Genomic DNA, 58,791 nt, shown 5'->3' on the forward strand with positions numbered 1-58,791 from the left:
CTAATACCTGGAGGAGAGGGATTGAAGGGACCTTGCAGGTTGCACCGACAAGCTGTAGCCTGCGGGCCAGTGAGTGATCCATCCCAACAGGTCAGATCCTAGAAGCCCCCTCAAAGGCTGGCCACCGGGAGAGAGTGGGGGAGGAAGGCCTAGTACCAGGCAGCCTCTGCTCCGTAGCTCTGAGGGGGTGGGGAAGGCAAACCCTGGTCATCCCCTGGCTCTGTAGCCCTTTTGTGTAAGTGCCTGGCAAGGGTAACGTGGGGCTGTGCCTGGGAGCACAGCTGCGACTCTGCTGGGGAGGAAGCAGGGCCAGGGCAGCTCTGCCCTCCCCGATCCTCCCCTGGGGCTTCTTCAGCCGTGGGGACACGCACCCCGAGGGCCTCTGCTGGCCTGACCCTGCTGCAGGGGCTCTCTTTCCCCACTGACAGTGGAGATGGCCAGTTTTTTGAGCTCCTTTCTGCCCAGCTGCCTCCCCTCCCTCCTCTTCCTCCTCCAGCTGTCTTCCAGCTCTGCAGGTAAGATTTCTCTTTATTCCTGCCCTGGGGAGACCCTGAGAACAGGAAGGCTAGTTCCCTGGGCTCACCTCCTTCAACTCACCCTCAAGTTGCCATGCAAGTTATCTTTTCGAAACATAGATGTGCTGACATGGTTCCCCTCAGATACCGCCAGTGCCTCCCTACAGCCTTCAGAAGGAGACCCAAATCCATCATGCGACCTTAACTCAGGGCTCTCCTTGAACTTGGTCTTACCTATCTTTCCAACTTTGCTTTCTCACCTATCAAATGGGGAATATCATAATAACAGCCTCTTGGAGTTGCTGTCAGGGTTCAATTAGATAAGGTATATATAATATGCTTAGTTGTGCCTATCCCATGGTAAATCATGATAAATGTTTGTTGAGTTGTAGTGTCTCATCATGTTTGAGAGTTCTGTCTCACACTATCAGGCACTAATAAGTTTTTACAGAGGATCCCTGCTCTCTGAAGACAGATTCCCAATCTCAGGGAGCTGCCTAACAGAGAAGGCTCAGAACATATACTCCCTCGGGAAATGGCTGCAGGTCTAATGGAGAAACTAGCTTCATCTTCTAGTAGCTCCAAGGCTGACAAGGAGATATATCCCACAGAGGAAAAAAGACTGGGAACATGTACAGGGCAGGGTCCAGGAGCTGTAGAGAGGGCTGAAGATACAGAGGAAAAGAAGGAGGAAAGAAGGAAAGAAGATCCTCCACCTCTAGGGTGGAAGATCTCAGAGGAGAAGAATTTGGGACCAGGGTGTGAACAAATACAGAGGGCTGAGAAGTGATGGAGAGGTGGTGGTGGAGGAACGACCAAAGCAAAACCTCGAAGGGGAGAAGAAGGATCAAGTTGGCCAAGACTGAACAGGGAGGCCCATGGGACAGTTAAACTGCAAGATACTGGACCACATTCCAAGGTGGGACCTAAAGGCTGGGATGACCACATGCTAGAATGTTCTGTCCAGGGAACTCACGGTATCTCTATAACCAGAGACCTTTAAGAAAAATTGAGCTTCTCCCTGGCTCTAGAATTCTATTTAAAAATCAAGTGTCTTCTTTCCCTGTTTAGAAGCAGCCCTTCCCATGAAGGGTTTGTTTGTCAAGGTTCCCTCTGATGCTCAGTTTCTTTTCTTTTGTGTCTTGGATAGGACAGTTCAGAGTAATGGGACCAGGGCAGCCCATCCGGGTGCTGGTGGGGGATGAAGCGGAATTGCCCTGTCGCATATCTCCAGGAAAGAACGCTACAGGCATGGAGGTGGGATGGTACCGACCCCCCTTCTCCAGGGTGGTTCATCTCTACCGAAATGGCAAGGACCAAGATGAAGAACAGGCGCCTGAATACCGGGGCCGCACGGAGCTGCTGAAAGAGACTATTGGGGAGGGAAAGGTGACCCTCAGGATCCGGAATGTAAGGTTCTCAGATGAAGGAGGTTTCACCTGCTTCTTCCGAGATCATTCTTACCAAGAGGAGGCAGCAATAGAATTGAAAGTGGAAGGTGAGTAGTGTCTATAATAGTAGGTATTGTCTGTTGGGTGGCCAGGACGTCCCTTTGAGCCTTCAGTCATTCTCTCAATTGAGATGAGATCCTTCAACCCAAACAGCTCATTCCTGGGAATTAACTCCATAGAGATACGCACATCAGTATCTCTGGGAATTCATATGCTCACGTTGTCCGTTACATCATTATTCTGTAATGATGTAAGGAAGCCAGAATCAGAGTCCGTGCCCATGAGCAGGGAAGTGACTGAGTAAACACTGTTACCCATACAGTGAATATCATGCAGCCATTTAAAAGATTGTTGTAGGACCATTCCAGACAGCTTGGAGGCATTTTACAAGGTATTGTTGAGTGATAAAAGCAAGCTACAGAATCTAGGGAACAAAAAATTTATCCATTTATATAAAAGTGTGTATATAACATGCACATTTGTGGGTACGTATAGAGAACTTTTAAAACTTTTTAAATAGAAAAAATGAAAAATGTAGGCAGCAAAATCCAAAATAATCCATTTGTGATTATTTTGTGCTACTAGAGGGGAATATTACTTATCTGAAAGATAATCAAAGTATCCAAGTGGACCTTCTCCTTTCTTGTTTTGCTTTGGATTGTCTTTTCATTTATTTGTTATAAACAAGGGCCTTATTCCTAAGGAGTCAAACCCTATTACAGTGAATTCCTCATTTGATGTGTTTGTGGTGTTTTATTAGATGAGGAACATTATTAAACAATATATTCCTGGTAAACATCGTTGCAAGGAATTAAACAAGTAGAACTAATGTCTGAATATAATCATAAAAAGAGATGTTACCTATAGATTTTACCTCCACTGATTCCTTTCTCCAGAATTTCATTTGTGGTATGTTTGGCTTTTTGTTTGTTTGGGGTTTTTTTGCCGTACGCGGGCCTCTCACTGGTGTGGCCTCTCCCGTTGCGGAGCACAGGCTCTGGACGCGCAGGCTCAGCGGCCTTGGCTCGCGGGCCCAGCCGCTCCGCGGCATGTGGGATCTTCCCGGACCGGGGCACGAACCCGCATCCCCTGCATCGGCAGGCAGACTCTCAACCACTGCGCCACCAGGGAAGCCCTGTGGTATGCTTTATGTGAGGGATGACTTTGCAATTTATTTTTTTGTTTTATCCCCGAGGGGTTAAGACACGGACAAGGAGGGGGAGATTTGAAAGTTAATTGCTATTTAATTGAGGAACAAAAATATTCTGAGGCCTGGGCCTCAGGTCATTTCCCTTCCCTCCTCCCCACCTGCTGGGCAAACATCAGACAATTGATCACTTTTGTATCTCAAGGGCCACTGTTGCAGTACTGGGACCAGAAGACGGCATTGTATGCAGGATAACAAAGCACTATTTCTAGAGACGGATCTCAGGGATGTGAAAACAGCTTTGTGTGTCACAGAATGTTCTTCATACAGCTGTTTACACTGGGGGATTTTTACCTGCAAGGAAGTCTGATAGTGAGGATCTCTCTGGTTTTCCGATTTTCCTCATTCCTGTTCAGTAGCTTCCAGGCTCAGTAACTGCCTCCCCAAGTACATCCCCTCCCCACCCCAACACGCAAACAAACAAACAAATGAACTGCCTGGGGAGAAAGTTTTCCTTTCGGTGGATTTCCACATTCCCACCCTCTTCTCCTTTCTCATAATCTGCATGCCTAAGAGTCTTTTAAAAAAGAGAGTTTAATGATGGACCACCCACCTAGCGTGAGGAAGCTGAGACAAATTTAGGACTGAAATGCAGTAACTATGTGATTGCCAGGTTTCAGGTGTAATTACCTCACCTCTTTCTCTAAAGAGTTTCTAATCTCTCCTTCTAACTTTGTATTTTTCTTGTCAGTTTTGTGATTTTATTACTAGTTGTCTCTAAACCTTTCTTAAAACTCTTCATTATGAAACTTTAAAACATATACAGAAGTAGAGAGATTATTATAATGAGCCTCCAAGTTCCCACCACCTGACTGCAACAGTTATGACCCAAGGACAGGCCACCTGTTTCACTAGACCCCACTCATCACCATCCTCCCCAAATGAATTCCTCCGGCAAATCCTAGGCAGCATTATTGTGTCATTGCTAAATCCTCAAAACCATATGTCTCGAATAGAAAAACTCAAAAACAAAACAAAATCATAACCAAAATACTATTATTACAACTTTAAAATTTAACAAAAATTCTTAACAATACTCAGTCTGTGTTCACATTTTTATGATTGTTTTATAAATATATTTTTACAGTTGGTTTGCTTGAATCCAACCCAAACAAGATCCACAGGTTGGTATTCGCCCTGTAGAGTTTCCCACGATCTAGATTTTGCTGATTTCATTCCCACGTTGTTTAATACAGTGTTCCATACCTTTTATTTTCTGTAAACTTATAGATTAGGATATGAACAATCAGATTCAGGTTCGATTTATTTTGTCAAGCATATTTCATAGGTGATGCTATATACTCCGTTCATATCACTTTACATCAGAAGTCTCATAATATCTCTTTTTCTCTCTTTTTGTGATCCTAACCCTTTGTTAAAATATAAAAGGTGTACAAAAAAAGGAACTAAAATATGTAATTGTTAAACATGTTGCTCCAGGTAACTTCCAATGAGAACTTTGAAAGTAGAGCTGGCTGTGTTTTCTTCTGGGGAACACAGTAACAGACAAGAGCCTGAAACCGCAGCTTGAAGGATGGTATTTATACCTAAGAAACCAGTTTGATGTTGTTTGCTGTGACTTAATGCCTACCCTGATGGCAGTATCTTTATCTAGCCCCCTAACGCAGAGAACAAGATGTCAAGGGCCGGCCCTGAACATTGAGATTATACAGGGAAAGCTTTGGGGCACTGAGCCGACTCGAGAATGGGCAATAGATGGCGCCAGAGAGCCAAAGGTCATCCCCTGTCTATCTTTCCCACTCCATGTCCGCTCAGTTACGAAATCCGGCGGATCTTACTTTCTCAAAAGCTCCAGAAGAAAGGTTCTTAACTCTTCTTTGTGTCATGCACCCTTTTGTCGGACCGGTAAAGTCGATGAACCCCTTCTCAGAAGGATATTTGAAATGCATAAAACATACTTGTACTGAAATACAGTTATCAAAATATTAAAGTAAGATATGGGGTGGCCCTAATAATAGTGTCATTTCAAAATGAACATAAGTGACATTTTGAGATTTCTGTACCGTGATATGAAAATATTTGTGATTTTTAGGGATGACAAAGTCTCAGGTTCTGTTCATATTGTTGTGGAGTATTTCCTACAAACATAATTGAAAGAAACACTAAATTTCAGCTTAAAGTTTACTGAAAATATGTATTTTTTTCCTATTTAAGTTCACCTTGACTTCCTACACTGCCACCACTGTCCTAGGCTCATGTGTTTTACTTTCACCATTACCATGGCCTCTTAATTGACTGCCTTCGACCCCCTCCTCCAGTCCTGCAGTCAGTAAATCAGACCTTGTCACTCCTCAGCATGAAATGCTTCAGTGTACCCCGTGACCTTGAGGATCAGATCTAAGTCCTTTTCGTGGTTCTCAGAACTCTCCGAGACTGGCCCAGTATACAGCCTCGACTCCTGTCATTCTAAACCACTGGCCCTTCCCAGAAACAACCACTTACTTTTCCTTTAAACCTAAGCTTAGGTGTTAGTTCTGAGTCATCTTCTGTGATCCTGACTCATGGAGCTGTGGGCACTGTGCTGGGTGTTGATGACGCAGTGCTGGGCCCCCCGGTTCTGCCTTTCAGATCCCTTCTACTGGATCAACCCTGGAGTGCTGGCGCTCATCGCGGTTCTGCCTGTGCTCCTCCTGCAGATCACTGTGGGCCTTGCCTTCCTCTGCCTGCAGCGCAGACTCAGAGGTACAGGCTGGAGGGTGGCTGGCTGGGGACCCTTCCCTGAAGTCCCTGGTCTCTTGGAGCTTGGTCAGCTAACGTTTATTTTTGAGGGACTTCTGGGTTCAGAACTCCATAACGACAAGTTTTACATCCTACCGAATGTAAATATCATTTAGATAATAGGGCCTTTCATTTCCCTATGAGGTAGGGCTGATATATAATAGCCCCATTTTAGAGAGGAAGCAACTGAGGCCTGGAGTGGTTCAGAGATTTATTCAAGCTGGCACAGCTTTTAAGTGGCAGAGCTCAGGCCTAAACCCCTATCTTCTGGCCCCTGAAACATACACAGCAGCTTATGCAACTGGGGGAGTGTGAGCTTCAGAATCAGGCAACTCTGTGCTACTAGGTTTAAATAAAGATACTGTAAGTAAAAGTCCCTACCACATAGTAGGTGTTGTTTCCTCCTTTTCCATCCAACACTGAGGACATGGGTTCAACCGTCTGAAGCTCCTCTCTTGTGCCCAAGAGCTTTCATTTTGAGACTTCTCCCCGCCACCAAGCATTCTCAAAGCCAAAGCCCTCAGGGCCTCCAATTCTCCTCCGCCTCCCATTCCTAAGAGGATAAAGCAGCAAGGATGGCTTGGAGTATATGAAGGGGGATATTGGTGGGATCTTCTCTTCCCTTGACCTCATCCCAGATACTCAGTTACCACTTCTCCCACATGAGAAAGGTCTTCAGCCCACATGGCTGAGCAGAAAGAACCTGATCAGTGGAGTTGGCCAGCCTGGGTTTAGATCCAGTTCAGACAATGACGGAACTCTCCAAGCCTCAGTTGCCTAGTCTGAGTCAAGTAGAGATAACACCCTCCCTCCTACAAGTTATGGGAGGATTAAAGGGGATAGTGTTATGTAAAGCATCTAGTACAGAGCCGGTCACAAAGCAGCGGCTCAACTAAAAACTTAGTTCCTTCCTTCCTCATTCAGATGTGAAGTAGCTTTAGATTTACTAAGTGACAACCCAGCGGGGTGGAGTGACCTTGTGAACTGAGAACCAGCAAGAAAAGGAGCAGAGAGCAGTGGGGGCGGTAATAAAACCTTAGATTCCTTTGGGGCATTGGTGAACATCGCTGTCTACTGAGCTTCTCCACTTTCTTTAACCCAATATTTAACCCAGGCAATAGCCAGGGAATGAGCCTGAACTCCTGCTTTCAAATCTGGTGCTCTTCTCACTCTAAGGGAGTTCATGGGCTACTGAGAAACAACCTGCACAAAGGCCCAAGGCAATGGGTGTGGAGGGGCCCCATCTAGTGCCTGAGCTGGAACTAAAAATGTCGCCTTTTTCTATTTTAGGAAAACTTCCAGCAGAGATGGGTGAGTTCCAGGCACCTTCCCTCCCCATGCCTCCCTCCAGGTCTTCTGGTGTAACTGAAATGGTCATTTTCTCAGACCATCTCTGCCTCTGTCCCAATACCCTGTGCTCCCTTCAGGCGGGAACTTCACTATTAAAACTCCTATAACCAGTCATAGAGTCTCATTCCTCTTCCCTGCCTTCAGCCAGAGTAGAAGTAAAATCCTACAGCTTCCTTTCCTCCATCGTGCATCACTTACAATTTAAAGTGACTAAATAACAAAGGCTCAGAGGAGAAAAGATTGTTTCGAGTGCCATACTAATAATCCCTTTCCATTTGTTCTTTCAGAGAATCTCCACCGGACTTTTGGTAAGTCCTGGGGTACCCAGCCCCCCAGGTCAGCTTGGTGCTTCACTCGGCTCCTGTTACCTGGGGATGTAAGGACCCCTGGCTTCTGGTTGGTTTCCTCCCTCTTGTTCTTTCTTTGAATGTCATCATCTGCACCTAGGATGGGTTAGATAATAGCAAACACTTACATTACGCTTTCATGTACCTGGCACTGTAACAGCTTCCCAAATGTTAACGTTCTGGGAATTACAAGTACTTTATGTACATTACTTCTTTTTTCAGGAATTACAAAGGGGAGGTAAACAGATCCTTTGCACGTCAACTTGATGTCTAGTTGCGGAGGTGATACATATACATAAATTACTGGAGAACAAAGTACATATACATCACCGACAACTCACAGAGGAAGGAGTTTTCACAGTACAGAATGAGTAACTACATGTGACTCCTCAGGGAAGGCGACTTGGGGGAAGAGTGAAGACATCAAACCCCACTAGAATGTTGGCCTGGACTTCCTGGTGGTCCACTGGTTAAGACTCTGCACTTCCACTGCAGGGGGTGAGGGTTCAATCCCTGGTGGGAGAACTAAGATCCCGAATGCCATGCAGCAAAAAAAAAAAAAAAAAAAAAAAGAATGTTGGCCCTAGGACATCTGTCCTTTTTATTCACTGCAGATTGTCCAGTGCCTAACGAAAATGCCTACAATAGAAGGGCACCCAAATATTTGTTGAATGGGTGTTGCAGAAATTATAAGATGGTCCCTGCTCTGAGCAGACTTCCTGAACAGCCTCTCCTCCTGAGGCTGGAGGTGCCCCTGGCTCCACGCTACCATTTAATCAGTGTGCAGGAAAAACAACACACATAGTCTGCAACTCAAAGGGAAGGAGCAGGATCTTTGTTTTACAGGATTCAAAAAAACAAAGGTCTTAACTTTTTGTACTCTTTGGCAATCTGGTGAAGTCTCATGGACCCCTCCCTTCCCAGAATGTTTTGAACTGTACACATAAAATATAACACATAGGATTACAAAGAAAACCATTGTTTTGAAATAGTTTTCGAAATATAAACCAATTTGTGATAAAGTAACAAATGTACATTAAATAATATACACTAAATACAAAATATACATTAAATAATAAAATGTAGCAGCAGGTCTAATAATTTGGTGATTTCAAAATATTGATAAACAGTATACTGAGATTTCTGCAACAACTTTGAAGGGAATGTTTCCATTGGTGATAAAGTCACAGGTACTGCCGATAACTGGTTTGTTAGCTACATTTTTAGTGTAAGAAAATGCTAAATTCAGTTTGAAGTTAGTGAAAATAAAAATGGAATGCTTTTCTCATCCAAATTCATGAACTCCCTGGACTCTATCCACAAACTATTTTGGAACCCAGGTTAAGAACCTCCCCCCTCCACCACCCAAAATAAACCCAATAATAAATGGAGAGGGGTGGGTGGGACACAAGGGGGAACACATGTTAATCCTGTTTGTTCTGTGGCAAACGATTCAGATCCCCACTTCCTGAGGGTGCCCTGCTGGAAGATAACCCTGTTTGTAATCGTGCCATTTCTCGGACCCCTGGTGGCCTTGATCATCTGCTACAACTGGCTACATGGACGACTAGCAGGTGCAGTGCTGGGGCAGCAAACAGGACCACTGGGCAGCAGGGGATCAAGCCAGCCCTGAGTGGGAAACATAAAGAGGGTGGATGGAACCAGGGCTCAAGATTCAGAGCTGGAATTTCCTTCCTGCTCTGTACACATGGCCAACTCCAGGCTCCTCAGAGAATCCATAAAGAGCCACTTACTGAGATCTGTGGGGTCCCTTAGTGGAAAGGGGGGGGTGACTATGAATTCCACAGGGAGGATGTGGGAGGAGTTAGTCATCTTCCACTCATCACCTATTTCTCTTTGTTTTCAGGGCAATTTCTTGAAGAGCTAAGTAAGTTTTCTTCTCTTTCTTATAAGCTGAGAGCAAAAAAAAAAAAAAAAAAACAAGGAAAGCAGCAAGGGGAAGAGGGGGCTACTGAGGGAGCAAAATCCCAAAGGAAAGGAAGGGCTGGTGAGCCTGGCTGGAGGGAGGATTCCTCCTCCACCTTCGTGCTCCAAAGCAAGAATCCCACTCCAGCTGGCCTCCTTTCTCAATTGTTCCCTACAGCAGCTGCCCTGGGCCTCCCCTCCAAGGCCAGATGACTCCACAGGGCTTTCTTCTCCCTGGTGTGACAGTTTCATGACAGAAACTGTTGACAGCTTTTTCAAGTCATTTTCTCCTCCTTCTAGGAAACCCCTTCTGAACGATGTCGCATCTTGGCAGGGTGGAGAAGAGCCTGGTTGGCCCAAAGACTGGTCCTCGGGGATGTCACATCCATCAAGTTGCACTCACTGGCCTCTTTGCTGTGGGAACATTCCAATCTGCACTTGCAGGAACGCTCTGAATTCCAAATAGGATCAACTTCTCTTCTGTCATCTACTTTGTCTCTCCCTTTCCCCAGCTCCTTCCTTCCTCTCCCCCTTTATGCTGCCCACATATTTCTACTCCTTGGTCTATCTTCCATCTGGAAGCCCTCTCTGGTTACAGCCAGGCAGCTGCTCTTCTCTCCATCAGAGGGCACCTGTGCTGCAGAGTAACACAGACAAGAGGGTCTCTGCCATGAACCTCCTCACTGCAAATTATAGCACACCAACTTTGCAAATGGTGGTCGTTTCTTCCAAGATCTCAGCCCTGCTGGGAAGGAGCAGGAAAAGTCCAAAACATCCAAGACAGCGCCAAGTGACCTGCAGAGTGAGGACATGGGGAGCCCTAACCAAAAACAGGAGATGGGGAGAAACCCGCAAAACACTGGCCAGAGCTCCATCTTGCCCCCGCAGCCTACCAAGGTGCCAGGGGAGCAAGGGGTGAGAACTGGGCCACACACCTGCTTTAAAATGCCTCCCTTCTACATCTGGCCCAGATGGGTCCCACACTCTCTCCCCCACTCATCTTTTTTCTCCCATCTTCATATCTATTGGAGTGTCCACTGTTGTCTTCAACAACTACTACTTGATGGTCTGTCAGACACAAAGAAACAAGCTGGGTGCTAATTAATAATACTACAAGTTTCCATGTGCCACCTCTTGTCCCTTTTCCTTTCTGTACTTCCTTCATTATTCCTTCACCTCTCTCTTCCTCTACCCCAGTCTCCTTACCCTGGAGGTTAGCCCTCAGGAAAACCAAACAGAGAAAGACCTTGGGTGGAAAGGCCATTTATTTACATTCCAAGACCTTCACTGCCTTATCTGCTTTCTTTCCTCTGCTGCCTTCTCCCCTCCCTTCCTTCCCTCTCCTGAGGGTATGGATCCAGGAGAAAGATCCGTCTCCTCCCCTGCCACAGTGGGCGCATCGGGAAAGAAGCCAAGCGACTGACCCAGGATCGCCCAGCATTTATGGGGACTGCCCAGGCAGAGCCCCTTGCCCCTGTAGCCCCCCCAGTGACCCAAAAGGTCCTCTTTCTCCCCAAAGCAGACGTCGCAGATAGGGCAACAGTAGAGCTTCTGCTTCCAGTGAGTCTGCTGGTGCCTGACCAGCCCAGAGAATAAAGTGAAGGACTTGCCACAGTGGAAGCAGCAGTTGGACTGCTCTGTGAAGTGGGCCTTCTGGTGGCTGGAGAGACAGCTTTTCTTGCTAAAAGTCAAGGGACAATGAGGGCAAGAGAAGACCTTGAGTCTTGAAGGCTTTCCTGGGTGAGAGCTGGACTTGGCATCCAGGCAGGCGGTTCTCGTGTTGGCTGCCTGGGTCCTGGTCACAGGCTCTGTAGTTGTAACGACTGGGTGCTGAGCCTTCCCAGTGACTACCTGGTTCTTGGTTGCAGGTGCCGGGCTCCTGTCTATAGATGGCTGGGTCTGAGCCTCGGGACCGGCGGTTTTAAATGAGGGTCCTTGGGTCCCGGCCACTGGTGCATTGTTTGCAGTTGCCAGCCCCTGGAATCCAGCTGTGTTGTCTGGAATCTTCAGGATATGCTTCTGGTTTCCAGCCCCCAGCTCCTGGCCTTGGTGTATCTTCTGGTGGCGTTTGAGCTCAGACTGGTCCCGAAAGCACTTCCCACAGAAGGGACACGAGTGGGGCCGGTAACCCAGATGGACACGGCGGTGACGGCTCAGTCCAGAAGCATCACAGTAGGTCTTGTCACAGAGCGAGCAGCAGAAAGGCCTCTCCCCAAGGTGCTTGCGCCGGTGGTAGCTGAGGTCCTTGGGGTTCAGGAAGGACTTCCCGCACTGGCCGCAGCTGTGAACAAACTGGTGGTTGTAGAGGCTGGAGCGCTTGCTGAAGCACCTGCCACAGGTATGGCAGGTAAAGGGTGGCCCAGCCCAGGATGCTGGGAACACTGCTGTCCTGTCCAGGGACCCAGCTGGAGCAGAGGATGGGCCTGCTCTTCTGCAAGCAAGGGAGACCTTCTTGTCATCGCTATTTCCCTCATCTCCCAAACTCTGACTCTGTTCTTGAAGTTCCTCTCTCTTGCCTCCTGTAGGGAATGAGGAAGAATAGCGAGATTCACCATGACAACCCCGACACAAGCTCTCAGTCCAAGCTACTTCCCCTCTTTCTGCCCTCCCTCTCCCCCCCCCCCGACATTCACACTCACTCTTAGACCTCAGAGGCCAGAGATAAGAATAAACTTTGGGGTTTTCCAATTAAAAGCAAATAAAAATTTAACTGGAATCTTCCAAAAATATCAGAGATCAAAATTTTAACCACATTTCTTGAAATCCATTTCCTTTCATTTTTTTTTTTAAATTGAAGTATAGTTGATTTACCATGTGTGTTAATTCCTCTCATTTTCAATTTTGTTCGTACTCCCAGACACCCCAGATACCTACAGGTGACCTCATAATATATCATGCAAATTGGGACACTTGAATGACGGGAGGTGCTATTAACAATCAAGCTAGGATGAGAAGCATAAACCAGGACTGTCCTGGCAAACCAGGAGTGTGGTCAGCTCAGACTTAAATTTCTCTCAAGTCTTTATTCTACTCTTAAGAACAAGTCTCCCCTGCTCCAACTCAGCATGAAGCTCATCTCCCTTCCCTTTCTTTTCTTTTGGAAAAGACTCTAAAAAAAAAAAAGAAAAATTTATTTACTTATTTATTTTGGCTGCGCCAGATCTTAGTTGCAGCATATGGGATCTTTTAGTTGCGGCACACATGTGGGATCTAGCTCCCCACCCAGGGATCAAACCCGGGACCCCTGCATTGGGAGCATGGAGTCTTACCCACTGGACCACCAGGGAAGTCCCGGAAAGGACTTTTTAATCAAGGCGGTATCACTGACATAAGCAACTGACATGGAATCTCTCCATCTCTAGAAACTGAAGATATTCATTTGTCCTGAATGCTTTAGATACTCATCTTCTTGAAGCCAGGGGACTTGAGCAGATGATGTCAAGGTTTCTTCCAGATCCACGTCTGACCAGGCAGGAAGGATGCAGGCTCGGGGCGGGTATGCAGACCCCGATCCTCTTAGTCATTTCCATCCTCCCAAGGCATGTCCTGGGTCCTTTTCACCCTCCTCTCTCCTTTGCAATTCTTACCTGAATGAAGGCCTTCTCCGTTTGGGGGACGGAGACCTGCTCTCCACTGTTTCTCTTCTTGTTCAAACTTGGCGATCAGGTCTGGATTAGACAGAAAGATTCTGACTGGGGAGTGGGAAGGAGAGGAAGAGTTGGAGTCCCAGGCTCGGCCCCTTCACACCTGATGGGGATAACAGGCTACCTTCTTCCGTTATCTTTGGTTTAAGAGCCATAATCTGGGACACTTAGGTGCAGGGAGGAGACACGCAAAAGGCCAGCTCTTAACAAAGTGCCTGGTATATAATAGGAGTGACTCAGTAAATACTAGTTGGATGAATAGGCAGATTTGCATACTTTGAGAACATTATCGTCATGTCACAAGCCTTATCTTTGCCTTCATGCAAGCTTTCATTTCTTCTTTCACCCTGAGCCTAGTAACCCAGATCTTGCATACCTGGAACGTATAGAACCAAGGATCAGTGAAGCTAATTGTGAGCTGATCTACCTGCCCAGGGAAACAAGATGTCCCAGAGGCCTGGGACAGAGGGCTTGTAAGGAACCCCAGCCTCTTACCCACAGACATCAGGTTTCTGAAGGTCTCTGACATAACGTCCTGGTAGAGGACCCTCTGACTGGCATCTAGACATTCCCACTCTTCCTGGTTGAAATTCACTGCCACATCCTCAGAGGTGACTGGCTTCTGGAAGAACAGGAGAGATTCAGAGAGTCTGTATATAGACAGACAGACATCCAGTCTCAAGATTCAGACAACTAAGAGAAAAAGAAAAACATGGAAGGAAGGGAGAAATAGGAAAAGACAAGTACAAAGCCAGCAACTTTAATGTACAGACAGGAAAGGAAGGATGGAGAGGAGGGAAGAACAATGTGGGGGGAGAAAGGAGGGGTATATACTGAATATAAGTAGGAAGAACGCAAAGGAAAAAGGCTGCCACTCTGATGAATTTCAGCAAGGACTCCTTGAAGGATGCCAGGGTGGTGTGGAGTCTGAAAAAAAGTCCTTGAAACCCCTTCTCCTGAGTGCTGTTTATCTTGGAACACTCTTGAGATTCCATTTGTTCTGTAGACAGGATAATGGATGAAAGAGCTCCTGGAGTCCAGGACCCAGCCCCTCCCTCTGTCTCTCGCTTGGTCTCCTCACCTTCACCCACGCCTTCCACCAGCATTCTCCCTTCACGGCTTCCTGCAGGGCCTCCTCATCCACCTGAGGGAGCAGCTTCTGTACAGGTTCAGTTGGCTTCAGCAGGTCAAACACCACCTCTTCCCTGATGTCTCTTTCTAGCTTTATCCACTCCTGGTCTGGCCCCCAAGGCTGACTGGGCTCCTTCCTGGGGCTATCTACCTCCCAGTGACTGAGCAGATGGAGAGACTTTGAAAAGGCCCCAGGGTTTGATGTGGCCTCCAGTGGCAAAGGTATCTGCTCCAGGGGGCTGTCTTCCTTTTTTGTCCTGCTGTCCAAATTCTCCTCTTTCACAGCTGAGAACATCTTTGATTCTCTCCAAGCCTAGGCCACAGAGTTCAGGAACCTGGTCACCCTCGGCTCAGCAGCCGCTGTTCAGTAATGCCAGCTTGGGGCTCGGAAGGCGTCGTCTGCCTTCTGCTTCACCCTGTTTCTAGCCGCTGGCTGGTGCCCACCTCTAGGAACCTGAGGTCAGAGAGAAATCGTATCAGCAAGAGGGGGAGTGAGTGAGGAACAGCAGTTTCCTAATTTGGTCAGGGAACACCAAGAGTTACTGAACTCCTGCTTTGTACCTAAAACCCCTCAGCACTGCCCCATGAGGTAACAATTAATGACCCCATTTTAAGGAACCTAAAGTAGAGATGCTAAGTAATGTGCTCAAGGATACTCCCGGTCCACAGCAGAGTTTGTGTTCAAAGCCTTGACTCTACCACTGAGGACATGATTTCCACTGTCCCAAAGCCCTCTCTAGAGCAACATCACGGTATTCTGGAAAGAAAGCATGTGCCTGAGGTAACCAGCCCTGGATCTGCCACAAACCACCTTGTACAAGTTTCTTCATTCTGATCTGGTTTTATTGGAAAGTAAGATTAAAGGAGACTCTCTAAGATCCCATCCAGGACCCAAAAATATACGATTCTGTGGATTTTTAATACATACAGATACTTGTAAAGAATGATAATGGAGGGACTTCCCTGGTGGTCCAGTGGTTAAGAGTCTTAGCTCTCACTGCAGGGGGCATAGGTTTGATCCCCGGTCCAGGAACTAAGATCCCACATGCCTTGAGGCATGGCCAAAAAAAAAAAAAGAATGATAATGGTAACAACCCAACAGCAAATGCTTCTGCAGGGCTCCCAAGGAGCCTGGCGCTGGGCTGCCTGCCCAGCCCAGGAAGTTCCTGCTCTGCCCACACGTGGCTGAACTCCCACCTCCTCCTACTGACAGCCACTCACCCCGCTTCTCCTCCCTCCAGATGGAATGAAAAGAATGAAGACATAAAAACCTGTTGACTTTCTTCCTTTCACTTCTTTGAAAGGTGGTAGAATTGAAAATGCCAGCAAGGAAAAGGGCATTCAACAATGGAGTTAGTGGGATAGCTAAAAAGAAAGCTGACAGGAAAGGCGCATTCCTGGGAGGTGAAGTTGAGTCCCTCCTTCCCTCCCTCCCTTCCTTTCTTTCAAGACCATCACAATCATCGCGTGAGAGGGGCAGGTCTGGATTATTCTCCTACTCTCCAGCCAAACACAATGAAAGTAACACTTCAAAACAGTCTCAGTAATAGTATCCTCAAGGTCCTGGCTTTCCCGTTCTCCCGCAGGAAAGACCCACCCCTGTCAGTCATTCTCAAAAAGCTGCAGGTGGTAGCCTGAGGCCCTCGGTCCAGATTCTAAGCTGGTTCTCTGGTTTGGGAAGGGAGCATGACTATGGAGACTGAAATTTCTGGCAGCTGCTGCCTGCCTCTGGCACTTTTATCTCGCTAGTACTTTCTACATCCACACGCCCCAGAGCTCAAGCCGGCTGGGCCACGATGGAAAGAGGCTGGATATAACTCAACAGACTTTCGGCGCAGACCGGTTTATCTGTTCCCGGCCCGTCCCTGCCCTTCCAGAATGTAAATTCCTCGAGGGAATGTGTCGCCATTTTCCAGTTCTCTGAGTCCACCCAATCTCTCTCTAACCCCAAACCCGTCCATGGTTTCCCATAGCAATTCTGAGAACGACCGAAATCCCCACCACACCTGCCAGGCTTCGTGGGGTCCGCCCTCGCCTCCCCCCACCGTGGTGTTCCAGCCACTATTGTTTTCTGCCTTTCGGCCAAGCAAAAAGACCCTCGGGCATTAGCCCTTCTCACCCGGTCTTCGGGTCTCTGCTCTGTCCTCAAGGACCCTTTGCAGCTCCTGCCCAGCTCTGCCGGACCAGATCGCGAGCCCACAGGGCGTACCTCCCGTCACTGCGCGCCCAGCCCCACACTCCGGTCTCGGGGCCTCCCGCGGGCAGGGACGGAGAGTTTCGCTCACCACTGCGTGGCACGCTCGTTAATACCCACTGGTTGGGGTTTCTGTGCGCTGAACTGGTCCCGTTGACTGGGACGGCACTGCCCTATGCCTGTCTGCCCCGAAACTTCGTTGCTGGGATCCCGACTTTTTCAGCACGTGCCAGGAGCCCGTCCTCTTCGCCGAGTCCCCCACGCGGCCGGAGTGGTCGGCGCCCTGGGCCATACCCTAACCCAGGTTTCCCCATGGGCCCCAGGGGTTGGAAGCTCCCCCAAGATGCGGGGCGCGATGCTCCCCTCGCCTGCCGAGGTCAGGGGCGGAAGGTTGCGGCACAAAGACCCTTCACTAACTTCCACCACCGCGAGCTCAACTACCCTCTGTCCTACTCACCCGCCGCTGCCGAGGACCGGGACTTTGGGACGTAGGGTTTCCGAGGGGCCAGCGGCGAGCCCGCTCCACTCCAGCGCACGTTTACCGGCTGCCCAAGACCCCGTCCCGGCCCCACCAGTGCCTGGCACCGGCCTCGCTCTCCTCGCCGGTTTCCGCAAGGCCACCGTGCACCCTGTCGGGTTAAGCTTGTGGGCCCGCCAAGGTCAAGAGTTCACAGTCTAGGAAGCTTAAAAGGAAGAGGACTCGCCCCGCCCCACTAGCCCATTCCTCCTACCAATTGCAGCCGCTGGTCCCACCTAGCGCTCGGATCTCATTCCCAGTCTTAATTTAGTCTTGGGGGGTAAAAAGGATTAAATTACCTCTGATTAAAACACATAATCACCAACCACCATCACCTAGAGCCCAAAGGAGAAAAATGAGACCTTTACGCGCTCCCAGAAAGAGACTTGGAGGCACAAAGCACCTTAAAAAAGCAAAGCAGGGGTTTCTGGTGGCACAGTGGTTGAGAGTCCGCCTGCCGATGCAGGGGACGCGGGTTCGTGCCCCGGTCCGGGAAGATCCCAAGTGCCGCGGAGCGGCTGGGCCCGTGAGCCATGGCCGCTGAGCCTGCGCGTCCGGAGCCTGTGCTCCACAACGGGAGAGGCCACAACGGTGAGAGACCCGCGTACCGCAAAAAAAAAAGCAAAGGCAGGACTGCACTGGTGGCACAGTGGTTAAGAATCCGCCTGCCAATGCAGGGCACAGGGGTTCGAGCTGTGGTCCAGGAAGATCCCACATGCCACGGAACAACTAAGCCCGGGGGCCACGACTACTGAGCCTGCGCTCTAGAGCCTGCGAGCCACAACTATTGAGCCTGTGCTCTAGAGCCCACAAGCCACAACTACTGAGCCCGTGAGCCACAGCTACTGAGCCTGTGCGCCACAACTATTGAAGCCCACGCGCCTACAGCCCGTGCTCTACAACAAGAGAAGGCACCACAAGGAAGAGAAGCCCCTGCTTGCTGCAACTAGAGAAAGCTTGTAAGCAGCAAGGAAGACCCAATGCAGCCATAAATAAATAAAATAAAATAAAATAATTTAAAAAAGAGGGAAAGAAAGAAAAGTGAAGGCAAACCACTGCGACTTAAATGGTGACAGCAGATAGAGGTAGGAGAGCAGAGAGGATATGTTCAGGTCAAGTTCTACTTACCTTGGCCACTTACCCAAACCCAGTTTGACCTTTATCAGTAATGCCTTTTTTTTTTTTTTAAATCAGCTCAACGGAAATCACATTTATTTCCTTTCCACTTAATTAGCATTTACCATATACCATTTTGTATCATGATCATACTTTTTTTTTTTTTTTTTTTGCGGTACGCGGGCCTCTCACTGTTGTGGCCTCTCCCGTTGCGGAGCACAGGCTCCGGACCCGCAGGCTCAACGGCCATGGTTCACGGGCCCAGCCGCTCCGTGGCATGTGGGATCCTCCCGGACCGGGGCACGAACCCGTGTCCCCTGCATCGGCAGGAAGACTCTCAACCACTGTGCCACCAGGGAAGCCCCTATGATCATATTTTATATTTCACATTGGCATGGGGTTTTGCAATTTACAAAAAAAAAACCTTGTAAACATAGCCTCCATTAAATCCCCACAAACATCTTGTGAGGTAGGAATTTGTTATTCTGCCTTCACAGATGAGGAAACAGGCTCAGAGATGTTGAGCCTTGCCAAAGCCCACATCTGGCTGTACTGGGACAGGAAACCAGATCCCCTGCTTTCAAGTCTGTACGCTGGAGTCTTGGATCCATGGTTAGTACTGGATGGCTGGCAGATGCAGGTTTTAAATCTCTTAGTGCTCCCAAGGTACCTGACCCTGTGATCTGCCCTTGTGGACAGACCATTCATGTGGGTGGGCTGAGGAGGCTCCCACAGGGTCAGATGGAGACAGTAGTCTGGTGGAGATGGTGATGGAGGCAGCCTGTGCTCAGTGGCACCCCTTAGGGTTCTGGACCTGCCACCTTCCTAACATGGTTACTGGGTACACTCATCTTGAAAAGCAGCATCAGCTTGCTACTGGGCTCCTATCGAAACTAAACACCCGACCCATGGAGGCCTTCTGACACTCTAGCTTAATGCTCACATTTGGGGGTAGGTCAACTTGGACTCAACTTCTAACAAAGTGGGAAGGACCCAATAATCCTCATTTGGAAATGGTATATTTAAGGATGTGGCCTGGCTTCAACATCTCTACTTTACATGGAAAATTGGCAGATATCCCTCTGGGAAAAACTTTATCCCCTACTCTGCCAACTGAAGCAAAGCTGCTGGTTCCATGGGGCTCTCAGTTCACAGAGATTCCCCTAAATGCCTGGCCCTGGTTCACTGTGGTTCGGCTAGGCTGAAACCCAGCGCTGTCCCTGGCTGATGCAGCCATTCAACCTCATTGCCAGTGATGCAGAGCCAAAAATGGACGCTGTCGCTCCTCTTGGTGGGCAGAACACAAGGCCATTTCATAGCTCTCGCCAATAACCTCTTTGATCAACCTTCCTATAATTTTACTGACTCTTGTGCTGTTGCCTACCTATGTGGTATGCCACTTGAAAAACTAGACTGGTGAGACATCTGTCTTTGGAGCTGCAAACTGTGGAAATAAACCATAACTGCTTATCTAACCATCTGAGTCACTCAGGTGAATGCCCACAAGAAGAGCGTGGTTGCTGATGGAATTGACTGGAATCAAGCTGCTGATGGAAACATGTTTTGTGAAGACAGTCCCCACTGCTGCCTGAGTTGATCATCATACTAGACATGGCAAGACATTCACCATCATAGACTGGGCACAAAGTAAAGAACTCAGTTTCTGATTTGGACTTGCAATTACTGCCAAAAGTTGACTTGTCTTACGATGAGGGAGGCCACATAGCAAGGGCCATTGTCCTCATGTGCTCCTGGCAGATGGACTTCATTGGCTCTTTGACCCCCCTCAAGGGCTATCAGTGGAGCCTCACCACTGTTGACACTGTAGGGTACAGTGCTGCTATTCTAGCCCAGCCTTCTCCATCCATACCATTGTGCCCCTTGAAACTAATCTGTGCCATGTGTTTGGCCTCCCAGAAAACACAGCAATGGTTTGCCTTTTATTTGCCTATGCTAAATGGCCTTGCTGATCTGCTTACCATCCCCCTTGAAGGATAAAATGTACTCCTGTTCAACCTTACTGTAATTTGTAGTGCTACTCCAATGAAAGACTTTATAATCAGTTCTATTTAAAACAACACACCAACCTTGTACACCTTATATCCTGAGGCTCAATTTTCAAGCCGCTATGACTTCCATGTTTAAAGATAATATCAGGCATGCTTTAATGAGTTCAAATTCTTATCTCATGTAACTGACTCAGTATGAGGGTTATAGTAATCATCTGCTTTGTCTCCTGCCCTTGTGACCTGATAAGCTCTGTTTCTATTTTGGACTTTCTTAATCCTCCACTATTGGTTCAACTCAGCCTAAGACTCAGACTTGTCCCATCCCTAGTGGAACCCAATTCAATAGTTCTACGTCCTGGATTTGTCAGTGCTTCTATTCCTATTCTTGTGTTTTATCCTGAGTCTTATAACTGTTTGTTTATCTTATTCCTTTGGTACCCTACTCCAGTTCCTTAAATGGGTTCCATTGGTTCCCTTGACTGATCTCCAACTTCTAAGGACTGTTACTCTTCCTTGGCCTCTTGTTTTCTGTGTCATGCGTTCTTACACTTGAATTGTTGATCCCTCTTGCTGCCAAATGCCTGTCAGGTCTTCTGCCTGTTGTTGGCACCTTCTCCTTTTCGTTCCACCCTTAACTGTCCATTGGATTTAGCCACACGGAGCTCTTTGCTGATGACTCCGTAAAAAGGGATTTGGTGGATTGATGGGCACTGAAACTAGAATGCAGGGAGCTGGTATAGACTTTCTAAGGGACGTGGCTTTAAAGGAGTGCAAAGAAATAGCATAGTAGCTTATTTATTCTTTTTTCAAATTTTTTTGGCTGCACCGCTCAGTTTGTGGGATTTTTCCCTGACCAGGGATTGAACCTGGGCCCTCAGCAGTGAGAGCACAGAGTCTTAACCACTGGACCATCAGGGAATTCCCACATAGTAGCTTATTTAGATGGGAGAGATTTGAGTACATTTATAGGTCAAAAGGATGGTCCAGCAGTGAATATCTTCATGGTAAACAATTACCAACAGTTATATATTAGGTTACTTTTCAATCCCACTCAACTCAAAGGCTGTATCATTACCCTATTGATTTGAATTTCTAAGTCTTTTGCCTCTGCATCCTGAGGAAGCACATCTTTGCAAGGTATAAAATCTAAAGCTGCAACATGACGATGGAAGACCAGAGAACAGATAGGACAAAAAAGTCTGCATGAGGCAAATCAGGTGGGTAGGAATGAGATTTTCGTATGTGTCCTGGTCAAATTCCAGAAGGAGCAAAGGGAGGGCTAGTTTCTGAACCCAATTTAAGCAACTTCAGCCACCTCATTTCCACACAGAATTTGCCTACAGTGCTTTTTGAATCTCTTCATGGGATTAAGGAGCATCTCAAATATAAAGGAAACTAAACTTATACTAATGTAAGTGAGCAGTGATCTATTATACCTGCAAATATTGTCAAAGACAGAAAACAGATTGTGGGGTTGAAGTCTAGAACACAGGAGTTATATTTATCTAGTGCCATGCTATACAATACAGCAGTCACTTGCCACATGTAGCAATTTAAAATTAATTCAAATTAAGTAAAATTAAAAATTCAGTTCCTCAGGTGTACCAGCCACATTTCAAATGCTCAGTAGCCACATGTGGGAAATGGCTACTGTATTGAAGAGAAAACCTATAGAACAGTTATATTATCGCATAAAGGTCTATGGGACAGTGCTGATCTAGCAATATCCTTGGTAAAGGGTGTCCTGTTAATACAAAAGGGTGGGCAAAGGATTATCACAACTTAAGTATAATATTCCTTAGGTCATCCAGTTTCCATTTCTCTGATTCTCTACTCACCAATTCTGAACCCCAAATTTCCCAACTTTTGGAGGACATCTATTTGAGAGAAGGTGAGTTTGGTTACCTATGAGCGAATCCAAACATTGGGAAGGTCTTGCTTAAGTGGGTGACTGAAAGTGACAAAATATGGAGCTGGAAGTAACATGAGAGATTACTACACTCCATTCTCTGACCTCCTTCCTCCTCACCCTGCTCACCTAGGCCAGGTTAGATGTCCCTCCTCTGTACATACCTGTGCATACCTCTATCATAACCCTATTTTATTATCTGTTTTTAGAGTGATCTATGCCACTAGTTGTAAACTAGCCAAGGGCAGGGATATCTCTTTATTCATCTCAGTAACTAACAATACCTGGTACATAGGAGGTTCTCAAGCTTAAGTTTCTCATACAGAGAAATTGTATGGTACATTTAGACTTTTATGGCCTGGTTAGCAGTTCCCTGATAAAGGTATGAATGGAAGATAAAAGACCACATAGTGACCTATAGCAGTCTCATCAAGATAACCTTTGAGGTTGCAGGCAGGGGGACTGGAAGAGGCAGATTAGAACAACTCCTTATTCATCATCTTTGTCCAACCCAGGTCTTTCCAACTGGGAAACCCAGCATTTATGAAACATCTAATATATGCTAATGCTTCACAAAAATGAAATTCTCCTATAAATGCTATGAACTATTATTTTCCCACTCTACAGATTAGGAATGAGCATCAAAAAGGATAAGCAACTTGAACAAACACAAGGCAACTAAAAATAGCCAAGCTAGTTTTAAAATCCAGAACTGACACTTCTGTATCAGATATAAATGGGAAAATAGTCACTGAACCCTGTAGAAGAGAACTAGCATTAAAAAAAAAAAAAAAAGGGGGCTTCCCTGGTGGCACAGTGGTTGAGAGTCCGCCTGCTGATGCAGATGCAGGGGACACGGGTTCGTGCCCTGGTCTGGTAAGATCCCACATGCCGCAGAGCGGCTGGGCCCGTAAGCCATGGCCGCTGAGCCTGTGCGACCGGAGCCTGTGCTCCGCAACAGGAGAGGCCACAACAGTGAGAGGCCCGCGTACCGCAAAAAAAAAAAAAAGGTTAATTTAAGAGACATGACTTTATCATGAAATCACTGAATCTTTTATTTTTCCTATTTGACTTCTCATAAAGGGTGGTATAGTTAAGAATCTTCTTTGATATGGCTTGATAATTGTACTGTCTTCTCTATTCTGAGATTTTTCCATAAGAATATTCACTTTAATCCGACTGCTACTGCATGGCTGGAAGAGTGGATATGCAATAACGCTTTCATACTCTTTTATCTCTTTCTTTACACTTTCATGCTTCTCACGTATAGGAGGCTGGCTCTGGTCTTTTCTCAAGACTCCTTCCTTGAGTTTTTGCTGTACAAGTTCTCTCCCTCGAATCATGCGTTCCTGGTGAGCTTTAATTTGCATCTGTTCCCTCTCATTTACCTGCTTTCTCCTCTGTGCGTCATGGATGCCATGTACTTCTGGCACAATTTTGGGCAATTTTATTTCACTAGGGCATGGTGGTAATTGTCTAAATGTTTTATTCTTAAACTCTCCGACCTGTTCAGGTCGATGTATGTGCATTTCTACATGTTTCACTTCTCTCTCAGGTACCAAATAATATTGTTTTTTTCCTTCTATGCTTTGGGTTGTTTTCCCCTCCAATCTCTTCTTGATTTCATTGCCTGTCTCTTGTTCTTTCATCATTTCCATTATTCTTTTATTATAATAAGGCTCCGCTTTGGCAAGCCTGTAGTCAAGAGAAAGACCTTGCTCTCTACTGAGTGTTTCATACTCCTCCTGATATTTTTGAATCATCAGTTGTCTTGCTGCTGTTGTATGCACGCCACCTAGATTCTGTCAAAGTGAGGTACAGAATTTTATAATATGACCATCTTTTTACTTTGAACATATTTAAACAGGAGCTTACGCTCACTATTGACACCAAGAAATGACCATGGTCTTTCATTAATTTCGGAGCAATAGTGATTTTACTTCCATCATTCCTAGGTGAGCTTGTGAGCTCTGAAAGTTGGAGTTCTCACCACCAAAATCAGTAATTAGTTTTTTAAAAACATAGGGTTGGAGTTCTAAAAATAATACTTTGTTTTGCAAGTAAAGATTTAACTGGAAAACATTTGCCACTGTGGACACACTACTGGAAAGTGTCACTTGGACAGAAGGATTTTAAACTTAACTTTCCTTCTCCTAGTCATTTCAAACTGTATGATGTTAAGATAATTTATTTACCAAGATTTTTTTCTCCAGTGGGGACAGTTGACCTGCAGCAATCCTAGGGTCTTTAGATACTTTAGCCCAGGACAATCTGTAAGACAAAAAAGCAAAGGTAGATTAGAATGCGGGAGATGTCAGAACAAATCTGCTCTCATACTGACTAAACCAAAAAACCCAATTGTTTTGGTCATGGTCAAGGGTATTTCCCTCAGAAAGAAAAAACCTGGTAATAGGTAGGACTACAGCAGGGCCATTTCCCAATGGGAAACCACTACATTCCTATGGTAACGAATAATGAATGCTCTTTTAATAAGATCATATAAATAAGAGCACATACAGTCATCCCTCGGTATCCACGGACACCGCCCCGCAAGGTCCCTTGGTTCCGGGACTCACCACCCCCACCCCAGATACTAAAATCCATGCCCTAGTCCCTTATATAAAATGGCACAGTATTTGTATACAACCTGGGCACATTCTCCTGTACACCTTAAATTATCTTTCAATTACTTGTAATACCTACTACAATGTAAATATTATGTAAATAGTTGTAAATACAATGTAAATAGTCGTAAGTACAATGTAAACACTATGTAAATAGTTGCCAGTAAGTGGCAAATTCAAGTTTTACTTTTGGGAACTTTCAGGAATTTTTTTTTTTTTCAAATATTTTCCACCCACAGTTAGTTGAATCTGCAGATGGGGAACCCTCAGATATAGAGGACCAACCACAATCCTTTCATATAAACTTAAAGCATACTTCTCCTGTGGACTCAACATGAACCATTCTGAATCTTGTACCAGGGACTGGGCAAGGGAAGAGACAGGCTCCTTGGTGAAGCTTTGCCCAAGCACATCTATGACAGATTGCTCAGTCCCACTGCCTCCTTTGTCTTCTGAGATAATTCTAGACTTCAGTGTTATCAGTTCATTCTCTTTGTGCAGTTTCTTGATCCAGGCCCTCTCTGCCTCTATCACCACATACAGCATTTCTGCCCTATAATCTTTCGTTCTGAAATTCTGTTCTTATTTGATCGCCCACCCCTCTGCTTGCCTGCCTTATTCTGCCCATCATCCTTCACCCTAAATCCATTATGAAACCATTCCCTGTTGATCCGCTTGGGATGAGACTCTGTGGTTACTCTGGGTTTATTTATAGGGACAGTCTGATGGCAACACAAGTGAAGACTACCAACTTTTTGTGTGTCATCCCTGGTCTAATCTGAGCTCACTGTGAGGTCATATTTAAGCCACTGAGGATGCCTGGCATCTCATCTCTATGCCTTTATTTACACCATTTATGGTTTAGAGCATGGGCTTTGAAGCCTTACAGGGCTATGCTTGAATCCTAATTCCACCACTTCCCAGGGTGTGACTCAGGGCAAGTAACTTAATCTCTCTCTAAATCAGTTTCCTCATCTACAAAATGGAGATATAAGACCAAAATTTGCCTCTTGGAGTTATAAAGAACAAATGAGAATTAGATTAAAGAGCCTGGCAAAATGCTTGATATACAGTAAGTTCTCAATAAATGGCAGTTGGGGCTTCCCTGGTGGCACAGTGGTTAAGAATCTGCCTGCCAATGCAGGGGACATGGGTTCGAGCCCTGGCCTGGGAAGATCCCACATGCCACGGAGCAACTAAGCCCATGTGCCACAACTACTGAGCCTGTGCTCTAGAGTCCATGAGCCACAAATACTGAGCCCACTGCCACAACTACTGAAGCCCGTGTGCCTAGAGCCTGTGCTCCGCAACAAGGAGGGCACCACAATGAGAAGCCCGCGCACTGCAACAAAGAGTAATGCTCCGCTCACCACAACTAGAGAAAGCCCACGTGCAGCAACAAAGACCTAATGCAGCCAAAAAAATAAAATAAAATAAAAATTTAAAAAATTAAAAAATAAATAGTGTCCATCTCCACAGGTCAAGCCCTGACTATAAAGTCTTTCCAGTCTACTCTATGTAACAGTGATTTTTGCCACGCTATGAATATGAACACAACATTTTTTATTTCTACAACTCATTTGAAAATCAATCATGGTTTCCACTGTGCTATCTGCATCCATATATCACTTTTAACATTTTGATGATGAAATTCAGACTCATAAAGAGTTGGAACTATAATTTTTCAATCTACAAATACAATGATCTATCTATCATATCAGAAAGGATCTGATAACAAATACTGGATCTCACTGACCTCTTGGGCATATTCTTATTTGCCTGACTACATATACCTATTTTGAGATTTTAAAAATATGACCACCTTACTTTTATTTCTCTGTACATAGTATCTAGCACAGTACTTAACATTAGAGTCTGTAATCCCAAATTCTCAAAATTAATGATTTGTTGATTGGTGATTATCCTCATCACATAATATCTGAGTATCTTTCTCTCTTACATTCCCCATGACACTGTATCTTTTTATTAAAACATTTACCAGTCCTCTTTGTAGTATACAGGCCTATTTGTTTTATATGCCTATCCTGGGCTCTCACATTTTGTCCTATAAGTGTACTTTCATTGCATTCTAATTATTCATTTGTACTCCTTAAGGTCAGAGACCATAGTTTTCAGCTTTGCAGCCCCAACTTCAGCTCCAAGACTGACATAGGTGCTTAATAAATACGAACTGAACAGATTGTGAGCTTTTGTTGGGAAAGGGCCATGCCTTATAATGCTTAGTTCCTTTACTGCATTAGGACAGTATTCAACTCATGGTGGATCTTCACTGAATTTTGTCAAACTTTAAAGGGAAAGTTGGCGAGAAAAGACGGCTGATTTCAATTTCCATTTTCAAAGGAGAAAGACACACAGAGAAGAGAGAATAAAAACTTGCCTACCATCACGGGCTCAGCAACAGACCTCTCCTTGTAGGACAAATTATTATGAGGCTTGTCACTCTCCAGTAGCTTGCTCAGAGTTTTAATCCCCTCACTACTGTGAGTGTTTCCATTATTGCACAGAGAAGTAGATCAAAGCCTCTCTCTAGGAGAGATCACAGCTTGTCTCTTTCAAAGGAGAAAATAGTGATGGCTCCAAAACCTTTATATGTAAGGAGCTTAGCACAACTATCAGGTTGAGCGGGGTTGGATGGACTGAAAGCGAACTAGGAAATTCATTTAGAAGCTGTCCCTTCAGGACAACAAGATTCTATACTTTAGGGACTTCCCTGGTGGTGCAGTGGTTAAGAATCCACCTGCCAATGCAGGGGATACGGATTGGATCCCTGGTCTGGGAAGATCCCACATGCCGCGGAGCAGCTACGCCCGAGCGTCACAACTACTGAAGCCGGCGCGCCTAGAGCCTGTGCTCTGCAACAAGAGAAGGCACCACAACGAAGAGTAGCCCCTGCTTGCTGTAACTAGAGAAAGCCCGCACACAGCAACGAAGACCCAACTCAGTCATAAATAAATAAATAAATTTATTTTTTTTAAAAAGATTCTATTCTTTATTTATTTTTGGCTGCATTGGGTCTTCATTGCTGCACGCGAGCTTTCTCTAGTTGCGGAGAGCGGGGGGCTACACTTTAATGTGGTGTGTGGGCTTCTCATTGCGGTGGCTTCTCTTGTTGCGGAGCACGGGCTCTAAGCATGCAGGCTTCAGTAGTTGTGGCACACGGGCTTAGTTGCTCCACGGCATGTGGGATCTTCCCCGACAAGGGCTCGAACTCGTGTGCCCTGCATTGGCAGGCGGATTCTTAACCACTGCGCCATCAGGGAAGCCCAGATTCTATACTTTAGATGGTAGGTTACAGATGAATTAAAATAGCAAGATTTAAAAAATACATGTCCTCATGCTTTATAAAAGTTCAGGGGAATGTCAGCTGTCCACCTAAGGGATGACGATGATGAAGTAGAGTTGGTCCATGGGAGGCGGGGGACAAGGTGGAAGGGGGTCCGCAACTGAAAGCCAAACTCGACCAAGTCTTACTGAAATCCTACCCAAGGTTGCTCCCTTGACTAATGCTAACCTCCCTCATCTGGCAGGCATCTAAAGAGGAAGGAGTCCCAACCTCTTCTGCTCCGCCACCTCCAAGGTCCTGAGCCCCTTCCCAAGTGTCCTACTTCATCCCTCATCCCTGTTTCCTATCGTGCCTAAGGACTAGATGTTCCTCCTCCGCCTTCACCCTCTCCACTTCCTGCACCGTAAGAAGTCGACTCACCCCTTCCAACGGCCCAGAACAGCCCCCACAGCACGCCAGCCAGGAGGGGCTCTGCAGAGAGCCCTTGCTTAGACCGCGAGGTCCAAGGAGCGCTAGACATGTAACTCCCAGAATGTTTCGCTTTGTTTCTAACCACTGCCCGGCAGCTAAAGAAAAATATCAACTCAGGAACGGAGGAAGTAGTAGTTTTCTCGTCCAAAGAAATTAGTATTCAGTAAGGTTAGTACGATTTTTCAGGAGAAACGCTCCCCGCGACTGCGTCCCTTTAAAATTCGAGACCAATAAAATAAACACCCCAGTACGGGGTCCTGAGGGGAAAAATAACCGGAGGCACATCTTCGATCACCTGTTTCCTTAGCCGACGTCACAGAACCAGGCTGAAGGCGGCGCTAAAACTTTCCTTCAGAGAAGTTCCTCCCCGTCTCCAGGCTCTCGGGACCACGTTTGCGATTAATTATGACGTCACAGCCAATCGTCAGGCGGGACGCATCGACGCTCTAGCCCGCCGTGCTCTCACTGCTCCGCTGCCGCGTAGAGCAGGTCCTCTAGCCCGCGGAGCTAGCAGGACGCTCATGCCAGCCCCAGATAAGCCCCCAAGTCGAAGTACCGGACCCGGGCTTGGAATTCCGGATATTTGGGCTCCTTGGTTGCAGAGGCACAAGGCGTGCGTGGGAGAAGGGCTCGGGTTCTGTATGCTTAGGTCCAGGGACAGAATAGGAAGGACCCTTCAGTGGGGAGGGAGTTACTCTCTTTCTTTTATTAATACTCTCGTCCCCTTCCCAGCCCTCGACCTCCCGTCCATCATGGACCTCGCCAGCACCTGCTCCAGCTTTCAGTCTGACCTGGATTTCTGTCCGGATTGCGGCTCGGTCCTGCCTCTTCCCGGAGCTCAGGATACGGTCGCGTGTACTCGCTGTGGCTTCTCCATCAACGTGCGAGGTGAGGGGGGCTCGTACGCAGCGGCCCCGGCAGAGGGCCCAGCGTGGAAGGGTCAGAGGCTTTAGGACCTCAAGATCGGTTGGATTGAAGAGGGGGACCCTAAAGCAGGGTATCAGGCACTTTTGGTCTTGGGTCGAAATCTGAAGGGAAGAATATAAGGCCTCCTGGCCAAACCGAGAGGGAGTTGTGGGTGTCAGCCCTCTCCAAACCAACTCTTACTGCCTGCGCAGACTTTGAGGCGAAGGTTGTGAAGACCTCATTTGTGTTCCACAAACTGGGAACAGCCATGCCCGTGTCGATGGAGGAAGGACCTGAGTTCCAGGGACCCGTGGTAAGTGAGTGACATGGAGGACTGGCCCCGTTAGGAGGGTGGGAAAGAAACGAAGGGGGTATTGCACAGATCTGGAGTGTTTTGTACCCAATTCTAAGAAGGAAGAGGGGTCTTTAAAACAGCAGTGTCTGAGGAGTGTGATAGCCTGATGTCTGTGGTCAGTAGGGGGAATTATTAACCCACCAGTTGCTTCCCAGGTTGACAGGCGCTGCTCTCGATGTGGGCACGAGGGAATGGCATACCACACCAGACAGATGCGCTCCGCTGATGAAGGGCAGACCGTCTTCTACACCTGTACCAACTGCAAGTGCGTATCCTTTCCCTCCCCTCCGCCCTTTCTCAGTCTGTTTGCTACCTAAACAAATCCAGCGATTTACCTTTTGTACTGATAAACAGTTGTTTCCTTTGGTCCCATCCCTCATTTCTGTACAGTTCAAGTAATAGGGAGATTTGTGGTCTTGTTTTTTTTTTAATTACAGTTTTTTTATCCTTTTTATACCCAGTGAATTAAAGCTTTTAAGATATTTAAAAGGAAAGAAAAAAATACAGAAGGCAAGTATTGCTTGGTGATCAGTGTGTTATGTTGGAATCTTCCACTGCACTCAACTTAGTTTTACTTTGGTGAGAATTACTCTTGAGTGATTTAAAGAACACGGAATAGTTTTAAGAACTCCTCTTTCTCTTTGGTGTTCTGCAGTTTCACTACAATATATCAAGATGTGGCTTCCTTTTATTTATTGTGTTTGGGATTTGTTGGGCTTTCTGAAAGTAAGGATTGATTTTTTTTTCCAGCAACCTTGGAAAATTATCAGCCATATCTTATCGAGTATTGCCTTTCCCCTATGTTCTCAATTCTCACATTCTGGAGCTCTAATTAATTAGTTGTTTATTAGACCTTATCTTCTATCCTCCATTTCTCTCACCCTGTCTTTTATATTTTCCATCTCTTTTTATTCTGCCTCTGGGTAAATTCTTCTGGTCTTTCTTCCGGTTCACTAATTCTGTCTTCAGTTTATTTCAATTATTGTTACTTAAAAAAATTTTTTTGAGTTCTACTTCATTATTTTTCAAATTCCCTCCTCATTTTAATAATTCACACTTATTTAATCATATTTTAAATTGTTCCTTTTATTCTTAAAATATATATTACATTTAAATATACTAAACATGATATTTATATTCTGTCTGCTAATTCTCATACCCACAGTTTTTGTGGGTCTGATGCTGCCATCTGTTATTTCTACTGACTCTCATGGTGCTTCTTTTCTTTTGTGATTTTTGATGATAAGCTCAGATTTTTTAGAATTTGGACTATGGAATTCTTTGAGGCCTGGGGTGAAAGCTGTATTCTTAGCATTTGTGTTTCCTGTTCAGGTGTCTTGAGGTGCTAACAAGCTAGAATCACTTTAAATAAATTTTCAGCTTCATGTTTTTTGGAGCACACAGGTAGTATGAATTTTGACTGCAAATCCAATGTAAAGGCCAGCTTTTGGTTAGAAATTCTCAGGGGAGATTTTTTTTTTCTCCCTCTACCTAGTGAGACAGTCAAATTCCTCTTCTGAAGAGTTGGATTTTTTTTTTTTCTTGTTCCCTTTTATACAAAGAGGTAGCCCTTTGGGGGTCTCAAACTTATTCAGAGTATCTCCTATCAGACATTGTAGGTTTGTCTCTAGTTCACCCATGTGGCTATCAAAACAGCAAGGGCACCATGGTAGCAGGGGCTTCAGTTTTAACTTACCTGTCTAGATTCCTGGTTTTATATCATTTCAGCCAGTGTGAAGGTTGCCTTTACTTTCTTGCCTTCTCACCAATGGATTAAAAATATTTATAGTTAGATGTGCCTTTTGCAAATATTTTTTTCCCAGTCTGACCTATTTGTTTTCTTAACTTTTTATTTTTTTTAATGACCAGAAGTTTTTAATTTTTATGAGTTCTAGTTTATCCTTTTTTCTTTTATGGCTAGTGCTTTTTGTTTTCCTAAGAAATCTTGGCATACTTCATAATTTGCAAGATATATTTTTAATCCCAACATTTTTAGTTGTCTTGAATTTGTGGAGGGTTGTTTAGGGGAACTAGTCCTCCACGGTCATAAATGAAAGTCTTTCTTGATTATTTAATTGATTGTCTTATCTTACACTGCTAGAACTTCTTCGTTGGGTCAATATAACAAGTCCTTTCTTTCTCTATAGGTTCCAGGAGAAGGAAGACTCTTGATTTTTTTCTGAGCGACTCAACAATCTCTCCTTCTCTTCCTTGGAAGGTGAAAGATACTGGGTTCTTAGATCCTTTGTCCATCTCCTGATTGCGGTGTTTTGCTCCCAGAGGAAAAGCAGATCATCATGTGGGGATTACCGTTGTCCCCAGAGTACTCCTACCCTAGTTGAGTTTCCTTTATTAAAGTTATAGTTTTCTATAAGAGCCAGACGTATGTATGTTATTTATAATCTGTCTTCTTCCAAAAGAAATTTTTGTTAGCTTAGAGAGATATATTTTTCCTTTCAACAAATATATCAGCTACAAAAAGAGAATATAAATTAGTACAACAAAAAGAAAAAGAGAAAAAAATAAATAAAACAAAAAAACAAGGAAATAAAAATGGAGCCAGGAATGAGGTTAATATAAAAAGGCATTTATAAGTACTCCCTCATTATCTAAATCTATTTGGTTCCTGAGTTTAGGGAAACAAAGAGTGGGAGTTTGGATAGTGGGAGGTTCAACAGAAAACTTAACCAGATTCAGTTGATATGTAAGTCTGGACAATAAAACAATCTGACACTCAGAGATACAGGGGGACACTTTGGAAATTTTTTTTATTGCTCTTGAGATAAATGTAATATATGTATATATATTTTACATTGTAATAGATTCATATATAGAAAGGTAGAAAGAAAAAAGTAAAACTCAAAAGGAATCCCATTCCACAGAGATATTTGGGGTTTTTTTTTAATGGGATTTACTATACATGCTGAGTTGTATCTTGCTTTTTTCAGTTCAAACCAGAAACTTAAAAGGGAAGCAAATGCTTAGTCCAGGCACAATAAACATTCAAATTTCAGTCTGGGAATGCTGATTCCTGCATTCCTTGGTTTAAATGGCGACCAAGAGGTGATGTTAACGATCATCTTGTAATTGTGCGGCCCTTTATATATTGCGAGCTCTCTAACATACACTGTCTTGTTTGATCCCACAGCAACGTGGAGGGATGGGCAGGGCAGTTTTCTCCACTGTATGTTTGAACAGTTCTCCTGCCTCACTCCTGAAATCTAAAACAAATCTGTTCATGTATCTACCCAGCTTTAAGCCTTTCACCGACTGGATAAAGTGCAAGTTTCTTAGCAAAGCATACAGGGCGTCTTATATAACCACGCCCACCTGTCAATCACCATTTGGAACTCCCCTTACATCCCTTCAGTATTAAACTGCATTTCCTTCAGTGCGCACAACTACGACTTCGTAAGCTGCTTTCTTTACCTAAAAAACCCATTTGTCTGCCTTCCTGTTCTCTTTTTGCCACTCTTGTGCTCCCTGAGAAACAAACACATATTTTTATCTTATAAACTGGCCTATATTGTAACTTATGACAATTTCTGTGCTTAATCTTACTCATCTCCACCCCAGAGCAAGGGTAGGCAGTATGTAACTAAATTCAGTTTCATAGATGAGACTTACATCTATGTTAATATTCCAATGTCTTATATTTCTGTTAGTATTTATGCCAGTCTTTCCCATTAGACTGGGAGCTAAAACGCAGGGTGTGAGTGTTTTATGCTCCTCCATCTTCAAGTTACAGCACAGTGAAAGGAAAAAATCCAAGTTGAAGACGCATTAAGCGCCCTGCTCGAACACCTACAGGCAGAGGGCGAGGATTAAAACCCAGATTCTTTTTTTTTTTATAAATTTGTTTATTTTTAAAATTTTATTTTTGGCTGCATACAGTATTTGTTTTGCTCTTTTTGGCTGCGTTTGGTCTTCGTTGCTGCGCTCGGGCTTTCTTTAGTTGCAGCGAGCGGGGGCTACTCTTCGTTGCAGTGTATGGGCTTCTCATTGCGGTGGCTTCTCTTGTTGAGGAGCACGGGCTCTAGGCATGCAGACTCAGTAGGCGTGCAGGCTCAGTAGTTGTGGTGCACAGGTTTCGTTGCTCCGCGGCATGTGGGATCTTCGCGGACCAGGGCTACGAACCCGTGTCTCCTGCATTGGCAATGCGGATTTTTAACCACTGCGCCACCAGAGGGGCCCAACCCAGATTCCTAATCAAGTGTGTTTCTAACTGCTCCCAGGTCTCGATTCTTTAATTCCCAAACGAAACAATAAGAAAACGAAGCTAGGCCGTGGTAGGATCATTATTATTGCCCCTTTGTTTTCTCGGCGCTCCCACACAGCCAAGGGATGGGGGTGGGATGGACTCAGCTACTGGACATCTGAACCACGTGCGGTAACCAGTCTGCAGCGCCAAGCCCAACTCTACCCTCCTTGACCGCAGGTTCCAGCTCAATCTCTGTGGCGCATGCGCGTGCTGCACTTGCTCGCTCCGCCCCTGCTTCCACATCGCAGTGACGCCCCTTCCGCCAAAGTTGTGTAGCCTTCTTGCGGCGCCTGCGCACTGTCGCATTACGGCGGAACTAATCCGGCGACCTTGAGCTTAGACACATTTAGTGCCAGGAAGGGAAAAGGGGGACCACAGAATGCGTCACACACCCGGAAGCGGAGATCCGGAAGTGGGGTTGGACAGGTTATCCCCAGGGGTGGGGCAGCGGAGGCCCAGGAAGAGGGGGAAAAAAGAAGGTGGAGGATCCTGGCTACTAATCTGAATCCGATACCGATTGTCTTAGACCTCAGAGACACAGAAAAGACAGAAGGGTGCCTCATCCCCCTTCCTCCCCTCCGCCCTCTCTTCAGCCTTAGCCATGGCGGAGGCAGGGGCCGGGCTGAGTGAGACCGTCACTGAGACAACGGTTACCGTGACAACCGAGCCCGTGAGAAAGGCGGGGGGCGGTGCTGTTTAGGGGTTGGGGAGATACCGGGAGGGAAGGGATAGCGCTTTGGAGAGTTGCTGGAGGGGCTGGGCCTGGGGATATGGGAGGAAGTGGGGTTGGGAGAATCTCAAGGTATTGGGAGATTTGGGGTGTGTCAGAGTTGGTGCAGAAGGCTGGTCAAGAGACCAGCAATAGAGTTAGGATATAGGTGATGCTTCTTGGAGTGGTGGTGTGTATAAGTAATGAAAAAACGGGAATTTGGAGATTAAGGAGCAAGGGATGTGCTGGGGGTAAATGAAGGGCTGTGTGAGAAAGCATGGTTGGAGGCCAGCTGCAGGGGAATTTGACTGGAACCATACTTATCAGTAAATATTTGTTGAAGGAATGATTGTAAAAGGAAGCAGAGGGAATGAGGGAACAAGAAAAGGGAGATGAAGATAGTATTTTGAAAAATCAGAGGAGATATAAATAGAGAAAAATGTAGTATTTTTGCAAAAACAACTTAAGCTGCCTTCAAAGGGAGAAGGTTGTGTTGGGTTTAATAACCCTTGGACTAAGGGAGTTTAGAGTAATAGTTACTAGAGATGCCAGGATGCTGGGGAATAGGTTTCTCTGTATACTAGTGGTTACCAAGAACAGGAAATAATACTTAATGATTCCTCAAGGGACTCCCTGAGGCCAAAAATCTGTTCTATTTTATCTTCTCCCAGCCCTCAGCTCCTCTGGCACTATGTCTGATCCTGATTGAGTGGGGGAAGGGAAGAGAGGAGGCCCCCGGGAGGAAGTGGGAAAGGTTAATAGGAGGGGACTAGCTAGGTATGGCCATCCTTCTTAACGTTCCAGGAGAACCGGAGCCTAACCATCAAACTTCGGAAACGGAAACCAGAGAAAAAGGTGGAATGGACGAGTGACACTGTGGACAACGAACACATGGGCCGCCGCTCATCAAAATGTGAGTAATTGTTGGCCCACAGTAACCCTGGAGTCCTGGCTCCCCTCAGCATGTCTTCTGCTTTCTTACATTCACTGACCTTCCCGAAGCCCCCAGATGCTCACAATCCTGTGGCTGTCCTGGTGGTTCTCCGGTATCAGGGAGAGAAGGTTAAGGTTAGAGGAACAGAGGTAGGGAGAGGCTTGAATTGGGATGTGCCAAAGCTTAAAGTCAAGAGGTATCTGAGGTGGGAGAAGTGGAGCTTCGGATTCCTGGCTGGAAAGGACGAGGGAGTTGGGTGTCTGAGTCCCAGGGTGTGGGCCTGGGGAAGTTGGTTCCTGGAAGGTAGGAGGAGAAAATGGTGAAAGTAGGGATTTTTACTGAGATCCAATGGGAATGGAACTGATGCTCCATCTTATCTCTTCCTCCTTTTTAACTGGGCTCCTCCCTCCAAATCCAGGCTGCTGTATTTATGAGAAACCTCGGGCCTTTGGCGAGAGCTCCACGGAGAGTGACGAGGAGGAAGAGGAGGGCTGTGGTCATACACACTGTGTACGGGGCCACCGCAAAGGACGGCGTCATTCAACCCCAGGACCAAGCCCCACCACCCCTCCCCAGCCTCCTGACCCCTCCCAGCCCCCTCCAGGGCCAATGCAGCACTAAATTCCTCTCTGCCCCACCATTCCTGTGTCTGTCTGGCCCTGAATGTATTCATGTGGCTACTCGGGGACTTAACCCATGGTTTGGTCCCTTCTCCAGCCCCCTCCTCCCCTCTCCTCTGCCTGATAGAGGGAAGAGGGGGAGGAGGGTGGACAGAGATCCTGGAATTCTGACTTGCTGCTATTCCAGAACCCAGGCTTCTGGGTTCCCCCAGCCCTCATTTCTGCCTCCTCTCTTCAGGGATCCAGGCATCTTGGTCCCAGTCTTTTCCCTTTGTTCTCACTGCCAAACTACCTGTCCTGTGATCTAATTATCTTGGCCCCTTGCACTCTCTACTTGAGTTCCAAACAGTTAAATTGGGTTTCCAACAGCCCCAGCTTTCACTGCCAGGGTCCTAGTCAGATTCCAGGCAATCTTGCCCCAGCTATGCTTGTTAATCCTGGCTTAGAGCTTTTCCACTAATGTATTTATGTCATCCTAACTCTTAGTCCTTGCCTGTGGGATGTGAGGTCTTATGTGAGACCTCAGGGCTCCTAGCCCTTTCCCTCCTCTCCTGCCCACTCCTGTCATGCCCTTAAGAGGAGTTAGGAGAGAGAGAGGTCTTTGTCATTCTCACCTTGGGAGAATGGGAAATGGAAAAAGAAATAGTCATGTCTTCTCCCCTCACCATTCTCGTGTGACTTAGGGTTTCTGACAAAGCTGGCTTCAAGACTGGTCACTTAGAGCCAACTATCTCCTCAGCCTTTGGTCTTCCAGCTTAGGAGACAGATCCAACACGGTCCCAGGGGCCTGCGTCCCTGGGAGAGGAAGGAACAGGGAGGGAGCAGAGATGTACTCTCACCCCTTCCTTCCTAGGCTTTGATGTCTCTGCCAGCCCAGATGTCCTGGCCTTCCCCACCCCTTACTGGGATCTAGATATCATTTTCCAGGCCTCTTGCCATGCACAGTTGCAGAGATCAGTCAAATCCATACTACCACTGAGATCTCATTTATTGCCACAGATGCACAAAATAAATAACCCAACATCACAAAATGTGTTAAATACGGGCCCATTTATACATATGGGGAAAGAAGTGAGGCTATATACAAGGGTGAATTTGGGGTGTCTGGGCCATTCCCAGGTTGAGGAAAGGAGAGGTAGCACCATTGGTTGCTTGTTGTATGTGCAGGGGGGAGGTTTTAGGAAGGTTCTTAATGGGAAAAGACTGTAAGCATAGAAAGCCGCCATGGTGGAGTAAAACTGGCCTGTCCCCTTCTCCCCCAAAAAGAGGGCCCTAAGGCCCAGGCCAGAGTCAAGCCTCTTGTTTTGGGGGAGGAGGCTTTTGTTTCTCTTGAGGAGAAACCTCAGAATGGACGAGGCAGGGAAGCCCAACCCTCAGACCTGTGGAGAGGGCACTGGGCCCTTCTTTGCCAGGAGGAGAGGCAGGGGTGGGAGGTAAATGTTTGACAGGCAGGGCCTCTGTGTATTAAACATGGGCCAATTACCAGTACTGATGGGGCAGGACCTGTTCCCCAATTCAGGCCCGGGAAAGATAGAAGGGGAGAGATCCCTTGGGAAGTACTGGGGTAACCAAGGGAGAGAAGCATCCCAAGATTTGGTGGGGGGAGCAGGAATGAATTAAGCTTCGGGCATGGATGCGGAAACTGGAGGCCAGTTGAGGTCCTAACTATCTGGAAGAAAACAGACAATGTAGGTGCAGGGGTGCTTATCAATACACCGGCAATGGGCGTGGACATGATGCCTGGAATGAGTAAGGATTTCCGTGCCCAAGAGGAAGCAGCCTTATTTCTGACCAAGCCAGAATAAGGGCTGTGGGTGAGCTTCTCAGCCTTCTGCTGGCACGAGGCAGAGGGGGACGCGGGGGTCGCAGGTGCACAGCAGCGGGAAGACGCGCTCACCTAGGGGACCGGGCGCCTGGAAGGCGAAGAGCAAGTCCAGGGAACGGCCGTCGTAGAAGGCCACGCGGCCCCGCTCCCAGTCCAAGTCCACGCGGATGCGCCGCGGCTGGGGCCCGGCGCCGCCCAGCGGGGTGGGCTCCGGGGCCGTGAGCGCCCACAGGCGGCCGCCGCGATCCTCCACGGCCCACACAGCCTCCGCGGGACATAGGCCTACTCTGCCCTTGCGTCGCACCGACTCCCCGGCCACGCCCAGGGCATAGCGGCTCTCCCCGTCGTCCTTATCCTCCCCGGAAGAGTCTCCGCGGGAGGCGGTGTCGGCGATCTCCACCTCCCAGCAGTGGCGGCCAGCCCTGAAGCCCTGCGCGCCCAGCACCGCCGGGAGCTGATCGAAGCGCCCCGGGCCGTCGCGGGGTGCGGGTGTCCCCGGTGGGGCCAGTCGGACCCTGCGGCGGTCCGCGGAGACCAGCAAGCGGCGGTGAGCGGTGCCAGGATCCAGGGTCAGGTCGGCTGGAGAGGAGAAAGCAGGGGGAGGACCGTGTGAGCTGGCTTTCCGAATCAGAGGAGGGATAGGATGGAGAGGATGTGCGGAGGGTACACAAGAGGCCCACAGCAGCTCAAAAGGCTGCTGTAGGACCGAAGAGGGTGAAGGCATACGAAGAGCAGGCTTGGGCAAGACCCAGCCTGCGCTGATGGGCCACTTCCTTCTGGAGAATTGGACTTGGAGAAGGACCCTGCTGGCCCAGGGCAGGGGGCACAGCGCAGAGACTGAAGGAGGGGTTGCCCGGGTTTGCGGGCTTGGCGGCAGAGTGAGGCTCGTCTGACTTCTAGGGAGGGTGAGGACTGATACCTCAATCTGCAGCATCTGGGGTGGGGGTGGGGGGGGTGGGAGCTGGGTCAACAGGATGGAGAAGATGGAGCTAAAGAGGAAGACTGATACCAGATACCAGTACCGCACGTGATAGAGGGGAGGGCCAGAGGGAGAAATCCAAGTATCCTGAGAAACCAGCCCACCACCCGCAGGAACAGGTGGGAGTAGACAGGCCTATTTCTATAGGGAGCGCAGGGCAGAGGAGAGAGAAGGTGGTGATAGCCAAAGGGACCAGAAAGAACTAATCATTGGCCTTGTGTGTATGGGATGCTTTGAGGAAAGATTTCTGGATTAGGGGTGCTAGAAGCAATCTGGGTTGGGTTGGATGGTAGGTGACCAAGAGGGCGGAGTACCTTCTCTAGGCAGTTTAAAGAAGGGCAGAGGGCAGCCTTGGAAGTGATGGAAGGAACTCCCCAGAAGCTGCAGAGAAGGCCCAGAGCCTCAGGGGCAAGGAGACGCGGGAATCCTGGGACACTTCTGGAAGGGAGTGATGAGAAGTGGTGGCAGCAGGGATTCCCCAGAAGCAGCTGACCCCCAGGGGTCTGTTGTGTGAGTGTATGAACAGGTAAGAGGAGAGAATAGCTGGAATGTGAGGAATGAAGGATAGACCTTATAGGTTGAATTGTGTTCCCCCCCGAAAGTTGTGAAGTCCCCCCAATACCTCAGAATTTGACTGTATTTGGAAATAGAATCTTTACAGAGGTAATCAAGTTAAAATGAGGTCATTAGGGTGGACCCCAATCCAATATATCCAGTGTCCTTATAAAAAGGGGAAATTTGGACCCAAAGACAAGTGTGTATAGAGAGAAGATGCTGTGAAGACAGGGAGATGCCATCCACAGGCCAAGGAACGCCTGAGGCTATCAGAAGCTAGGAGAGAGTCCTGGAACAGAGTCTCCCTCTCAGCCCCCAGAAGGAACCAACAATGTTGACACCTTGACTTCTACCTCTAGAATCATTTAACTTCTGCCTCTAGAACCATGAGACAATAAATTTCTATTGTTTAAGCCACTCGGTGTGCAATGCTTTCCTATGGCAGTCCTAGGAAACTAATACAGACATCAAAAAGGACTTGATCATATTTGAGAGAGGAAAGGGAATAAACTGAAAACAGCCTCTCATTTAGTTCCCTCCCTTGTGCCTTCCTTACCCGTCAGTCTATGAAGCATGTTTTTGACCACTGGGTAATCTTCAGGGAGATCGTCCTCTGAGTTAGATGACTTGGGAGTTGGGGCATCAAACCTGGATAGATGAGGGAGAAGGGTCAGGAAATTGGTAGACACCCTCTGCCCTCTGATGTCCCCACCTCTATCCCACTCACACCTCTGGAGCAGAAAAGGGTGAGGCCACACCCACAAAACCTGTCTGTGAGTGGGGACAAAGGTGTGGCTCCTGTAAGAAGATGGACGTGGCAGCTGATAGTGGAAAAGAAAAAACAGTAAACATGGAACTCACCTTCTCCATGTCTTCTTCGTATCCTGGGGTGGGCAGAAAAAAACATGGATGTGAGCTCTGGGCTTCATACTGTGGGGAGCTCTTCCCCCACCTCCTCAGGTAGCTGGGTCTGATTTGGTGAGGTCCCTCCTCGCATCTCCGACTGATCTCACCTCTTTATCCCCTGTGCTCCCTTTTCCTCTCATTCTCCCCCTTCCCTTTTCATGACCTTTCCTTCCTCTCAGTCACCACTTTCTCATCCTCCTAACTCCACCCCTACCGTCCTCCTCCCTTTGCCGTGCCGCAAAGCCTCTCAGTTCCCCTTCCCCAGCCTCATCCAGGCTTTTTTCTTGCCCCCAGAGTCCTCACCGTTCCTTGTTTCCTCCCAGCCCGCCCCCCTTCCCTTTCTCAGTGGCCCCCATCCTTATCCACCTTACTGAGGGTGTATCCCAGATAAACATCCCCCGCCTCCTCCATCACACAGACCAAACACATACTTAGAGTCCTTAGGCTAAGAGTTCATTTATAAAATCCTTATAATAAAGCTGCTTCCCCTCTTGCCATAAAAGCCCAGTGTCGTTTATAGGGCCCTTTGTTCTGTGTCTCTCTACCCTGACCAAGGAAGCAGCTGGACTTGGATGTGTCCCAGAAGGCCCAGCAGATCTGCAGGGTACCATGAGAGCCAGGAGAGGGCGCTGGATGCTCCCCATCCAAAAACTAGGATTCCCTCTTCCGGCTTCGCAGTCTAGTGGGAAAGACTGGGGCAGACCCGTAGGGTGTTGAAGGGGAGAGAGGAAAGGCAATTTGCCTAATTATGCCAATTACACCTAGACTAGGTATATGTAGACTTCAAAGGGTGGAAGCAAGACTCGAGACCAGCTCGGCTGCTGGCGAGAAGCCAGGCGGGAATGCGGGGCGCCTGGGGGTCGGCAAGGGAATGGGGTTGGTTGACGGCCAAAGAGTCAGGGCCCAGGAGGGACGCGGGAGGCTAGGTGGGTGGGTGATCAGGGTGGGATGTGGAGAGGAGCCAGAGGTCCCAACGTCTGTTTTCCCGGACCTTGCCTCCACCCGTGGCCGCCTCTGCCTGGGGCCCTGGGAGGAGCGGAGGATAACAATAACAACACAGCAAGGCCCAGGCCGGAGCCCGGGGACCCACCCCACGACACGGCAGGGGAGTTTGGATCTGCCTCCCTCCCTTCTTCCCAACTTGTGACAGCCGCCTCCTTCCCCGCCCCTCCACTCCAGCTTTTTGTCCATCCTCCCTCCTGCTTCTCCTCCGCTGAGCGACTTCTGATCTCCCTCACCAACCTCCCAGGCACCCAGCACCCTCCCCTCCGCCTGGCCTCCGCCTCCGGGGCGCCTAGCGGCGTCTTTTCCCAGCCTCCCAGTTCCCGCGCTCTTCGCCGGGCCTTAGGGGTCTCCTCCTGTTCTGTCTGGTGCCCCAACCCCTTCCCTCCAGCCCCTTTCCCAAGACTCAGGCATCCGTCCAGCTTCGCTCTGGGCAAAGCGTCAACTCTCTCCCGGCATCTCTCACTTGACAGCTGCCGCCCCCCCGTCCTTTGCTTTTCTTTCCCCAGCTCCATCTTTTGCCTAAACTTCGAGAAGGGCCCCAGCTCGGGAGGTGACATTCCCCGCTTCCCCAGGGAGCCCGCGGATGGCCCCTTCGGCCGACAGCTGCGGACGCGCGAAGCGCACCCCTGCCTCACCTCTCCGTGCGGGGCCAGGCAGCCCATGGTGGGGATGCGGCCCCCTCGGCGTTTCCCAGTTCGGGCCCCGGGCTCGGCCAGCTTCTCCCGCAGCTCGCGGCTGATCCGCACTTCCACCGCCAGCCGCACGTTAGACCTCAGGCTGCGGCGGGGGCACGGCCGGCCGCAGCACGGGCAGGCGGTGGGGGGCGCCTCGGAGCCGGGAGGCGGCGGGGTCCCCCAGCGGCGGTCCAGGCACGCGCGGCAGAAGCTGTGCTCACACGCCAGGAGCACCGGGTCCTCGAAGAGGCTCCCGCACAGCGGGCACGTCGCTAGCTGCTCCAGGCGCTGCACCAGTCCCCGGCCCAGCGACTCGGATGCCTCCATGGGGAGCCAGCGTCCGGGCGCCGTCCCTTCCGCGACCGTCGCGACCACCTTCGGGCTACTCAGGTGGCTGAGCGCCTCTGCTGCTGGTTGCGTCGCTGCCCCTCTCTCCGCCTCCCACATTAACTTTCTGACGCTTTCTGGCGCTCTCCTGGAATCGCCTCTCTCTTCAACCAGTCTGTCTCCGCCAATCTCCTCACTACGTCAGGCTTTATAGGGAGGGAGGAGGCCCCTGCGGGAGGTAAACATCAGGGCTTGCGTAACACCCCATCTGGTTCTCCCGCTTCCCCGTGAGGTTTGGAGGAGGAGGGTGGAAGGGACATCTAGGTCTCGAGCCAAGGAGGTGTTCGCTAGGGGACGCTCTGGGGGCAAGGTATCAAGGTGTGGGGTGGGTAGCCCCCGTCACCGCCCCCCCCGAATTGCTCGAATCTCGCCTCCCCCTTGGCCTGCTGTGTACAGGTGGGCAGGGCGCCCCGGCTCGCTTTTGGCATGTGTGCCCACATCGCCAGGGTATGTCATTCTAGGTGGCTGGCACACCTACATCTGGGGGCCTGGGGCCAGGAAGCAGGGATCCTGGTTTGTGCGGCTTTGGCAGGCCTCTGAGTGTTGGTGTGTGGCTGGCATTCCAGAGGCCTCTCTCCTCTCCATCTTTCTGCCTTACCTATTAAGGGCTTGAGGACACTGAAGCTGTGGGGTAAGTGGTGGAGAGCAGGCACGCACACCCCCACCTCAAGGAGTCAGTGTAGGGCTCTCTCAGCTGTACCTCTGGCTGGCTCCCATGGCCTCCCTTATTTCTTCCTATGTCTCTCTTTCTAGTTGTCTGTCTCTCTTTTCCCTGTGTATGTTTTTATTTCCACTTTTCTCTTTCTCTCCTTCTTTGGCATGTACCCAAAGGTTGTCTATTTTCACTCTTTTGGTCAACTGAGGCCCAGAGACTTGGCACTGTCAAGGTCACACAGTAAGGGAATGACCTGAAGTGGAACCATACCCAGATCTTCTGATTCATGGCCTTGCTGTGATTCCACCCTGCCGCTCTTTAATTTCAGATCCCTAGAACTCCCTTCTACTTTCTGATTTTTTTTTTTTCCGGAGTTTTCCTCATGCCCTCTTCCCTCACCTCCATCTCTCTGTCTCTTTCTTCCTTTCCTCTCCTCTTCCCTCCTTTCCTTCCTTCCTCCTTGCTCCCTCTTCTTCCTAGTTCCTCCACCTCTCTCATGCTAGGCCTTTCTGTCTGGTACCCCTGTGCGGTTGTGAATAAGTAAACATTCAGATGTCTACAACTATGATCATACACACTGTTGTACAAACATGCATGTGCATCCAGCAATGTCTAAATGCCCCAAAATGCACAAATAGGCAGATACTTTCATATAATGCAAAATCACAGATATGCCCAAATAGTCTCATACACACTGAATATCACTGGGACGGACATCCAGAATTATTTAGGGACAGATAGACATACTCAAAGAACACATGCAAAGAGACACTCTGTCATTAGTTTTATTGTCAATTAGAACAGCAATACAACAACAATAAGTCTTTATGAAGCAGCAGCATGTTATTAGGCAACTCCTCCAGGCATCCTTCTTTCCCCTACTTATCAGGGAGACACTCAAACATGACACCCTGATAAACAAGGTACACAAATCAACACACTCATCTTGGAAAAACCTCCCAGCTCCATGCTCATAAAACACACAGCTATCCAAGAAAAAGATTTCAGATATGACCAAAGTCTATTTTGTAAAATGGACATCCATGTAATGATAGGTAGAATAAAGTTCCCCCAGAGATGTCTATGTCCTAATTCCTGGAACCTGTGAACATGTTACCTTACATGGCAAACGGGAATTAAGCTTGCAGATGGAATTAAGGTTGCTAATCAGTTGAGTTTAAAGTAGGGAGATTATTCTAGATTATCCAAGCATCCTTAAAAGTGGAGGACAGGGACTTCCCTGGCGATCCAGCAGTTAAGACTCCACACTTTCGCTGCAGGGGGGTGCTGGTTGGATCCCTGGTCGGGGAACTAAGATCCCACATGCTGCGTGGTGAGCCAAAGAAAAAAAAAGAAAAAAGTGGAGGACAGAAGCGGAAGAAGACAACCAGAGAGATAGAAGCTTATCTCTCAGCCTGACGTTGCTGGCTTTGAAGACTGAGGATGGGGGGTCATGAGCAAAGGAAGTGGGTGGCCACTAGAAGCTGGAGAAGGCTAGGAGATGGATTACAGATGGAATCCAGCCCCGCCGGCAGGGCTTAATTTTAGCCCTGTAAATCCTATTTTAGACTTCTGAACTACAGAACTATAAGATAACAAATGTGTGTTGTTTCTCAGATTTCAAACAAAAGTTTGTGATAATTTGTTACAGTAGCAAATAGGAAACTAATACACATGCTTTCCCTTTCTCCCTCAGTCTCTGGCCCTTTGGGACTGTATGCACTTGTTTTTGCCCCTTCCAGTTTGTCACGTTTTTCAGATTTCTCTGCCTCTCTGGGCTTTCTTATCTGTCCTCTTCTGTCTCTCTGTCTCTGTCTCTCTCTCTCTTTTTTTTTTTTTTTGGACTGCTTCATTTTCTTGGCTCTATCCCCACCCCAAGGCCTCTTGGACATTGGGTTCTTTCTGGATCTGGGCCTGGAATATCAGAGAAATGCCTCTGAGTCTCATCAGGAACCTTGTATCGTCACCAGTTCAAGAGCCTTTCTATGACCTTCAAGTGCTAGTCGATGGTTCACATCCTTAGTTGCACATTAAAGTCACTGGGGGAACTTTTAAACTCCTGATGCCCAGGAGACACCTCAGATAATTAAACAGAATCTCTGGGGATGGGTCCCAGGAATCAGGAGTTTTAAAAGCTCTCCAGGTGATTCCAATGTTTAACCAAGGGGGGACCTACTGTCTTACATGTTGAGGTTACAAGTGGACCTTCCCCTCCCCATTTTGCTCCTTATGCTTTACCTGCAGTGCCTTATATTTTCTGTTCCTTGAGCATAACAAGACTGACATTACCGCCAGGCCTTTGCACTCATGTTCCTTCCTCTAGCAATATCCGTGGCTGTCTCCACCTTCTCATTCAGGTCTCAACTCAAAGGTAGCATATTCAGAGAGACTTCTTTCACCACTGTATCTCAAGTAGTTTTCCTCCAAAGTGCTCACTGTCTCTTTACCCAGATATATTGATTCATGGTATTTATCACTATCTGAAATGATCTATTTATCTGGTTTGATCTGTTTCTATCCAACAGAAGGTAGCTTTATAGGAACAGGAACCTAGCCTGGTCACTGCTGTTTTCCCTGAACCTGGAACCGTGCCTGGCACACAGACGGTCTCCATAAATATATAGCCAGTCATTGAACTGCCCATCACCAATAGGGCAACGCGAAAGGATCTTTTGACTGACTCTGCTTAGATCTTCTAAATGCCAGATACAGATATTCTTTTTATTGTTTTTAGATTTTTGAGTTTTATTTTATTTGTTTTTTATACAGCAGGTTCTCATTAGTTATCTATTTTATACATATTAGTGTATATATGTCAATCCCAATCTCCCAATTCATCCACCCCCCACCTCTTTCCCCCCTTGGTGTCCATTACAGACACAGATATTCTTATCCTTCTCAATCAACAGTCATTCTTCACTGGCAGACGCCAGGCCCAGTGCTGGGGGATGCTCATATGAAGTGAGACATGGTGTTCAGTCTGGCTCAAGAAGTTCATGATCCAGCTGAAACTTGCGTTCTACAACCAGATGATGAGGATTTCTGCTAAAAATGCTTTAGCTCAGCTTTTAAGCAGTAGTTGCTGTGAGTTCACACTTAATGATTTTAGGACATGTAGTGCAGGGAAAAGGCATTTGGAAACAGACGTTGCCAGGAAATGTCTCACTTCTCATGACTGTCTCCCTCCCTCACCAGAATCTCCATCAACTCTGCACTTGATCCTCTAACTCCCCCTTGGGTTTATTCTGTCTCCGGAGAGCTGGGAGGGTGGAGGTGATTGTTAGTGTGTGTTGGCTTGGCTTGGCTTGGCTTGCTCTAGTTGACCGTGACTGGATCCTGCCTCTCTGTTAGCACCACATCTTCTTAATGTAGGTGTCTCCCACATAACTGTTCGCACCTCTTTCCAGCTCTCTCCAGGATGTCTGCTTGTGGTGTTGTGGAATGTTGCAACTAAACACCCATGCACGGCACTGGAGATGCTAGAGGTGCGAAGGCCTTACCTAATCCCCTCATTTCTTTTCCATCTCTTCCTTTTTTTCTCTCTTTTTGTTTATTCTTCAGTTTATCTCTCCCCCATATCAGTCACATCCCCATCTTTTTAAACAGCCTACAAGTCTTGGGACTTCCTGGTGGTCCAGTGGGTAAGCCTCCGTGCTCCCAATGCAGGGGGCCTGGGTTCTATCCCTGGCCAGGAAACTAGATCCCGCATGCCGCAACTAAGACCCGGCGCAGCCAAATAAATAAATATTTTAAAAAGTAATAATAAAGAGCCTACAAGTCTTTGGGAGACTTGGAGAGGGAGAGGGAGATATGAAAAGGTGTTTGGGAGACTGATGACAAGCCAGCCAAGGTCCCTGCCCTTAGGAAGGCAGGTAAAATATATCCATCATCATCCAAAATCTGCCATTACTGAATCAGGGAGTGTGATGAGGCAAACAAGGTATATCTATCATCAACCAAGATATGTCATTACCAAATTGTAAAGGTGTGCTGAGGGGAGAAGAGTGAGTGGAGGATTATGTTTACAGATCAGAGAATGAGTGAAAACGATTTCAGGAAGACTTCCTGGAGGAGGTGGCTTATAAATGAAGGATGGGTTGGGTTGAGCAGGAGACAAATGAAAAAGCCTGAACAAAGAATGTGAAGCATCTTTGGGGAAAAAACTGGAAGTGGGAAAAGAGGCCCAGGGGTAAGAAGCACAAATGAAGGAGACCATTACTCTTTCTCAATTCCCACTTACTCTTCCCCTTCCCAAAGATTTTCTTCGAATTCGATTGCTTCCAGAAAGACTCTTCTTTTTTTTTTTTTAAGACTCTTTTTTTTAAAAGACTGCTGTTTACAATGTGCTTTAACAGAACTGAAAGTCCTAATAGAGCACGGCTCTATTAGGAATAGGAATAGGAATATTTCCTATTCAAGGGCTCCAGGAACTCTGGGTAAAACACCCCCTGATTCAGGAAGGGTGAACTTAAGATAGAGATAGACGACAAGGATTTGACCAGATTAACCAAACAATCCTGATACTCAAAAATGTGACCAAGGTTATATAGGACTGTCATCTTTATTGCCTGGTCTCTTGTTTAACCTTTTAACAGCTGCAGGGTTGAGAGTCCAGCCATTTTACAGTGAGGAGTCAGATTCCAGCACGGTAAGGGATTTGCCTGGGCTCAAACAGCTGGTTAGAGGCAGAGCCAGGACTGAAATGCAGATCTACTGCCTCCAAATTCTGTACTCTTTCCCTTAAAAATTACTTCGTCTCTTCTGAGACTTTATTTTCGCTCCTGTAAGCCTCCTTTGTCCCTCTCCCTTTAAATCCCTGCTTAAGGCTAACAGTTTCTCCAGGATGTTGCCCCTCCTCAAGTTCATTCTGGATACTCATTTATTCTCCTTCCTTCTGACAACCCCCCATCAATGTCACTGACATTACTTTATCTATCCTTTAAATTCCCCCTTAAACATTTGCTAATCATTCTTCTCTTCTCAGTGCTCCCTAAGCCTTCTTATTCCCCCATCCTTTAGCAGTGTTCCTTTAAGAGCCATGCATTTATTCATCCATTCATTTAATCATTCAAGAGCTATTTACTAAGCACCTACTGTATGTCAAACACTGTTCTAGGAGTTAGGATACAGTGGTGAACAAGCCAGCCATGGTCCCTTTCCTCTGGCAATTTTATTTATTTATTTAGGCTTCGTTGGGTCTTCATTGCTGCGTGCGGGCTTTCACTAGTTACAGCGAGCGGGGGCAACTCTTCCTTGTGGTGTGCAGGCTTCTCATTGCGGTGGCTTCTCTTGTTGTGGAGCACGGGCTGTAGGTGCGCGGGCTTCAGTAGTTGCGGCACCTGGGCTCAGTAGTTATAGCTCCTGGGCTCTAGAGTGCAGGCTCAGTAGTTGTGGTGCATGGACTCAGCTGCTCTGTGGCATGTGGCATCTTCCTGGACCAGGGATCGAACCGATGTACCCTGCATTGGCAGGTGGATTCTTAACCACTGCCACCAGGGAAGTCCCCCTCTGGCAATTTAGATCCTATTGAGAAAGACTAACTAATAAGCAAGTAAACAAATAAATTAACAAGATAATTATAGATGTGATAAGTGCTTTGGAGAATATAAAGTGGGTAATATACAAGGAATTAACTGTAGGACATGCACACTTCTTTTAAAAGGGTGTTCGAAAAAGCTTCTCTGAGGAGGTGACATTTGAGCTGAGCCCTGACTGATAAGAGGGAGCCAGCAGTAAAAAGAGTTGGGGGAGAGCTTTCCAGGCAATGGGAACAGCAGGTGCAAAGGCCCTGAAGTAGGAAAGATCTGGATGAAGATCACATGCTATGAGGTGTGATGAGAATAGTTTAAAATGAGATTGGAGAGGTACTAAGAGCCAGGCTGTGCAGGACCTTAGGGACCAGGATAAGAAGTTGAGTTTTGTTCTACAAAGTGCAATGCCACTGAAGGGCTTTAAGAGGGGAATTTACATGGTCCAATTTATGTATTTAAGACATTCACTTTGTCCTAGTCATCTTTTCTTTCCATTTCCTTTTCTAACTCTCATCCTGTTTCACGTATTCAAGATGAGCATCTCATTTCCTGCCCATTTCCCCATCGGGGAGAATGAGTCTTCCAAACAAACAGTGTATTAACCTGTACAGTGCACCAAGTGTAGCTAATTTGACTCTGATTCCTGCCTATATTACAGAGTTCAAAGAATCAGAGATTTGTAGAATATTAGAGTTGAAAGGGGCTTTAACCCTTATATTGAAGATAAGAAAATTGAGGCCTAGAGGGGGTGTCCTAACTTGTCCAAGATAACTGGTAAGTGGGGAAGCCTTTGTGGACCTCGTCCTTCAAGAGCGCAAGAGCAAATTGCTTCCTGTTTCTTAGACACTCATTTCAATTAAAAAGGTATTAACTGACTACTCAGTATATGCCCAGAGTTGGGGCCCAGCTTGACAAGGAATAGGAAGAGCAAATGACAAGGTCCATTCACAGCCACACTGGCGTGTGATGGTGGGCATAACAACAACTGCCCTCAGGCAGCTTAGAGTCTGAGGGTGAGAGATACTGAATAATCACACAATGTATACCAACAGTGATACGAAGGAAGGTACAGGGTGATGAGAACTGTACCAGGAAGGCCTCAGTACAGGAAGCAGAAATCACTCTAGGTACTTTAAGTAGCAAGAGATTTAACACAGGGAAGTAATTGACAAGAAAATCATTGAAAGGCCTGGAGAATTAAAAGTCATTAGGTCCTAACTGAACTCTTGGCTTCAAGGTCAATCACCATAGGCGAGAAATGCTGCAGCTACTGATAGCATAGCAGCCACTGCCCCAAGTGACCTACTCCCATGCACCTCTCATGTTTATTGGAGATTGTCCACCTGACCATCTGCTATAGGAAAATGGCTTCCACTTCACTTCTGCCTTTCAAATCTCATACAAACACATCTGGGACTTCCCCAGTGGTGCAGTGGTTAAGAATCCACCTACCAGTGCAGGGGGCATGGGTTCGATCCCTGGTCTAGGAAGATCCCACATGCTGCGGAGCAACTAAGCCTGTGCACCACAACGACTGAGCCTGCTCTCTAGAGCCCGTGAGCCACAACTACTGAGCCCAAGTGCTTCAACTACTGAAGCCTGTATGCCGAGAGCCCGTGCTCTGCAACAACAGAAGCCACCTCAATGAGAAGCCCGCGCACCACAATGAAGAGTAGCCCCCACTGGCTGCAACTAGAGAAAGCCCGCGCACAACGATGAAAACCCAATGCAGCCAAAAAATAAATAATTAAAATTAGGAAAAAAGAAAACAAACACATCTAATTGGCCGAACTTAATTCTTGTCCAGAACCCTAGCTGCAAAAATCTCTGAGAAATAGTTTTTTACTGTCCAACCAGATAGAATGGGAATAAAGTCAATCCACGTATCTAGAGTTGCCAGGTAAAATACAAGCAAATTTGAATTTCAGGTAAATAATTAATTTTAAAAAAATATAAATATCTTCCAAATATGTTTGGGGGCATACTTATACTAAAAAAAAAGATTCATTATTTATCTGAAATTCAGATTTCAAGTAGGTGTCTTGTATTTGTACCTGCTAAATCTGGCAACTTTATAAACATCCAGCACAGAGACTGACAGCAGGGGGCTCTAATTTAGATGAGGGGCTGAGGAAGGCCTCTCTGAGGAGGTGACATTTAAGCGGAGACCTGAGAGATGAATAAGAGTTCATCAGGCACAGAGAGGAGGGAAGGGCGCTCCAGGCAGAGGAAACAGCTTTGCAAAGACTCTAAGGCAAGAACAATTTGGGCTAATTTAAACAAAGCTGGGGGAATTCCCTGGCAGTCTAGTGGTTAGGTCTCAGCGCTTTCACCGTCAAGGGCATGGGTTCAATCCCTGGTTGGAGAGCTAAGATCCCACAAGCTGTGAAGCACGGCCAAACAAACAAACAAAAGTTGGTGCATGGGGAGCTGGGGGGTAAAGATGGTATAAGGTGGATAAAAACTTAGGCAGAGACCAGATATGCAGGGTCTTAAGTTTTTTTTTGTTATTTATTTATTTATTTATTTATTTATTTTTGGCTGTGTTGGGTCTTCGTTGCTGTGCGCGGGCTTTCTCTAGTTGCGGCCAGTGGGGGCTACTCTTCTCTGCGGTGTGTGGGGTTCTCATTGCGGTGGCTTCTCTCGTTGCGGAGCACGGGCTCTAGGCGCGCAGGCTTCAGTAGTTGTGGCTCGTGGGCTCTAGAGCGCAGGCTCAGTAGTTGTGGTGCACGGGATTAGTTGCTCCACGGCATGTGGGATCTTCCCGGACTGGGGCACGAACCCGTGTCCCCTGCATTGGCAGGCGGACTCTCAACCACTGCGCCACCAGGGAAGCCCCATTTTTGTTTTTCAAATGCATTCTTTTCCTTAATGGTTAAAGCAGATGCATGCTTGACAGGCTGTAAGACAGGCTGTTCTAGTTAACATATGATCAAGCAAATCATGTATTAGCCAGAGTGACTTCCCCATACCTCAACATGTGAACCTTTCTTCCATCAAGCCCTAGGTAAGCGTATGACATTATGAGCAGTGACAGAACCAAAAAGAATAGTTCATGTTTATATAGAAATTTATAATCTTTAAAGCTTCTTATTATTTTTAAAATTTCACTAACCGCTCCAGGGGAATTACAGGGACGAAACCAGGGCCCAGGCTTGCTTGCCCAAGGTCAAGGCTGCCGAGGTGCACAGTCAAGACTGGGATTCAAGGGCTTCTTCTCCCAACCCAGTGTTAGAACCCTGATTCCTGACTCCCAGGGACAGAGACACAGAGACACAATGAGAGTCAGAGACATGGATTATGAGTCACAGAGACCAAGTCAGAAACATGAAAGCAAGCGTGAGGCAGAGTAGGGGCGCCCTTGAGGGAGACAGCAACACAGGGAGTGACCTAGAAAAGCCTAATGAGCTGGAGAGCTGTTGAGAGAGCCTCACGTGCCTCTCAGGTCTTGACCCACATGATGGACTGTCCCTCCCTCCCTTCCTCTTCCCAGGTGACCTGTCGCCAAAACATCACTGGCATGCTGCTGGCATCCAGCCTGCCAATTAGTTCAGGAGCCTCTCCCTCTGACTTCCTCCAGAGCCTCAGATGTACTCCTTTTTCCTCCCCCTCCCTCAACACTCCCCTGCTGCACAGTCCCGCCCTGCCCTGCCCTGCGTCCCTGGGAGGAAAACTGACTTCAGGATCTGGGGACTCTGCGGCTTCCCTCATCAAACCCGTCCCTGTGTAGAGCGTGGCATCTCGCACCCTTTTATCTCCCATCTCTGAGCACCTTTGCGAGCGTCTTGAAACCAGTGCTTGGTAGAGGCATCCACCGGCCACGCCCGGCGGCCCCCCGACTGCCCCCCACCAGGGGTGGTGTGTGTGGCAGGAAGGACAGGGAGGGGCTTCCAGGAGGTGGAGGAAAATGACCCCACCAAAGTTCATGGGATGGCTCCGAGGAAGCTGTAAAGATTCATTTACACGTAAGAGGAGAAAGGCAAAGGCTGCAGAGAAGTCACAGGAGGAATTAGTGGAGAACAGGGCCCATCAACTTAGATGAAGGGGACTGGAGAGTGAAACAATAGCACCAGGAATGAATGGGGAACAGAGATGGAGGGGAGAGAGATGTTCTCACAGAAGTGACTGGACCTGGGGAGAAGATTTGTCAGAACTAAGTTGGAAATGAGATGAGTTTGGAGAAGGGACAATAATAATACTTGTTACTTTTTAGAGCACTTTTTATATATTTTAATTTATTTCATCCTCATGAAGTAGATATCTTTACCCCCATTTTACAGATGAAGAAACTGAGGCTCAGAGAGGTCATGTGACTTGCCCCAAATCACACAGCTAAGACTCTGAACGGTCTCCTTTATCCTTTATACTAAAAGTGCTGCTGCTTCTGTATGTGGCATATTATATAGAAAAGAGAGATTAGACTTTCAGGAAGTTGAAGGTTTTTATCCAACAAATATTTATGGGGACTTTTTTATGTGCCAGGCAATGTGCTAAGCCCTGAAGATGCTAAGACAGTCTGCCTTCAAAAGGCTGAGCTAGGGACTTCCCTGGTGGCACAGTGGTTAAGAATCTGACTGACAATGTAGGGGACACGGGTTGGAGCCCTGGTCCGGGAAGATCCCACATGCTGTGGAGCAACTAAGCCAGTGTGCCACAACTACTGAGCCTGCGCTCTAGAGCCCACAAGCCACAACTACGGAAGCCAGAGAGCCTAGAGCCGGTGCTCCACAGCAAGAGAAGCCACCGCAATGAGAAGCCTGCGCACTGCAACGAAGACCCAACGCAGCCAAAAATAAATAAATAAATATATTTTTTTTAAAGGCTGAGCTAATTGAGGAGTAATGTGAGCAGTACAAATGGGACAGGAAGGCAGCCCAGATGACTGAGGGCTCTTCTCTGGGGGAGAGCAGCTTTCACAGGGGAAGTGATACAGTCTGGTCTTGAAAGAAGGGAAATATTTCCCCAGTGGATGGAGGGAGGGCGGGTGGGAGAGGGCCTTTGAGGCATAGGCAAGCCAACACAGTGTCTGGGAGAGCTCCAAGTAGTTGAGTGGGTTGAAAGAGAACAAAGGAGGGATATGAGGGGAATTGGATGGACATCAGTAACTTTTAATTCACAATCTATTTAAAACCATTGCATAAACAAAGAGAAGCCACCTCAATGAGACGCCTGCACATGAGAAGCCCGCACACCACAACAAAGAGTAACCCCTGCTCACCGCAACTAGAGAAAGCCTGCGTGCAGCAACGAAGACCCAACACAGCCAAAAGTAAATAAATAAAATAAATTTAAAAAGAAAAACAAAAAAGACAAGGGAATTCCCTGGTGGTCCAGTGGTTAGGACTCTGTGCTTCCACTGCAGGGGAGCCAGGTTCGATCCCTGGTGGGGGAATTAAGATCCTGCAAGCCACAGGGTGAGGCAAAAAAAAAAAAAAAGGGCAAGAGATAAGTGATGGGAAAGATGTGGAGAAAAGAGAACTCTGTTGGTGGGAATGTAATCTGGTACAGCCACTATGGAAAATATTATGGAGGTTCCTCAAAAAATTGAAAATAGAACTATCATACAATCTAGCAATCCCCTTTCTGGTTATATATCCAGAGGAAAGGAAATCCATATCTTGAAGAGATAGCTTCATCACATTCAACACTATTCACAATAGCTAAGATATGGATACAACCTAAGTGTCTGTCAATAGATGAATGGATAAAGAATATATGTTGTTCATCCTTAAAAAAGAAGAAAATCATGCCATTTGTGACAACAGAAATGAAGCTAGAGGACATTATGATAAGTAAAATAAACCAGGTACTGAAAGACAAAAATAAAAACCACTGCATAGCTCTTGTCAGGGTTGATGAGGGATCTCACAACTATACAGTTAAGGGAAAGTGAGAGTGCTCCATTATGCTGGAGTAATAGGAACTTAAGTGAAGTAAAGAAACATTCATTGAGAATTTCTATGTGCCAGATAGCAAGCAAAGCAGTTTCACATACATTATCTAATGCAATTCATGTAGCTATTAAAAAGGATGTGGAAGACCTCTTTGGAGTGACTTGTGAAGATCTCTAAGACCCATAGCTTAAAAGTGCAAGACAAGGGACTTCCCTGGCGGTCTTGTGGTTAAGACTCCATGCTTCCACTGCAGGGGGCATGGGTTCAATCTCTAGTTTGGGAACTAAGATCCCACATTCCATGTGGTGTGGCCAGAAAAATAAAATAATAAAATAAAATACAAGTGCAAGGTAAAATAGAGCTACCATATGATCCAGCAATCCCACTCTTGGGCATATATCCGGAGAAAAGCATAATTTGAAAAGATACATGCACCCCAATATTTATTGCAGCATTATTTGCAATAGCCAGGACATGGAAGCAACTTAAATGTCCATTGATGGAAGAATGGATAAAGAAGATGTGGTACAAATATACAATAAAATATTACTCAGCCATTAAAAAAAGTGAAATAATGACATCTGCAGCAACATGGATGGACCTAGAGATTGTCATACTGTATGAAGTTATACAGAGAAAGACAAATATATGATATCGCTTATATGTGGAATCTAAAAGAAAATGGTACAAATGAACTTATTTACAAATCAGAAATAGAGTTACAGATATAGAAAACAAACTTCTGGTTATCAGGGAGAAAAAGGGTGGAGGAATAAATTGGGTGACTGGGAATGACATATACACACTACTATATAGAAAATAGATAACTAATAAAGACCTACTGCTTAGCACAGGGAACTCTACTCAATACTCTGCAATGGCCTATATGGGGATGGAATCTAAAATAGAGTGGATATATGTACATGTATTACTGATTCACTCTGCTGTACAGCAGAAACTAACACAACACAGTAACTCAACTATACTCCAATAAAAATTAATTTAAAAAATTTAAAATATAGAAGTGCAAGATGAGTTATGATCCATACTAAAGACACACAGGGAAGTTTTGGTCAGAGGGAAAAGGGAGTACAGAGCCAGGGAAGCCCAAGAGAACAAGGTGTGTCTGGAGAAAGGTAGGTAGTTAACCTTGATGTTGTGTATGGTACCGATGTTTTCGTGCCTGGGGCTGGAGCTGAGAGGGACATGGAGCTTGCCATGCAAAAGGCTTAATATTAACCCTGCTCTCCTAGGTGAGTCTCAGAGACATTTTTTCTTTATTTTTTAAAAAATTGAGATAGAGTTGATGTACAATATTATATAAATTAAGGGTGTACAACACTGTGATTCACAATGTTTAAAGGTTATACTCCATTTATAGTTATTATAAAATATTGGCTACAATCCCTGTACAATGTATCCTTGTAGCTTATTTATTTTACACATAACAGTTTGTACCTCTGAATCTCCTACCCCTATCTTGTCCTTCCCTCTTCCCTACTCCCCACTGGTAACCACTAGTTTGTTTTCAGAGAATTTTTAAGTGGGGAGAAACACACCCTGATGAAGCACGTTACAGAGGCGGTTCTGGCTGCAGGTGGAGAATGGACCAGAGCGGGGAGGGAGACCACGAGGGCTGTACAAGGCTGGAGCGTGGGAATGGAGAGGAGGAGGAAGAAGGAAGTGTGTGAACTGGTCTGAGGGAAAAAAAACAAGGAACACAGAACACAGGTTATTTTGGGGGAGTGTGATCGAAGTTATACCTGCACGTGAAAAGGCAAACAATGAGTTAATGAGAAAAACTCACAGCCCCACCCATATCCACCACTTTCAACTCTTTTAGCTGATTTGCTTTTTGGTATTTGTCTCCATATCTGTAAACAAGATTATATTATTACTGCATGCTTTTTCCATTTTAGGCATGATCTTTTGATTTGCTTTTACAAAGACACAACTTTTTTTTTTTTTTTTTTTTTTTTTTGCAGTACACGGGCCTCTCACTGTTGTGGCCTCTCCCACTGCGGAGCACAGGCTCCGGACGCGCAGGCTCAGCGGCCATGGCTTACGGGCCCAGCCGCTCCGCGGCATGTGGGATCTTCCCGGACCGGGGCATGAACCCGTGTCCCCTGCATCAGCAGGCGGACTCTCAACCACTGCACCACCTGGGAAGCCCGACACAGCTTTTTTTTAACCATCAACCTCATTTGGTCCACAAACAGATATCCTCACCATCCCCACCATCCTCACTTTATACCTGTTTTAAAAATATATACACACACATTCACATTTACATACATAAATATGTATGTAAATGCACAGAAAAATGTCCTGAAGGACCACATCTAACTAGGATCTAGGGGGACACTGACTAAAGGAGACTTTCATTCTACCGGTCTGGTTTAAACTCTTTACAAGTGAATGTATACATTAATTACATGTGTAGTTAAAAAAAAAAAAAACTAAATCACACAACAATAGTAAGAGGTAATTATCATTACCCACAGTTTACAGACGCAAAAACTGAATCCCAGAGATTTAATTAATCTGTTCAGTCTTACAGCAAGCAAGCACAACTGGTAAAAACCAGAACTGAGCCTGAAGGAAGAGAAGGAACAAGCATCAGAGCAGGACAAAGGGAAGTGAAAGCGAAAGCCGGGAACATTTAACGGGAGAGGTGCCATCTTTGGCAGAAAGGCGTCAAGAAGGCAGGAGGCGGGAGGCAGCAGCATCGTAGCTGTTGTTTGGAAGGAGATGTTAAGGGCTCTGTGGGGGAAGAGGACTCACTAACAGACAGGAGCAGTGGACCGAAGGAGGCAAGGTCACAGCCTCATGCCCGCCTGTCCTTAGAGAGTATCCCCAGAGAACTCAGGTACCAGGCATCTGCAGTGAGTCACTGGATACCAGAAACTGATGGCATGAGTGAGATCATCAAAAGGCAGGGAGCAGAGACAACAAGGCCCTTGGGGTCCAGGGAGTTCAACCTGTCTGGTCAGAGGCCCCTGTCACAAAACCAACAAAAAGTTCATGTCTGATAAGTTTTCCTCAGGGCTCAAATGAATAGGTAGGGGAGTAACTGTGAGGCTGTGATACCAGGCGGGATGACAAGCAAAAACAGCCAGGCCAAGGAAACAAGCTGCAGAGTCTCTGTCCTGGGAGAATGAAGGATGTCGGGAGAGGTCGCAGCCCAGGCCAGACAAAGCAGCCGGCCCCTCCCTAACAGGACTCAGCTTCACCAGTGCCAGCGGTTACCAGTCCCCTCCCATGGCCAGGGGACTGATGACCGTAAGGGCTGAATGTGTCAGCCCTGTGACGTGGGATCATATGGCTGAGTTGGGGGCTGGACACTGGAGATAAACTCAAGCCTCGCTCTATTTGAAAAGTTTCTTGCATTGAACTGGATTCTGCAAAGATAAACACACATGCCCCAGCCCCACTAATTCATCCTTTGCCCAATTCCCCACCTAAACATGGAGAATGAACAAAAGAGCCGCCACTGACGTTTAGAAGCTGGCTTGACACTCACAGGCAAACCATGTTATTCTTCTTTTAGGCATAAACTATCTTACAAAACAATGACCTCAGACAAGTTCACTCTGAAATCATATGAGACAAAGCAAGCCCAGCTCGTAATTCTATCTGAGCACAGATGAAAAAACAGTCATTATGCCACCCACAAAATACCAAACACACCTTCCCTTGGCCAAAAAAAAAAAAAAAAAAAATGCTGCTACTTCTTTACCCTCATTCTGGTCTCCCCTCCCTGTAGAGAGGATTGACTGAGATAGTCACAGAATCTACCCTGCTTTCTGACAGCATTCTATCTGGAGCAAATCCCTACTTCCTCAGACTCTCCCCCAAATCACCTAACCAAAGCCCAAATCCTATCATAGGTTTTCGTTCTAACACTCTCTTACTGAGATGTTCTACAGTTCCCTATGGTGTGCATTTTTTTTTTTTTTTTTTTTTTGGTATGTGGGCCTCTCACTGTTGTGGCCTCTCCCGTTGTGGAACACAGGCTCCGGACGCGCAGGCTCAGCAGCCATGGCTCACGGGCCTAGCCGCTCCGCGGCATGTGGGATCCTCCCAGACCGGGGCATGAACCCGGGTCCACTGCATCGGCAGGCGGACTCTCAACCACTGC

At 47.0% G+C, this 58,791-nt stretch overlaps 5 protein-coding genes and 1 non-coding gene across 8 annotated transcripts; 3 read left to right on the top strand and 3 right to left on the bottom strand.

Moving 5' to 3' along the window:
* Positions 1 to 433: 433 nt before the first annotated feature.
* Positions 434 to 10,209, top strand: MOG (myelin oligodendrocyte glycoprotein). Its single transcript, XM_073810212.1, has 8 exons — positions 434 to 515; positions 1,666 to 2,013; positions 5,763 to 5,876; positions 7,203 to 7,223; positions 7,550 to 7,570; positions 9,067 to 9,183; positions 9,477 to 9,495; positions 10,101 to 10,209. Exons 1-8 carry the CDS (start codon positions 434 to 436, stop codon positions 10,207 to 10,209), a joined length of 831 nt encoding a protein of 276 aa, XP_073666313.1.
* On the bottom strand, positions 8,573 to 28,843 carry ZFP57 (ZFP57 zinc finger protein). Of its 3 annotated transcripts, none has more exons than XM_019944863.3 (6): positions 28,750 to 28,843; positions 24,251 to 24,326; positions 14,261 to 14,764; positions 13,675 to 13,801; positions 13,123 to 13,203; positions 8,573 to 12,054 (listed from the first exon to the last, which is right to left on the bottom strand). In XM_019944863.3, exons 3-6 carry the CDS (start codon positions 14,603 to 14,605, stop codon positions 10,820 to 10,822), a joined length of 1,788 nt encoding a protein of 595 aa, XP_019800422.2. In that variant the 5' UTR covers positions 14,606 to 14,764; positions 24,251 to 24,326; positions 28,750 to 28,843; the 3' UTR covers positions 8,573 to 10,819. The 3 variants fall into 3 exon arrangements, with proteins under 3 accessions (XP_019800422.2, XP_019800421.2, XP_073666606.1); XM_019944862.3 differs by lacking the exon at positions 28,750 to 28,843 and adding an exon at positions 28,404 to 28,743; XM_073810505.1 differs by lacking the exon at positions 28,750 to 28,843 and adding an exon at positions 24,996 to 25,647.
* Positions 20,992 to 21,064, bottom strand: TRNAE-CUC (transfer RNA glutamic acid (anticodon CUC)). Its single transcript has one exon. It is a non-coding gene; the product is annotated as a tRNA-Glu (tRNA).
* Positions 28,844 to 28,919: 76 nt separating the features above from the next.
* Positions 28,920 to 32,091, top strand: POLR1H (RNA polymerase I subunit H). The gene is made up of 5 exons (XM_019944916.3): positions 28,920 to 29,067; positions 29,187 to 29,342; positions 29,573 to 29,673; positions 29,871 to 29,980; positions 31,863 to 32,091. The coding sequence occupies exons 2-5, from the start codon at positions 29,207 to 29,209 to the stop codon at positions 31,885 to 31,887; spliced, it is 372 nt and encodes a 123-aa protein (XP_019800475.1). The 5' UTR covers positions 28,920 to 29,067; positions 29,187 to 29,206; the 3' UTR covers positions 31,888 to 32,091.
* Positions 32,092 to 34,365: 2,274 nt separating this feature from the next.
* On the top strand, positions 34,366 to 36,259 carry PPP1R11 (protein phosphatase 1 regulatory inhibitor subunit 11). Its single transcript, XM_004311120.4, has 3 exons — positions 34,366 to 34,646; positions 35,490 to 35,598; positions 36,038 to 36,259. The coding sequence occupies exons 1-3, from the start codon at positions 34,578 to 34,580 to the stop codon at positions 36,238 to 36,240; spliced, it is 381 nt and encodes a 126-aa protein (XP_004311168.1). The 5' UTR covers positions 34,366 to 34,577; the 3' UTR covers positions 36,241 to 36,259.
* Positions 36,260 to 37,209: 950 nt separating this feature from the next.
* Positions 37,210 to 42,583, bottom strand: RNF39 (ring finger protein 39). Its single transcript, XM_033863911.2, has 4 exons — positions 42,145 to 42,583; positions 40,460 to 40,482; positions 40,155 to 40,246; positions 37,210 to 38,643 (listed from the first exon to the last, which is right to left on the bottom strand). The coding sequence occupies exons 1-4, from the start codon at positions 42,508 to 42,510 to the stop codon at positions 38,063 to 38,065; spliced, it is 1,062 nt and encodes a 353-aa protein (XP_033719802.2). The 5' UTR covers positions 42,511 to 42,583; the 3' UTR covers positions 37,210 to 38,062.
* Positions 42,584 to 58,791: the final 16,208 nt, after the last annotated feature.

The sequence above is a fragment of the Tursiops truncatus genome, chromosome 10, assembly GCF_011762595.2.
Source record: "Tursiops truncatus isolate mTurTru1 chromosome 10, mTurTru1.mat.Y, whole genome shotgun sequence".
NCBI lineage: Eukaryota > Metazoa > Chordata > Mammalia > Artiodactyla > Delphinidae > Tursiops > Tursiops truncatus.

Bases quoted from the DNA above. Each gene is read 5' to 3' on its own strand.
- POLR1H (XM_019944916.3), top strand. From the start codon at position 29,207: ATGGACCTCGCCAGCACCTGCTCCAGCTTTCAGTCTGACCTGGATTTC. The intron at 29,343-29,572 runs GTGAGGGGGGCT...CTGCCTGCGCAG, and splicing joins CTTCTCCATCAACGTGCGAG to ACTTTGAGGCGAAGGTTGTG. The intron at 29,981-31,862 runs GTGCGTATCCTT...CTTTCTCTATAG, and splicing joins TACACCTGTACCAACTGCAA to GTTCCAGGAGAAGGAAGACT.
- RNF39 (XM_033863911.2), bottom strand. From the start codon at position 42,510: ATGGAGGCATCCGAGTCGCTGGGCCGGGGACTGGTGCAGCGCCTGGAG. The intron at 40,247-40,459 runs GTGAGTTCCATG...TCATCTATCCAG, and splicing joins ACGAAGAAGACATGGAGAAG to GTTTGATGCCCCAACTCCCA. The intron at 38,644-40,154 runs GTAAGGAAGGCA...TCTCCTCTCCAG, and splicing joins CATGCTTCATAGACTGACGG to CCGACCTGACCCTGGATCCT.
- MOG (XM_073810212.1), top strand. From the start codon at position 434: ATGGCCAGTTTTTTGAGCTCCTTTCTGCCCAGCTGCCTCCCCTCCCTC. The intron at 5,877-7,202 runs GTACAGGCTGGA...TTTCTATTTTAG, and splicing joins CCTGCAGCGCAGACTCAGAG to GAAAACTTCCAGCAGAGATG. The intron at 7,224-7,549 runs GTGAGTTCCAGG...TTGTTCTTTCAG, and splicing joins AAAACTTCCAGCAGAGATGG to AGAATCTCCACCGGACTTTT.
- ZFP57 (XM_019944863.3), bottom strand. From the start codon at position 14,605: ATGTTCTCAGCTGTGAAAGAGGAGAATTTGGACAGCAGGACAAAAAAG. The intron at 13,802-14,260 runs GTGAGGAGACCA...CTGTTCTTCCAG, and splicing joins GGTGGAAGGCGTGGGTGAAG to AAGCCAGTCACCTCTGAGGA. The intron at 13,204-13,674 runs GTAAGAGGCTGG...TGTCTAATCCAG, and splicing joins CAGAAACCTGATGTCTGTGG to ACCTGATCGCCAAGTTTGAA.
- PPP1R11 (XM_004311120.4), top strand. From the start codon at position 34,578: ATGGCGGAGGCAGGGGCCGGGCTGAGTGAGACCGTCACTGAGACAACG. The intron at 34,647-35,489 runs GTGAGAAAGGCG...TTAACGTTCCAG, and splicing joins TTACCGTGACAACCGAGCCC to GAGAACCGGAGCCTAACCAT. The intron at 35,599-36,037 runs GTGAGTAATTGT...CTCCAAATCCAG, and splicing joins GGGCCGCCGCTCATCAAAAT to GCTGCTGTATTTATGAGAAA.